The sequence below is a fragment of the Crassostrea angulata genome, chromosome 1 (assembly GCF_025612915.1).
Source record: "Crassostrea angulata isolate pt1a10 chromosome 1, ASM2561291v2, whole genome shotgun sequence".
Classification (NCBI taxonomy): domain Eukaryota; kingdom Metazoa; phylum Mollusca; class Bivalvia; order Ostreida; family Ostreidae; genus Magallana; species Magallana angulata.
The window spans coordinates 4,875,943-4,945,254 of NC_069111.1; the positions used below are offsets into that span (position 1 = coordinate 4,875,943).

A 69,312-nucleotide genomic window follows, 5' to 3' on the forward strand; every position below is an offset into this window, starting at 1 on the left:
ATATGGGTTTTTAGCTCACCGAGACAAAGTCAGGGGGAGCTTATGCTATACCCTCGGCGTCGGCGTTGGTGTCGGGACCTGGTTAAAGTTTTTGTTGCAGGTCCTGTATCTAAGCTACTACTTGCCCTATCTTCACCAAGCTTGCATGGATGATACATCTGGACCTACTTATGGACTTGAAAGACTTGGATGCTGAATCTGAGTCCTAAATTTCAGATGATGGAGGAGGTTAAGGTTGTTTGACCAGGTTAAAGTTTTTGTTGCAGGTGCCCTTTGATAGCAATATCTAAGTTACTGCTGGTCCGTACTTCACCAAACTTGCATGGATGGTGTGTCTTATGATACTGATGCACCAGACAGGCTTGAGTGCTGAATCTGAGCTATAGGTTTCAGATGATGGAGGAGGTTAAGGTTTTTGGAGCAGGTTAAAGTTTTTGTTGCAGGTGCCCTTTGATAGCAATATCTAAGTTATTGCTGGTCTTTGCTTCACCAAACTTGCATGGATGGTGTGTCTTATAATACTGATGCACCAGGCAGGCTTGGGTGCTGAATCTGAGCTATAGGTTACAGATGCTGAAGGAGGTTAAGGTTTTTAGAGCTGGTAAAAGTTTTTGTTGCAGGTGCCCTCTGATGATTATATCTTAGTTACTACTTGTCCTAACTTCACCAGACTTCCATGGATGGTGCGTCTTATGATACTGATGCACCAGACAGGCTTGAATGCTGAATCGGAGCCATAGGTTTCGGATGCTGGAGGAGGTTAAGGTTTTTAGAGCTGGTTAAAGTTTTTGAAATAGCTGCCCTCTGATGATTATATCTTAGTTATTACTTGTCCTAACTTCACCAGACTTCCATTGATGATGCGTCTTATGATACTGATGCACCTTACAGGCTTGAATGCTGAGTCTGAGCCATAGGATTCAGATGCTGGATATGTTTAAGTTTTTTGGAACAGGTCACATGTTTAATAGATTCAAACTTGCATAGTTGATGAAACTGTAATATGAATGAATCACAGAGGAAGCTTCAGATGCAGAGCTTGATCTCCATTATCAAGGATGCTACAAAATATATCTTAGTTATTACAGGTCCTAACTTCACCAAACTTGAATGGATGGTGTGTCTTATGATACAGATGCACCTGACAGGCATGGATGTTGAATCTAAACCATAGGTTGCGGATGCTGGAGCAGGTTAAGGTTTTAATTGCTAGTGCCCTCTGATGATGATATCTTAGTTATTACTGGTCTGAACTTCACCAAACTTGCATGGAGATGCGTCTTATGTATACTGATGCACCTGACAGGCTTGAATGCTGAATCTGAGCCATAGGTTTTGGATGCTGGATGAGGTTTAGATTTTTTGGAACAGGTCACATGCTTTTTAGATGATAGCTTGCATAGTTGATTTAACTATATTATAAATGAAGGATGCTGAAGAAATCTCCTACCTCACTCAAACCTGCTCTATAGATAGATGTGTTTGTTGATAAATAATTTAACATGATTCCTATGATATAGTATTGTATGGTATGAAACAATATTGTTTTATATGATACAGTATAATATCATATTTAATATTATAAAAAGTTATATGATACGATATGATATTGTATCATTTTTTAAAATATTTTTTGTTATGATATTGTATCATGATATCGTTATGTATAGTATTGTATATCATGATACAATATTGTATAATATTATATTGTATTATTAATTTATTATTTTATCACATGATACTATTACATAAGATATTGCAAAATATAATAGTGTATCCTATAGTACATTATTGTATATTCTATATTATTGTATCATACGATATTGTATATTATGATATTAGTTTCTGTAATATAGAATTATATCACATGAAATTGTATAATATGATACTGTAATATTATATAATATCGTATCATACGATATTGTTTAATATGATATTGGTTTATAATATGATATATTATCACATCACATGAAATTGTATTGTATAATATTGTAAAATATTATTTATCATATGATACAATATGTATAATATAATATTGTATTATATAATATTTTACTTTATCACATAATATTGTATCATTTGATATGATACAATGTTGTATCAACTTTTATTGTATCATATGATACAATATCATATAATGTATCAAAATTGATACAGTATCATACAATATCATACTATATTATACAATATAATATCATATGTTTCAATGTTATGATGTATTATGTAATATGATATTGTACTATATTGTTTCATATATTATGATATTGTATTATGTGATCAAATACAATAACGTATAACCAATACAATGTCATATCATACGTTACAATATCATATCTCATAATTGTTTATTATGGTATGCAATATTTAATTCTATATTATTGTATTGATTAACATATGAACATATGATTATCATACAATTTTTTAACAGATGATATATGATATTGTGTCAAAACAGAATCCATGAATATCCAAGATCATAAAGTATGATTTTCATTTAATATTATAAAGGTGGTCTCATAAGGTGAAGTCTCATAAGGGTGATGTCTCGTCTCGGTGAGCTTTGTAATCTGTGATTACCTATGTTTTTGTATAAGGATCATTTTTATCATCACTAAAGCATCTTGTGAGAAATATATTGTATTTGTTTTGAAATTACATCATCATATGATAGGTATTAAAAATATAATTCCATTATGGAATCATTCATATTGTTCAAAGCTTGTTGAGAAAACTGCAATAGAAATTTGATACGGACAGACGCACATATACACAGGAAGTTAACATAGTATTCGTAGGAAAATGAATTCAACCATATGGCATGTCTAAACAAGAGCGTGCTAAAATTACAAACACCTTCAAAAAGTAATTGCTAAGAAAACAGCGACGAAAATTTTGTTATGGACTGATGCGGGGATAAACAGGAAGTTGACGTCAAATTCGACAAAAATATATCCTACCATATTGCATGCTTAAACAATGATGCTTAAATGCTTCCGCTGCCCCCTTCCCCCTCGCCAAACATGAATGCTACACATCTCACCTCTAATTCTATAATTTCTATGTAGTTTATAAGCGATGTCAAAATTCTATGGGGTCAGTTTTCAACATGTGGGGGTCGTAGATCTATGGTTTTCTACTGTAGGAAAAAGACCCAACTTATCATAGAATACTGACCGTGGGTCAGTTTTCTTCGTAGAAAATTGACCCCCGGGTCAATATTCTACGATGGTCATTTTTCGTCGTTACACCGGTCGCGCTACATCCAACACAGTAGATAAGTGGTAGTACGCGCTTCATGTAAATAATAATTTTTAAAAAGTATTAGAAATTGCATGTTGCCTTCTTTTTGACTAAAACCTGGCACAGTCCTTTAATTCAAGTTTGATATAGTTGCACTTTGAATAATTGATGACATCTTAAAATTTAAAACAAAGCACAAACTTACACAAATAATAATAATTTGCATATACACGGTAAGCGTTTTATTTAATAAGGAATCATTCTTTTAGTATTATAATGTGATTAAATGCATTGTGGGTGATTAAGGTACCTCACTACACCTAGACTTATACTTTTTAAGACACTACATCACAAGATGGCGATTTAAATATTTTGTTAAACAGTTTATATCGTTCGATTCGGTTGTATATCGTCTTAGCTCAGTGGCTTAAGTATTGGGCTTCTGAACCGCAGATCATGAGTTCGAATCCGCCTGCAGCTTTTGTTCATGTTTACCGAATTAGATTTTCAAAAATGTAATTTTTCATCCAAAATTGCACATTTTTTTGCCTATTTGACTTACATTCTTCTTTTTCCATTATGATATCATCAAAATCAAGTAACTTTCTGCTGATTGAAAAAAATATTTAAAGGTGTAGTGAGCCACCTTAAATTAAATAAAACCCGAATTGCTTTTTGATATAATGATTCTTTATTACTTACAGTGTATAATAATATAATTTTTAGCAATTGTAAGATTAACTATTAAAATAGTCATCGATGAAATGTATTGGACTATTCACTACAAAATCCATTCCTGTTATCTCAAACAAAGACACTGGAATGCATATTTATTAATAAGGGTCATTGTTATATTTATGTGAACATTGTCTTTAATAGTGATTAGATTATATGTATATTTACATTTAAGAAATCAAACATATCAGAATTATAAACGTAACTATATTTTTGTATGATTTAAAGGATTCAATTTTCAAACCATAAGCTCTTGTGATAATATCAAATTCTTAAACATGACCTCATGACCCGATGAAAGGTTCACACAGAAATGAATATCATTGCTCTTCAGAACGTTAATACCACATATTCTGCCTGGTGCAGGCAGATAGCTAACCTTGCACAACGCAAACAAAAGTCACACGGGTTTCATAGTTTATTTTGTGTGGAAAACGTTGCCGTCGTGAAAAATATTGGTAAAAAACTACAACAAAAAGAAATAACAAATTACAAAATAAGAAAATATAGAACCTTACTTCATACATAGAAAGAATATGTAAATTACTTTAAAGACCATAATGGCGTGCCATACTTTTGAGAATGTTTTATCTGCATAATAAAATTGTCTTCTGTAACTAAACTTCAAAAATACAATTAAATACTGACAGATTTAAGCAATTACTTCAATAAAAAAGACTTACTTAGTGGCTCGAGTCACGCATCTAACCAGATTGAAGACGATAGACAAAGTGAGACCGGACTGGTCAGTAAGGCTGACAGGAAGTGAGTGATTGACCAGATATACGTTGTAGTTAACTTGCACCAAAAAGGATTACCGGATATACTAAACTCAGAGTGGTTAACTTGTACAAAAATATTTCTGAAGAATTTAAATTTTAAACTATAGACAGCACACCACAAATATATGAATTTAAACTATTCCATTTTTAGCTCACCTGAACCAAAGGCTCAAGTGAGCTTTTCTGATCACAATTTGTCCGTTGTCTGTCGTTGTCGTCGTTGTCGTCATCGTTAACTTTTCACATTTTCATCTTCTTCTCAAGAACCACTGGGCAGATTTTAACCAAATTTGGCACAAAGCACCACTAGGTGAAGGGGGTTCAAGTTTGTTCGTTCAAATGAAGGGCCACGCCCTCTTTAAAGGGGAGATAATTGAGAATTATTGAAAATTTGTTGGTATTTTTCAAAAATCTTCTTCTCAAAAACTATTTGGCCTGAAAAGCTAAAACTTGTGTGGAGGCATCCTTAGGTAGTGTAGATTCAAGTTTGTTCATGGTCCCCGGGGGTAGGGAGGGGCCACAAGAAGGGGATCAAGTTTTACATAGGAATATATAGAGAAAATCTTTAAAAATCTTCTTCTCAAAAACTATTAGGCCAGAAAAGCTCAAATTAAAATGGGAGCATCAACAGGTAGTGTATATTCAAATTTGTTCAAATCATGGTCCCCGGGGGTAGGGTGGGGCCACAATTTGGGGATCAAGTTTTACAAAGGAATATATACAGAAAAATCTTTAAAAATCTTCTTCTCAAAAAGTATTAGGCCAGGAAAGCTCAAACTTGACTGGAAGCATCCTCAGATAATGTAGATTTAAGTTTGTTCAAATCATGGTCCCTGGGGGTAGGGCGGGGCCACAATGGAGGATTCATTTTTATACATAGAGAAAATCTCTTGAAAAATCTTCTTCTCAAAACTATTAGGCCAGGAAAGCCTAAATCTGAGTGGAAGCATTTCCAAATCGTACAGATTTAAGTTTGTTAAAATAATAGTCCAGTGGTATGGTGAGGCCACTGTGGGGGATTAATTTTTACATAAGAATATGTAGAGAAAATCTTTAAAAATCTTCTTTTTAAGACCATTTGGGGGAAAAGCTTTAACTTGTGTAGAGGCATCCTGGGGTAGTGTAAATTCAAAATCACAGTCCCTAGTGGTAGGGCGGGGCCGTGATGGCGGTTTGAATTTTTACATAGGAATATATAGAGAAAATCTTTAAAAATATTCTGGGAAAGTTTTTCGGTCCAAAACTCAGTACTTAGTGTGAAAGCACAGGTTATGCAGATATAAGTTTGATGAAACCATGATACCCTAGAGAAAAGTGGGGCAACAAAATGGGGGAGGGGGTATATAGGAATAGAGAAAAATCATCTTATAGGTACAACAACAAAAGGGGCTTGGTATTTACCAATGAAAGAGGTGGATAAGAATTGGCAGATTTCAATTATTTTTTTTTAGCAAGATCTACTGTACTTACATTTGTAGTTGTCAAGATATTTTGATACTGTAATGCTAATTTGATCAGAATTAAGGCAATTGTTGCTCAGGTGAGCGATGTGGCCCCTGGGCCTCTTGTTTAAATATTGGATCAAATTTAACAATTATTTAAACTAATTACGCAACTGCATTTGAAATGCGTTTGATTGCGAAACAATTTGAAAGCTACGTGTTTATGAGCAAACATTTTGAGCGTTTCAAGAAGAGAAGAAAATAAGCTCCCTTTTCTTTCATTAGGACATCCGACGTCGGAGGCCAACTTGTCAAAGAGTTTGACAAAGGAACATGTTCGCGGCGTTGTATTGGCAGTGAATAACAAAACGTGGACGTTTCTGGACCATGATGTTCTGAACAGGGCATACGATAGGGTTTGATTTTGTAGCTAGAGCTACAAATCTGCAACTACTTCAGGTTGGGATTCTTACTCGTTCCCTTGATCATCTCAGAAACGTCTTGTTCGGGGTTATCAGCTTAAAGAATCATCTTTACGCGTATTTGAGCATTTAACAGTGGTGACTTAAAATCAACCATTTACAGCAAAACCAGAAAGTTTGAATGTATGTACCAAGTTCCGCCATATTATAGTATAATCAATAACCTTTGGAAACAGTATTCATTTACCGAAATCGAAGATGGCGTGACAGTGTAAAGGTGAATGTGAAATGTCTGTTGCATTATTTTGGTTTTAAAGTCAAACGTATGCACGAGCTGCTGGCAAAGAGTAACTTTTATTGTAATGCATTGGCTATCGAAATAACTGAGGATATGAAAGTGACAATGAAAATGACAAGTTTAGAAATTAAATGCGCAACTATATTAAACTTTACCTTTTTATTCAAGTAAATCTTCTGCAATGTTTTCATGACTTTTTTTGCTTTGCTGTACAACTATACATGTAGTATATTAGGCTTAGTTTATCTTTCTGAAAGAGAGTTGTTTGGTCATTTAGAAAAAATAAATCTGCTGGTATTATATACATTTAGAATTTTAAGTCTTAATTTTATCAAGTACTAGTAAATATTATAATTTTACATCTTGAAATATAGGATAAAACATCAGACTAAACAGGAAGTAAAATAAATATTACTACATTGTACTTACACACACGCCCGTGCTGGTTTGAAGTATATAAAGTGTGCCTTGTTGAGATAAAAGTGCTACTTGTAAATCACTACCTCAAAGTAGAGTACTAGGAACAAGTTTTGTGGTCGAGTATAACTAAATAATATGAAAGTTTAATCAGGTTGTGACTTCTTGTTGAGATAAAATACATTGTAATATTTTTAAATGGATGGACTAAATTTATCTGATTAATTTACTGAAGTGTTTCTGTGTGTTTTTTAAATTACTTTTTATAAGGCTGTTTGATTCTTATAAAACATGTATTCAAACATTAAAGGGGCATGGTCACGATTTTGGTCAAATTATATTTTTCTGTTTTTATTTATTAAAATGCTTTAGGAAAGCAGTTCTAGTAATCAAATGAAATTTGAGGGTCGGTCGTAGAGTTATAAGCAAAATGCAGAGCTTACAAATTTTTGTTATGTAAACAAGACTCGTGCCCTGTTTTTGTTTACATACATGTAGGTTCAATATACCTGTAAAATCTTTTTCAAGCTGATTTGTCTATCTCCTTATTCATTTAAAGCATAAACAAACAGTTTCTTACGTTTAGCTCATTCATTTTTTTTATATCTAAAACTGAAAATTTTATTTCAACATTCAAAATGTAAGCAGAAGCTTTGTTTACATATAAAAGAATACATATAACTCAACAAAATTAATTTTTAACCAAAATAGTGACCATGCCCCTTTAAAGCAGCGTAAGGTTCTTGAGATCAAGTGAATAACAAAATCATTATCCCTTAAAATCTACTCAAATACAACCTACCTGCAGGCATGTTCATGAAGTTATATTAGGACTATGGTGTGTCCTAAGTTTGTCGATGCTATTCTAACTTAAGGAACCGCCATAACTTTGTTCTAACTTTACGACATCACTTACCTTGTCCTAAGACCATCCTAAGGCTATACAATCACGTTTTGGGGAATATTGCGGCAGTTGTGAAGATTTCTCTTAAGGCTTATCAAATGTTAATTTACACTCTAAGAATGTACCAAAGGAAGACCTTACTATTATTGTGCTGGTTAAGATAATTCTTATTTTTTAAGGTCTTCTGTTTCAACGGAGGACCTTATTATTTATCGAAGTAACTAAAACTATCCAACGAAAATAGTTAAACAGATAATCAGCGTGATTTCTTTGAACTCTTCAGGTGTGGACCGAAAGTGACAGTCGATAAACTGAAACTGTTTAAACACATCTTCAAATCAAATGTCTATAATCAGTGAAAGTTTCGTGTCTTGATCACTGACAGTTTTTGAGATCTTGCGAGTACAAAATATGTTCTAAAAAAGCTCCCTGAGATAATCGAGATATCTTACCGGAAGTAGAATTTTTTTCTTTTTTTAACATTGCATAGATGACATATGTAAGGATCTATACTAATATCTTTATTCTACAGAAAATAAATTGAATACGTACAAACGAAAATTGTTGAAGTGCTTCCGGTGTTGACCGGAAGTTACGCCGAACAAAAGAAAAATGTTTAAACACATCTACAACCATAGGTCTATTATCCCAGAATATTTGAATATTCAAGTGTTTATCGTTTCTGAGATCTTGATGTGACAAGCTTTTTGTCGCGGGACAGAAAACGGACAACAGGAAATGAGATTCAAAAAATGAAAAAAAAAGCCTAGAGATATGATCATTCTCTATTAGTCCTAAAAACTTGAAGTAAATCTATCGAGCCATCTCTGAGAAATCTTGTGGACAAAAACTGGGGAAAAACTAGACACGATCTCGTTGCGAGCAACGAGGAGGTCTTCCGTCCGATTTTTTGAAGGGAATATGACATCATCGACTTTGATTTTCGACAACCAAATATGATATGGAAAAAGGAGTGAAGTACTTATGCTTTTTTGTATCGCTTTTTATAAGTTCTCTTACATTACTTTTTTTAATACTGGCATTTCTTCCAATTAAGATAGAAAAGATTAAACTTGTTTAACTCTGGTCCCTAAAACCCTACTTGGGTAACGCAAGAGAAAATCATTTTATTGTTAGGATATATAAACGTATTATACCTAATCTAGCCTAATCTAGCTTTAATAATCTTTCACAAAATGGCTCTCAGTAAAGGACTATAGATAAACGATTTTAGAGCCATTTGATCCCCTAATTTAAGGGACCAATCCCCTTTTCTTGATATTCAATGAAAGGACATTCAATTCTGAACACACTTTGTCAACAAGTGTTTAGAAATTTGTTACCGTTCTTAAGATATATGAGAAAGAAGGTTTTAGGGGCTGATCCCTTATCTTCTTTATGGGCCGTTTGAAGAAATTTGAAGGTTGCTTGGATACATAACTGTGAGATAAACATATTTGCCTCTATAACAATTCACAAAATATCTCACAGTAAACGACTACAGATAAAAGACTTTAGAGCCCTTTCATCCCATAATTGAAGGGACCAGCCCCTCTTTCTTGATATCAAATAAAATGACATTTAATCTTAAACACATTTTGTCAACAAATGTTTAGCAATTCGTTGCCGTTCTAGAGAGAACGGAAGAAATGAGAAAGAAGGTTTTAGGGGCCGATCCCCTATATCCTTATAGAGGCCGTTTAACAAAATTTTGAAAGTTGCATATCGTTAAGAATATCATTCTGAACAACTTTTCTTCTTTACTGCATTTCAAAATATATTTCCTTTCTGAGATATGGGTGATCAAAATTTTGGACTTTTGGTCACTAAAAAAACCTTTATTACATAACACATGATAAATTCATTACAATGCTTGGATACATAACTGTAAGATAAACATATTTGTTTCTATAATCTTTCACAAAACATCCCTTTGTAAAAATATATAGATACAAGAATTTATAGCCATTTGGATTCCTTATTTAAGGGGCCAGCCCCCTTTTTTTTATATCAAATTAAAGGTCATTTAATTCTGAACACATTTTGTTCAACAAGTGTTTAGAAATTCGTTACTGTTCTGGAGATATATGAGTGAGAAGGTTTTAGGGGCCGATCCCTTATCTCCTTTTAGGGGATGTTTGACGAAATTTTGAAGGTTGCATATTTGTTAAAAATATTATTTTTAACAACTTTTCTTCTTTTCTGCATTCCAAAATATTTTTCCTTTCTGAAATATGAGTGATCAAAATTTTGGACTTTTGGCCCCTAAAAACCCCTAATTACGTAACACATGATAAAATCATTACATTACTTGGATAAATAATTGTAAGATAAACATATTTGCTTCTATAACATTTCTTAATATCAAATGAAAGGTCCTGTAAATATAAACCTTTTTTACATTACATGTTTTAACAATATATTTTTCAGAATTTTTTTAAACTAAATTTTCGAGTCCAGACGAGCTTCGGCGCCTTTCAAGCCAGATCAAAATGAAAATAAAATTGCAAATCTACAATCTTTTTGTCCACTATCTCTGAAAGTTTGAACTCAATATCTTTTATGGTTTAGGAGAAGTTAGAGTAGCAAGCCATCCCTCTAAAAATCGCTAAAACGTCAATATCTCAAAAATGGAAGTGACGTCAGCAATGTAATAAAAAACCTATAAGATTTCGCTGCAAAACTTCAAACAATAGTCTACATATTCTGAAAATTTCATAGTCATATCTCTAATGGTTTCCGACTTTATAGCTGCACAAAATGGTTCGTCAAAAATTACAAAATGGCCGATAATTCGGTACCGGAAGTGATTACAAAAAAATAACAAAAAGAGATCAAGTTTAGAATACCCCCAAACTTCTGTGAAAAAATGGTCGAAATCGGTGGAATAGACTTCGAGAAATCTCGTGCACAAACTTTGGAAAAAAAAGAAATAACTAGATACGACCTCGTTACGAGTAACGAGTAGGTCTTCCGTCAGATTTTTTATTTTATTTTAAATGATACCACGAAATATCGATACAATTTCAAAATTAACACTCCCCCCCCCCCCCCCCTCCAATTTTTAGATAATGAATAAAAATCCCTAATTACGTCAAACATTGGCCTGACTATGACTTTTTCACACCAATAATGTAGCGTTTAACAACTTTGATTCTTAAATCATAACAAAATATTTATCGTTTTCAAGTTATTCGTAATAGACTTTACGAGTCTCTAGGTCCCTAATTAAAGGGGCCAGCCCATTTTTCTTGATTTTATTGGAAAGCACTTTTGATTTTCTACCACTTTTGTTTTATATTATTTAACAAAATATCAATTGATAAAAAGATACAGATCAAAACGTATGAAAATTTTGAATGAAAATTCGCACCCAATTTTCATGCCTAGGCGAGCTCAAAGAAATAACGCCACTGGCGTAAAACAATATAATAGTGCACAACTTCAAACTATAGACTACCTATCCTGAAAATTTCGTATTCATATCTCTAATAGTTTCTCAGATCAGCTCTGCACAAAATAGGTCGTAACTTTTCCTCACTGTAGCCCCCCCCCCGGAAAACTGGCTATAATAATATTCTCTCTATTCTTGATTGGGAGGGGGGGCTACTATAAAGTTATTTAACCATAATTATAAATAGATTTCTTCTCATGTTCAAAAAATCCATGTTTTTGGAGAGCCAGTCAGGTTTGATTATTAAGGTTTTGACTATCCATCGGCTGCATACCTTTGTACATATTAAGGTGCGCATTGCTGATTTATAATTTAATTAACTAGACTTTGTTTTCGTTTGGTTCATGGGAAAGTGAAATTGCATCATTGACAAGAATAAATAACTCATTAGATGGACCAAAACTCAATAATTACTATTTACATATTTTATATTCTATGCTTTCTGATGTTTTGATATCGTCATTTAGTGTTTATTAGTAGCTGCATAGTACTAACGTCCGTTTGTTATGTAGGGTAGCACAAATAGTTTACGAACAGTTCACATCATAGTACTGTAAACGTATTTACAGACAATAATAATCTACAGAAACTGACAGAATGTGCATGAAGTTTTGGGAGAAAAATACATAATACATCATAGATAGAAATGATATAAAATAATTTGTTCATAAATAAATATCGCGAGGTATTTTTCTCTTCAATTCATATCTGCAGTTCTTTGTTAGCAGTTACTACATGTACTTATCAAAATGTTATGTTCAAAAACACAGTAGTCATTTACTTTTATTACTCAATTTTTTTTTTATTTCACATTCACCTAATCCTTTTCGAAATGATTATTCTTAGTTTCAAACTTCTTTTTACATATACAGAATTATTTTATAATAATTTTATTATTTCTTCGTATTGTACCCTTTTTTCTTTGTCGATTTATAAAACAGGTGTTCTTTCGCCTTGTGCAACATCCGAGAAGAAGCTTTTTCCTTTAACCCATGACTTTAACTCTTCAGGCTTGGACAATTCAAGCAGTTTATCAAAGTGATAGGTTCCAAACACGATAAAAGTCATTCTCTTTATGACGTCATGTTGTAATCTGTAAACAGATGCATCTGCTTCTTCGTTTACAAACTCCCCCGGTATTATGGAAGTTATATACTCTTTACTCATGTAATTCTCTTAATCTTTTTTTCTTAGAATATTCCTTGTCTTTTTTGACTTGTCTTTTCTTTGGCTTCAGTTTCAGTAATGTTATTTTGTTCAGTTCTGCTGCTGATTTCTTTTTTACTAGAATCACATTTGCACGACTCCAGTATTTCAGGTAACATTGCGGTTTGGTTGTCGACACTAATCACCACTTTATTTAGACTCATGTACACCAATATTAGAAACTTTTCTTTATCAGAATTGTGCATAATTTCTAAATATGACTTTAAATATTTTAAAGGACTATTTCGAAATAATATTGGACAAACCGTTTGGAAATAATTACATCTACAAAACAGAGCACACATTTCTGCGTATCCTAATGAATGGTCCTTGCCTTTTAATGCTAGCTGTTCAACTTGCCTTTTCCAACTGCCAGTTTCTCAACTTCACTGAAGTTTTTATGCAGACAGAAAGTTTCAAATTGTGAATATAGGATCTGTGTCCGATCTCCTTTTGTAGAACTCTCTGATAGATCTATGAATTTTGTTTCCTTTCCAATGAATCTGACGAATTTACCAATACATTTGTATTTTCTCGATCTTCATCAAATAGAAAGATTATGAAAGCGTTTGTATATTTGTTTGAAGATGACATATTTTCAAATAACATGTGCATTTTCTCTGCTAGGTTTTTCTTTTCTGACTCTGGTGTTTCTATAAAAAGTGTCATGTCCACGATAATTGGTTCATGATGTTCTGTAACGTCAAATGTAACAGGGTCGCTGACCATTATTGGTGATGAATTCTTGACAGCCACGTAAACTTGTTTAGCTGTGGACCTTTTTCCAGATCCCCATCGGCCTATCAAACAGAGTATTTTACCACCATTGTTTATAAATTTCACTCCTTTGTGAAAGGCTGATGTTTTATAGAAAGGTTTCTCTAAGTTGAAATCTAATAAGTCAAGAAAAAAATTATTTATTAGATTATAAATTATAATACAAGATATTAAAAATATAAAGTATTGAGAATTATACATACTATCAATCAAACGTCTTTCTTCCTCTCCCTTCTCTAGTTGTCCTAAAACATAATAAAATGAGACATATCATTTTCAATTAATGTAATCACTCATGTCTTTGAAAAAAAAAAGATAATTATGACCAAATTCAGGTTAAAACTAAAGCGTGCCTTCAGCTGCGTTTGTAATAAGGGGTTTTCGACTTTCTGTCGAAAAAACTTATTGTTTTCGTTCTGATTTATTTTTATTATCATTTTCGACAAAGCGTGGTCAGCAATGTTTGAAAACGGAGGAAAGAAATGTAATCTTTAATTTTGTAGCAATTGTTTAGTTCTCCCGTATGTCCGTTTTTGAACTTCCTGTTTTTATATTTCCGGTTTACACACACCAAATATAAAATATGAAAGAGATAGTATTGCTGAAAAACATATGTGTTTTTATTCTGATTTACCCACTGTATCGTTAGAATACATCAAAATTAATAACGTTGATTGTGAAAGTTGAAGTACATAAAAAGTACATAAAAATATCTTTTATATAGTACCTAATAAATGTAATAAAGAGCTTCCGGGAATTAAAGGGTCGTACAAACTTAGCTGCAGGTCTGTAGTTCCTAGTCTGAAAAAATTGGGATGGAAGACCTGTGAGCAAGAGTGACACCCATTGAAAAAATTATGTAACCCGTGCGCTAGTTTTGGACTGATTAACTTCATTTATACCCAAATTCTGTGAAAACAATAAGTACCATCAAATTCTTTATGCAATTCACTACTGATATCGTCTCTTTACTTTGAAAAATCAATTATGTTAAATTTACATGAAAATAGAGAGTCGCCATTTTTACATATAAACAAGCTGCACCACTTCATTTTACGGGGCTATTGATGGTGTTAAAAGCCTATCTAAAGCAAGTTAAGAGACGATAATAGCAGTAAATTGCATGAAGAATTTAATAGTGTTATTTATTTTCACAGAATTTGCGGTTAAATAAGGTTAATCAGTCCAAAACTAGCACGTGTTTTTGTGTGTAATAAATACAGATTTTTTTTCAATGGGTGGCACTCTAGCTCCCAGGTTGTGCATCCGATTTTTTTTCAGACCGGGAGCTACAGACCTGCAGCTAGTACAAATGGGATTGATCTTGTATCATTTGTTTGTACCATGTGGATTTTGATTGACAATAATTGACATGTGCTGAGAACTACAACATCATCGCTCGACTAAGGTCATCATGGATTAAGAGGTATAGGGGACTTTCTAAATGGAACACATTATCATTTCCTTGATGAATTATAAATTGTTTACCAATTTTAGGTAATTTTAACATGAAAAGACATAAATATGTTAAATAACCCCTCAATGGGCCTCAATTACAAAATGATTTTCGTTTGTGGCAACTCCTGTGATAAGATTTAAAAAAGAAAACGCAAAATACAAACTTACAAAATAACTAGTACACTAATTAATTGTTTTCGAACAATCAGAGGTCTTTCCATCTCATTATTTTCTATGTTTAAAATTTTTTCTCTGCGTTAGTTCATATAGAAGTGTTTTTAATAAAATTAAGAAACTTTTAGGGGCAATAACTGCTTTAAGGTATCATTGAATATTTTTGGTATAAATTGATTAGACATCCTTAAAGACATTGATAAAAGTTATTATAAAAAATTGATTTATTGCATTTAGACCAGTGTTTTGGAATATTGTAATAAAATTCGTAAAACTGCTTTCGTGAGAGTTATGTCAGTTTGTTTTTTTTTTGCTTATGTGAATGATTTGACCCCTGGTGATCTTGAAAATCTCACAAGATAATGTGCGTCGTATTAGTTTTGGCATTGTATAATTGTCATTTACATGTACTTCAATTACTATTACAATGAGCTTGCAAGTTTACGTCTTTTATTCTATTTGCAGATAAGATTTAATCGCAGGTTGTTATTCATTATACATAATGATCATGTTAAAGTTTTAAAAAAGCGACACGCATTATTTGAGAACACCAAAAAGTACTTAAAACGACCTAGAACGACCTTCTACATTATATGCCTCAAAGATACTAAACTTCCCTTTGTCCTATTATATGATCATAAGACCATTTCTTGAAATCATCAAATTCAAATTATACAAAAACTTTAAAAAGTTATGAACAGCAACAAAAAATAATAATATAATATTGAGAGATAGCATCAGGCAGAGACATAACGGTGTTTAATTTGATGTACGAATCAGAAATATCAACATAAATATTGGAAACATAATACTACAACTTTATAAATACCATTAACTTATCTATGTCGAACCTAAATATTTCTATCCTTTTCGCCGACTTTGATGCACAACACAGCTCACGGTGAGAAGAAGAATAACGAATAATATCCCTACTCCGACAAAGATCCATGGCAGTGGCACTGGTAAGATATCTTCTCTAGAAATTCTAGAATCCAACAAAAAATGACAAAATAGTATATATCTGTCCGTTTGCTTTAACTTAAATCGTTGAATCTAGACCATATTTACTTCAAGTTTTGGGTTAAATAGTTTCACAAATTAGTCCTCTTTGGTAATATGGGCGACTTCACTCGAAGTCCACATTTTGTAAAACGGAAAGATTTTATATGTTCCTTTTTTAAATGTTCTGAACATGAGGTGTTTCTCACTGTTTCGTCCTTTATTTGCTGTTACACCGTATACGTATAACCCCGTATACAACCTCTACCGCGGGGGAGTCGATTCCAACGTATGGGGGAGTCGATTTTCTTCTCTTCGGAGACGGGAGGAATTTAGGTCACTCCTTTTGTAGGTATTTTAAATAACAAGTATTTCCAAAAAATATATACGGAAGACAGCGATAGTCCGAGTGCTCTATGCGTCTAGTAGCCTCAAACCTTTCAACCATATTTGACAGGTTTCAAATTCACGGTGATCGGGTGGTCAAAATATGCATGATTTGTAAAATATACATATATTGGGTTACAAACAGTTGAAACAGTCGAACAAATGATCAACCTTGTAAATGCAATAATTAAATCTTAGGGAAAAAATAATCAAGGCATTTTCTGTTCAGATTTAACGGTAACATAAGGGGGAGTCGATTTTCGGAAAACAGAACGTACGGGGGAGTAGAAAATATTGTATGTTTAATCAATAAACGGGGCGTGTAGTTTACAGTCCTGTTAGTTTTATTTGCGGTAGGTTTCGACCGAAAATCAACTCCTTCAAACATTACCTAAATAAACAATAAAATCAAGTGTAATTTTATAAAAAGATTCATCCCATCATTGTCAACTAACAGCGAAGAGCGGTGGGTTAGAGGATTTACTACGATTCTGTAAAACAGAGTTCGAATCCCGCTTTGTATTTTAACATTTTTACCTTTCTAAAGATTTTTTAACGTTCTTTTGATATTCAATAATATTTTTAAAATTGAAAATTTTAAACCGGTTATAGTAGTTTAATTATAGTTTACTTTAATTCACATTTATATCGACAAATGACCGATGCCACCTTAAGATTTGATAAGTTTGGTACATATTCATGTTCTGAGTAACGTACTAAATTAAATCTTGATAGTGTGATAGACTTTTAGCATAAAATGGAAATTTATAGAAAAAGTCTGAAATTTTTTTAAAGATAAAGTTTTGCTAGAATTTTGCCTTTGGTGCCCTCTATCTAAAATTTAACATTACTGACCCCTCCCCCCCCCCCTTTTTATTATGCCAAATTTATACTGAAATCATGTACTTGTCGAGGCAAACTGAATTAATTTTATAAAGTTCTTGATATTCAATAAGCTTTTATTTCAAATCAGAATGTTTTCGTAAACTGTCAATTCAATCTGATTATTGTGCATAATTAGAACAATATTTGATGAAATAATTTTGCTTCATTAAAAATACTAGCAACAATTGCCAGTCGAGCTGAAATTGCATTTTAGGTGCACGAACTTAAGGTAAAAAAATCACCTTAACTCAGAAGGATGAATACTGACCCTACCCCCTTTTTCTTTGCATTTTTATGTATGTTTTGTCGTAAATGTAAACACAAGCTTGCGAACTACTTGCTTACGGGTCAGAATGTCGCACAGCATTTGGATTTATTTGTTCTTTATGGAATTTTTATAATATTAGAGAAAGTAAGATTGTAAAACAGGTTTATGTTATTTTTGTCATTTTCAATTAAATTAAGTTCTAATATTGCGAAATATATTTTTTGAGTCAAGGAGCCCTACAAGCTTAAGGGGCAATATTGACTTTTTATCTTTGGAGCTCATTTTTTGCAAAAAGGACTGTAAAATAGAGCTTTTTTCAATTTTTTCTTTCTTTTTATTAAGCATAGAATTTTTGATATGCAAAAAAATATATAAAATATATATTTTTAAAATCAAGAATGTAATACATTTATTTAGTTTTAATGTATATCCGTCATAAACAAAAGCATATTTGAATACTACTATTCCTCTTACAAAAAAGATTCCCTTTTTTAGACAGCATTAATAATATAAATATGATATTTAATGATTATAATATTTTTAAAGAGAGTAGTCCTCACTTTTCATCACTGTAAACGTTTTATTCAAACACGCAGGATCTAAAATGAGTAATGAAAACGCCTTTAAAGTTAACAACATTTAATTTCGAAGTAATTAGATATTATATGAGCCATTTATAGTTATTTCCCATAAGGCCATAACCATTCTTTCTTTCAAGAAGGACTATATCTTGTTATAAATGCATAAAAGTACAAAATAATATAATTATACGACACATATGCATTTATATTTCAGTAAAACACCACTGCATACTCAAATACAGAGATTGGCAATCTCGTGGTTCGATTTTCCATTGAATATATTAAGGTGACGAACTTCAGTTTTCAGTCAGACAGAGACTGTCTGTTTTTTCCTTTATTTCATAAAAAATTGATTAGCATGAGAAATGACCGTGACTCTTACACTTATAGACTTCATTAGACAGAAATAAAACGTCTGGACACGATCCGATGGACACGTTGCATGGAACTGTGTCCAAGGTATTGGCCCCTGTGTTGTATTCAGGGCAGTAATCTATTAAAAAACCAAACCAGGAAGTTAAATATAAAACAGTCACGTTAATGAAACGTGAGTAAATAACCGCCAAAGGTAAACACATTTTGTACTTGAGCAAAGTCACATGATGATCACAAGACTACCGGGAAGTAAATATATTGCAACATCATTTATACACATGTCGTCTACATTGTTAATGTAATCAACGACTTGTAATCTTTTTTATTCAAACAATGTATTGATTTATCATTGATAGTTCAGAAGTAGTATTCAATTAACATACGTACGCGTTTTCGATAATCTTTTTTTAAAAATCAGTGAAAAACAAAAAAATCGTTTACACATTGGTTAGTGTAATGAACAATCGGTCGTAAAGTTACAAGAAACTATATGCATACAATAAAGAAAAGATACAAAAGACATTTACTAAAAATGTTTTTATGTTAGAAAAATAGGTGTAATGTTATGCCTACATGTACAACCACGTTTATAAATATAAAATGGCTGATAATGTACCAGGTGGTAATGATTGAATTCTTACTCGGTTGAACCCAGACAGAGTGTATACATATCTCTCCCGATCTATTCCTTTCGTTTTGGATACAATGATAGACATTGATGGAAATCTGACATTTAAAGGAATCTTTATTCTTCTCTTATACGGTTTTATGAAATGAACAAGGCGTTTTTCGTTCCTTAAACATGGCTTCTTTCAGTTTGTTTAATCTATTTATAGCATTGAGCATGTAATGAAATGCTTAACTTCGCTATTTCATTCAATAGGGGTGACAGATGAAAAAAAAATGCTTATAGCGAAATGCATAGAAGTGTTTGATAGGGGTTAACTCCAGAAAAGTTTTTACGTAATGTTTTGACTGAACTTTGTCCAATCAGATCGTAGCTGGGCGGAGTTAAGACATTGCCGCTTGTGACTTGAATGAGAGAGAGTGAGAGAGAGAGAGTATGGTGGCATATCTCTGCCCCTTGTATGCAAGTTACTTTTCAAATATGTTCACATGCAAGAAAATTATGTCAACATGCAACATAACTATGTTGACATGCAAGAAAATTGCAATCAGATAAGAATTATACAAAATCTCAAATAATCTAAAATATCGCCCACCTGTGACATCCAAGATGCTAGATGCTACCTTTTTATGTCGACATGCAACTTATTTTTGTTAACATGCAAGATTAATATGCTGACATGCAACTTATTTATGTCAACATGCAACTTATTTATGTCAACATGCAACTTACGTATGTTGACGTGCGAGATAAATATGTTGACATGCAACTTAGCTATGTTTACATGTGAGATAAATATGTTGACATGCAACTTATAAATTGTATCTCAACATAACTAAGTTCTATGTCAACATAAGTAAGTTGCATGTCAAGATTTATATTTATCATAAATAAGTGGCAAGTCTAAAGTCTAAAGACTAGTTCCTTAGGAAACCGCGACAAATATTTGTCATGGACATTTGCACGGATAAACGTGTGGACGTCAGATTTGTATTAAAAAAAATCCAGCAATCATATGGCATGTTAAAAAGAGTGTGCTAAAATGTCAACAAGCACCAACGAACAACTGTTCCTGAGAATTCTGTAACGAAAATTTTGTGTTTTATGTTACCTTAAACAGTATTTCATTTAAATGGGATGTCACTAGATACTGGTGAGGGACTTTGAAATAAGTTCTTCACGCCACACAGGGATACCGGTGTTACAACGCACTTTGAAAAATTACGCACTTTGAAAAATGTTTTCAAAGTGCGTTAATTTTGGGACTAAGTGAACGCACTTTGAAAAAAAATATATATTTTCATATTGCGTTAATATCGTTGATAGTAATGCACTTTGAAAAAAAAATGTTCATGGTTTAGTGAAAATAGTTGATAGTTTTATATACAATAAATGCTTGTTTTAACCTTGTTTAGCTTTTAAAAGTGTTATTTTTAAAAAAGGACTCATTGCATTCTCAGCTAACTTGATAAATAGTTTCTAGATGAGAATTTGTTTTCTTTTCTCATAAGACAATATCGACAATTTACAAAAAAAAAATATTCGGGAGGTTTGAGTTATCCAATATGACATAAACTTCATCGCTTAGCAAATGCATTTTCCTTATTTGAGTATGCAGCATTTACCACTTATCTAGTCTATTGGACTATGCCCGAACGAATATGATTTATATATATGGATAATGGAGATCAATGTATAATATATTTCAACTGGCTTATTGCAAATATGATGTGAAATAAAGATACATTAGTTCTGTTTATCTAAAACAATATGATCTTTTAGAAGATCAGTGCGAGAAAATTTACCCACATCCTAATGCTTGTTTTTAAGTTTATAATAATTTCATGTTAATATTATTTTATTGAGTGATTTATTTGATTAGAATACAAAAAGAGGGTTACTGAGATTATTTAACATACTAATGAAGAAATTATTGTTCTGTCAGCTCGTTTTTTCAATAACACTGCATGTACTTATACAGAGCATATTTCTTTTTCCGATCTTAAATGTTTACCCAAAGTTGCTGAATATCATATATTGGGTAGGGAACCTTCTTCTTGAAATCAATTAAATGATGCACTGGTATTTGACCTGTATTTTTGGTTAACCCCCACCCCCACCCGATCCCCGTTCCAAATACGTTAAATTAGATTCGCGAGTCTTAACAAATCATCATACTATCAAAAAATGATAAATTCAGTTCCAGAATTTGTGATATAAAAATATTTTTTCAAAGTGCATTAAGAGCGTCGATACTAAAAAATGTTGATGTACCTTCATAAGGCACTTTGAAATTTTTTTTCAAAGTGGGGTTAACTTAGTCCAAAATTTAGTATTATTATGTGATTAAATGCGTCGTGGGTGATTAAGGTACCTCACTTCACCTAGACTTATACGTTTTAAGACACTAAGTCACAAAATGGCGATTTAAATATTTTGTTAAACTGTTTATATCGTTCGATTCGGTTGTATATCGTCTTAGCTCAGTGGATGAAGTATTGGGCTTCTGAACCGCAGATCATGAGTTCGAATCCGCCTGCAGCTTTTTTTCATGTTTACCGAATCAAATTTTCGAAAATGTACTGTAAACGTACTGCATTTGGCTGTGTATTCTATTTAGCGCTTTTGGCGGAACGATACTTCCGCTAAATCAAGTACATCGCTAAATGCCATGCATAAATGTATAAGAATAGTCACATTCAGGAAAACGCTAATTCAAATCCACGCCAACTTGTTCAAAAACTATTTTCCGCCAAATATCGTACACGCCAAATATAATGTTTCATCGAAAATTGCACATTTTTGCCTATTTGATTTACATACCTCTTTTTCCATTATGATATCTATTAAAATCAAGTAATTTTCTGCTGATTAAAGAAATATTTAAAGGTGTAGTTAGCCACCTTAAATTAAATAAAACCCGAATGGCTTTATGATATAATGGTTCTTTATTACTTATAATAATATAATTTTTAGCAATCGTAAGATTAACTATTAAAATAGTCATCGATGAAATGTATTGGACTATTCATTACAAAATCGATTCGTGTTATCTGAAATAAAGACACTGGAATGCATATTCATTAATAAGGGGTCATTGTTATATTCATGTTAACATTGTTTTATTGATTAGATTATATGTATATTTACATTTAAGAATTCAAAATCAAACATATCAGAATTAGCAACGTAACTATATTTTTGTATGATATAAAGGATTCAATTTTCAAATCATAAGCTCTTGTGATAATATTAAATTCTTAAACATGACCTCATGACCCGATAAAAGGTTCACACAGAAATGAATATCATTGCTCTTCAGAAAGTTTATATCACATATATATGAATTTAAACTACATTGTATTTTATTTTTTAAAATATTGGATCAAATTTAACAATTATTTATACTAATTACGCAACTGCATATGAACTGCATTAGATTGCGAAAAATTCAAAAACTTCATGTTTATGAGCAAACATTTTGAGCGTTTCAAGAAGAGAAGAAAATAAGCTCCCTTTTCTTTAATTAAGACATCCGACGTCGGAGGCCAACTGTCAAGGAGTTTGAGAAAGGAACATGTTTGCAGCGTTGTATTGGCAGTGAATAACAAAACGTGGACGTTTCTGGAGCATGATATTCTGAACAGAGCATACGATAGAGTTTGATTTTGTAGCTAGAGCTACAAATCTGCAACTACATGTATATGCTCCTATGTTTTGATCACTTTATAAAGTGTTGGGGTGGGGGTGGGCAGAACTAAAATAAAGGGAATTGGAAGTTACCAGCGTACCTCTACCAAAACTTTAGTTTAATATCATCTTGCATAGGATATTCTTGCGGTAAAAATGATATTTCATAAAGGCACAATGTAAAAGATAAGTGTATGCAAAAACAAGTGTAAAATTGGGATACTTAACAGTATTTTTTTGTTATTCTACCGAGGGGACATACGGCACAATATCCTTTGAACGCCCATACCAAGCCATTGTTGCTCAGGTGAGCGATGTGGACCAATGGGGTTCTTGTTGATATTTTTTTAATTGTTGTTAAGTCAGGAAATCAAATATGTTCATAGAAGTGCAATTCCTTATGATACTGCATTGATAAGACAATTGGCCACAAAAGAATCATTCATAAATCTATCATTTTCACCTCACATATGGAAACTTATGTCCCTGAGTGTTAATGAAACCACAGTACATAGGAAAGAGACAAGAATTAATGACGCACACTGTGAGCAAACAAGGTTTGCATGTTTAAGCAAATAAATAGGAAATTAAATAGCTACACGGAAGCATATAATAATAATTGGCCAAGATAAGTTATTTGATTATAAGTAAAAATGATTTAATTCAATGTGATATTAAATAAAACAAAACGACTGCATTTCTCAGTATCAAATATTTGCGACTACTACATGAAACATTAAAACTGTTAATTTTATAGTGCTCACAACAAAAGTATAACGATTGCTTTATTACTGGTTCGACTTTAATACGCAAATCAAGTGTACATGTAACAGTATATTTAATATTTAAGGTTTCGGTTTCGTTTCTAATAATATCTCAGTTTTAAAACCAGCGAGAAAGCAAACAAAATTTACACAGAAATACGTCTAAATCTGACATTGATCGGTTAAATGTCAAGCATAGTAATCATAAAAAAAGAAAAATAACGCTTTTAAGCAGGTAATATGTTTTCTGCACTTACTTGGATCGACCCAGATACGTTGTATACATAATTCAACTAATCTGTTGTTTTCGTCTGAGACACAATGGTAGTCATTCCCGGGACTCGAACATTGAAGAGAAACTGCATCTTGCTTCCAAACAGATTCTTCCAAAGCGCAAGGCCCTTTCCTTAGCTTATAATTAAACATGGTCAGCAGTGTAAAAAAGGCTAACACAACTCGTCCGATAAGTAAAATCGCGCCTGCGTCACAGAGTCATGTGATAGTCGAAAATTCGATAAGCGGAATTTCAAAACTTACTTTGTATTAGCTATTAATAATGATTGGTATTTCATGCCTGATTATTTATTCAGAATATTTAATCCATATGAACTGTCATTTTTTTACCAACTAGTCTAGGAAGAATGTATGTAAATCGTTATTTGTAAGGAAATAATACAGAATGAAATAAAATTTGAATAAGTCGACCTTTGATATGTTTAGCAAACCTGGACATATTACAAAATATTAAACAATACTGTCACACATAAAATTTTTCCTTTTCATTCAGGAATGGTTCTGAAACAGCTAGAGCTGCTGACCCTTAAAAGGAATTGGGGTTTACAAGACTATGATCGTGCTCATGTAGCTTTGTCAATTTAATAAATTTAATGTTATTTGACCGTACTCTCAATTTAAAATTTTATACTTTTTCAGAATATGGTACAGCAATAGACTTAATGACCTTTAAATGAAAATTGGTTTTCAACAAAAAAATCCTGTAGCATGATTAAAGAATAAACACTATGCCGGATTATCATGCCAGTGCCAAGATGGCATTTTTGCATCCGCTTAAGATGCAGTTTCGTTGAAATCCATATGATACCATATGATAGACCATTGTTTAGAGAGTATATAACCACTTTTGTTTTTAGTGTGACATGTAAGATATTTACCTTTTAAAATTTATATCCCATAAGAGAATAATAATTCCCATAGGAAAAATAAATTTTCTACAGGAAATATTGAAAACCCTACAAGATTTTCTAAAAATTATGAAGGACTTTTATTTCGTGTAAATAAAAAGTATTTCCTGCAGGAATTTGATTCAGACGGGTAGTGTTCCTATAGGAGATTTAGATATCCTATCGGAATTTGAAATCCTATTGGAGTTTTGTTCAAATCCTATCGGAATTTAAAATCGTATTGGAAGTTCTTTCATTCCAGTAGGAAATGCGAAATGTCCTATAGGAAAAGTCAGTCAGAACTATAGGAAAAATTATTTACCTGTAGGAATTTATTTTTTAAAAGAAACACATACTTTGATTTTCTAGCTAGATATTTATTCCAACAATTCAAACGAAAATAAAATTTTATAAAAGAATACGCATATTTTGACCTGTATATCTTGCAAACAAATAATCAGAAGGTTGATATCTCAGGCAGAGAAACAGTGATTCAATTTCCACCGAACTATAAAACTATGAAATTAATTTCTACCGTGAAATGCTTATATTTTTAATTTATGTTCGTTCCACTCAAACGAACAAAAATAATTTATAAAATAAAACACAAACACGTATGTTAGGATGTGAAGCGCTCTGAAGTGCAGTTAACTTATTCATGAAAATACACAAATCTAAATGCATTGTTTTCCTCTTTATCATCATTTCTACAAAATGAAACAATAATTTAACATAATATTCCGATAAACATATACAGCAAATCGGGTAGGTGGGAATTAAGTTATCTGCACTGAAAAGAACCTTCGAATGGCTATATAACTTTCCGCGCTAACAACGGTCAGTTAAAACCCGTGCAATGAATATTTTAATGTCACCTGACAAGGTAACCAACAACTAACCAATAGATTACAGGTGTAAATAAACACGAACACGTGTTATTTTAACCTTTAATAAATGCATTTATGTACTTATTCGTTCCACTCAAACGAACATAAATTTATAAAATAAAACACAAACACGTATGTTAGGATGTGAAGCGCTCTGAAGTGCAGTTTACTTATTTCGAAAGACAAAGAAGAGTGGTAAAATGACTTGTATGTGAACATATAAATACCCATGTTTTGAGTTACAAATAATTTATCCTGAATGTTTTCTCTGACATAACCATCTTTAGCTTTTTCTTACCTCCACCGCCCGTGCTTTTTAAACAATTTGTCGTTAATACCAGCCGCTGCAGCTGAAGTTGCCTTGCCTGATCTTAGGCTATGAAGACCAAATTTACTTTTATCTAACCCTATTTCTTCAAAAGCGTGTAAGACAATTTCGCGTGCCCTGTTATAAGACAAAGGGCGATTATTTCTTTTTACTTTATAAACATTAGTATTTTTACAGAATGTCAGAGATCTGAAAAGATAATCTGAAAATTTAACTTCAACACCAAACAATAATATATATTCTTCCAACGTATGTAGAGGACAAGTGTCACCGTGAATTCTAGCAATACACAATTCATGACCTTCCTTATAAAGGTTTTTATAAAGGTCTTGCTTTTGACTGTATTAATTTTCATACAAACATCATTAAATGAAACATCAATAAGTCTAATATTTGCAAGTTCCGAAAATCTGAGGAAACCTGCAAAGAATTGGGCTTAGTTTTTGAAAGACTTTAAAATGTAAAATTGTTAACGCACGACGGACGACACACGACGACGGACGAAAAAAGATAACAATAGTTTCCTTGGGTGACCTTAAAGTTTGACAAAAAGGAGTTATCTAAATCAAGACTGATATTGAAAAAAATCTCTTGAAAAAGGAGTATTGTACTTTAAAATATATCATTGTCGAGTACTGCGCCTAGTACTAGTAGCAAATGCATGCAATAAAAACCTCCTACACTAGCTTGGTGTAGAGATCCACCTTGAACATGTCAATCATTTTTGTTACAGCAACTTCTTGTTGTTGAAAAACAGAAAGTCCTAAATTATAGATTTCAATTAGACGGTTCTTTAAGTTTTGCTTGGAAATTTATCCATTGCTTCTTTTTTACCACTAAAACAGGTTTATGGTCCTTTAATGGATTGCTTACAATTTCCCCCTTTTCGATCCACCCCTTTAAATCTTCTTGTTTGGAAAGTTCAAGCAGTTTATCAAAGTGATGTGTTCCAAACACGATAAGAGCCATTCTCTTTATAACGTCATGTTGTAATCTGTATGTTGACGTATCTTTCTTCACCACAAACTCGTTCAACAGTAGGGCTGTAATATTATCCTTTTCTTTCTTCTTAGGCTTAGTTCCACAGCACAGATTTTTATCACTGTCACTTTCTTTTATTTTGGTTTCGGAGGACTCTCTCTTTGTTGTTTTACTATTGTTGGAATTCTTATTGGTACCACAGCTGCATGACCTCAGTATTTCAAAAAGTCCTTCATTTGGATTGTCAATATTTATCTCCATTTGATTAAGACTCATATACACCAACATCAAGAACTTATTGCTTCTTTTACAATCTGCGGAAGCATGCATGTGTTCTAAATACGTTTTTAAATATTTTAGAGGAAGATTACAAAATTGCGTTGGACCAACCATTTGGAAAGCTTTGCATCTAGAAAACAAGGCACATATTTCTGGGTATCCCAATGAAAAGTCATTGCCTTTCAATGCTAGCTTTTCAACTTTACTAAAATTACCTTTTTCACCAAATTTCTCAAATTGTGAGTGCAAGATTTGAGTCCGATCTCCTGTTGTTAAACTCTTTAAAAGATTTATAAACTTGATATCATCCGTATTTGGAACAATAGATTTGACGAAATCATGGACATGTTCCATATCCTCATCTAGTGTTACGATTATAAATGCTGCGTTCCCAGAGTTTGACATGTTTTCATATGATTTCTTTATTTTATCTTTCAGCTGATCCTTTTCAATGTCCGTTATATCCTTAACGATCGCGTCATCAAAGATAACGGGTTGATTACCAACAGAAAATTCTAAAGGATTTCGAATGATTATTGGAGGTGTATTGGTGACACACTCATACACTTGTGCAGCTGTGGACGTTTTTCCAGATCCCCACTGTCCTATCAAGCAAAGTAGTTGTCCACCATTTTCTATGAAATTCACTCCTTTGTGAAATGCTGCTGATTTGTAGAAAGGCTCGTCTGAATCTGGTTGATGAAAGAAAATTAAGATAATTTACTACAATTTACGATATTTGTGTATTATAAGCATTCATTTCAGAAGAATGTTTCTTATGTTTAGAAATTGTTCAAACCATTTGGTGGAAGCAGCGGAAAACTTTCTTCATCTGTGTTCTGAGGCTTTTCTAAACAGAATAGTAAAAAAATCAAAGTACTGAAGAACTGACGGGGGTTGATTTTGTCGATGTTTATTTATTTTAAAATCAATGATATGTAGTTTCTAATTTGAATTACGAATATTTTTATAATGTGAATTTTTGGACTTTTTTGACAAGAATGTCGAGAAACCCCCATATGAATCATGTTAAATTATATTTAAAGATAAAATTAATTCAACCAAACTATGTATCAGTAATAAAATATTTCTCGAAAATTGTATGGATCCAAGCAATATTGAACTCTAGTCTCGTTCAACCAAACGCTAGGCTGACACCGTAAATCTCAGACAAGGATTTACGGAGTCAGCCGAGCGTCGAGTTGAACGAGACTATATTGAACTCTGGCGTAGGAATACATACGACTACAAAACATATTTTAATTGTTCGTACCATTTAAAATCTGACTTTTTTCAAGGTATTTAAAAATAAGTTTCATTGAAAAACAATGCTTTAGCATACATTATATCGAATTCATCAATCATTTTCAAGAACTAAGTATTGTCAGCAGCAATGATTTGTGATGAGGTCCAAACACTGTTTCACTTTCGGTTTGTCTTAGTAACTACATAGAAGAGTTGATTAAAATCAACTCCCAAAAACCGTTTAGCTATCTAAAGCAAGCATGTTGCGTAAGATGAATAATTGTAATATTAACATTTTCCTAAACAAACCTACATATTTATAAATATGCGAATGAGCTATCTGTGCTCTCATACTAATGAAACATAACATCATATTTGTTTTTCAAATGTTTCCACTCATGATACCGAACCATAGACAAAAAAATTGTAGGGGATCATAATCCAAAGAGTCCAAGTTTATTTGCAAAGAAAAGTATTCAATCATTGCATTTAAGGTCGTAATTCAATGAAACACATTTCATTGTTTTGAAAAAAATGGAGTACTAATTAAAAAAAAAACCTTGATTTAATGACCAATAATTTTGCACAGGTCAGGTTAAAAATCGCTATGACTGAAATACCCCCAACGGAGGACTCATTGGAGGAAGAAAGTGAAACATGAAATCATTTCCAGTGAAATACTAACTGTTTAATTTTTAGCCCTCCTCGTACAAATCATAAATTAAGATGATTTGACCAAGAATAAAAACTGATTAACATTAAGTGTTCATGGCGGATGTGAAAGAAAATAAGAAGGAATATTATTCAAATTGTAGGGTAATGATTCTGATTTTTCATCATTTATAAAAAAGTACATTATTTTAAGTAGTTCTTATGAGCAGTGGGACGGCGGCTACAATTTAATTTAAACATTAAGATTCATCAAAAGGAAACTACATTAGAACTTAACAAAGATATTTTACGTTAAATAATTCAGTTTCCAAAAAAATATATCAACTGTAGATTTTTGCTTTCATTTAGTTTTAATCTATTTTAATTGACTTTTTGGGCTATTGCACTATTGCAGTTTAAAAAGTTATCCTCACTTACAAGTTATATCATAAAATATTTTATTCCTTAAGAGTGTTTGTTTCTTGGTCTAAATGCAAAAGATGTACTGCAAATTCTAGTATTAAAAATACATTCAAGTGAATTTGGTATTTGAAAACTCGTACTAGTGAAACAAGACGCTCATGGGCCACATCGCTCATCTGAACAACAGCTCCTTGTATCGTTCTTTTCGATTTTTTTAAAATAAAAACCTTTTAAAATCATTGCAATATACATTCAATTACAGGTATATTCCAAGATTTGACAATATATAATAAAGGGATATGGTCACTATTTTGGTTATTTTCCCCTTTTATTTACTTCATTATTGAGTTCTGAACCCAGTATTTGTTCCGGGTCACAGCTTTAACAAAATAAAAACTTTACTATCTTACGATTCTTGCATAGTAATAGGAGGCTTGAATAATAATTTCACAATTTTCAGCATTGATGTTCTTGAAACAATCATTTCTATTTTGAACTTGGAACCCCTCCTGGTACATGCGGGGTTTATTCATATGCTGGACTTACTATCGACTCCATAATAATTATAAAAATTATTCATTTATTTCTATATCTTTTTAACCCGAATGATATAATTTGCGTAATTTATTGTGAAGATGTATCTTTATAAAACTTCTTTAAATAAATAAATCAATCAAATATTTCTTAGCATGAAAAAATACGCCACATATACCTTGTATGATGTAGAATCTCATCTATACATACAAGCTTTGGTATGAATATTGGTATTTCTGGTGCAGTAGTACTTGAGAAAAAGATTGTTTAACACAAAAACCCTATTTCATTGTATCGCAATTATCTCTCTTTCAAAAAGGATCTTGTAATTTATTTTTTACAGTTTAGAATCCCCTTCCAATAAGGATCATTTTTACTAAGTTTGGTTAAATTTCGCCCAGTGTTTCTAGAGAAGAAGTATAAAAATGTGAAAAGTTTACAGACGGAATGGCGAACGGACAGCAGGTGATCAGAAAAAGCTCACTTGAGGTCTTAAGAAAGGAAATAGCCAATCAAACTGAACTTAGAATCAAACTGAACTTAGTCAATTGTAGTTCCATATATATAGAGACAATTCCTTTTCTTTCTTCCTTTTTGGCACCTTATTTTAGGACTATAGTATTGGGATTGTATTGGTTTTAGTATTGGTATGTGGATGATGCAACTTCCTGGATGGTGCTGAGCCTGTTTGTCAACATCTGGAACCCACGTGTACTTGGGGGTAGGTATGTTTACTCTCAATTATCTCTCTTAGAAGCCGCATAAGGCGTTTTTTTTCTGATCTAAAATTTTTCTTGAAGCATTTAACTAAAATTTCTCTTTGATGAATTATATGCTGAGAGTATAGTTAATTAATTAACTGAATTAAAGCTATATAGTAACATAAAGTGAAATTAATTCCTTGTGTGAGACCTTGAACCTTCAGTTCAGGTTAGCTAAATCTGTGCATTGGTTAATTAAGTGAAAAACTCAAAGCACGTCGTTGATATTTATTATCCCCTCGCACAACTTGTTGCGAGAGTGATATAACATCGCTGCTCTCTGTGTGTGTGTGTGTGTGTGTGTGTGTGTGTGTGTGTGTGTGTGTGTGTGTGTGTGTGTGTGAGCTCTTAAGCAAAATTTCAAGAAAACCCTCGGATCAATTTTCATCAACTTTTATTCACTTCTATGGCAAGTAAATTGATTCAGAATTTATAAATAATCGTAAAAAGCGAAGTTAAAACAGAAATTTCATATACGACTTTACAAAGGTCATATCCGGTGGATTTATGTACGACTTAAAAGTGAATCGCTACCGTATGCTGTTCAAATCAACACCTCTACATTTTTGGGGATTTAAATTTGGCAAAGGTAAAAAACCCAAATGTTTGTAGTATTGGAGGGTTAGAAGATTGACCATAGTTAAAAGTTGAAGCGGGCAAGAGATTAAAGTCATCCAATTTACATCGAAACAACAGTCAACTTTCGGACAAATTTTTCTGTATTACAATAAAACTAGTCCAAAATTCAGATAAGATTTTGACAGATATCTCATTAATTTATCACGCAAAATTGTTGCATATTAATAATAGCTGCATATCTACTACTAAGGGTCGACATACGAGTAGCGACTAGAATTGTCAATCAGAACACACTAAAGATCGCTAGATCTTCAGTTACGTTTCATAATGTATACGGATTGTTTATTTATGCTTATATAAAAATGAATGGCACTAAATGAATTTAAATTATAAAATGTGTTGAGATTTTGCTAGGAATAGGAAAACTGTGCAACCATGTAAATGTAACTTCCCCCTCCACCAATTTATACACCACAAAGCTTGGGGATTGGGATAAAATAGATATAATGAATTAAAAGTGGTTTGTGTCATATTATTTTAATCTGATATGTTTACATGTATTTTCTTGAATAATGCATTTCCCCTTACAACAAGTCATGTCGCGAGGGGATGCTTCGCTTAGCGGTGCCCTTGTTATAGCATTGAATCATGCTTTTTTGAAGTATACAGTCTCATAACTGCAGCAGTGTTTACATACAAATTGAGTATCCTAAGGGTAAGTTTATATTAATAGAAGAGCCACAGTAACAGCCACAAGCGTGAACTTTGATTTTCGCTTGTGACGTTGCAATTTACAGCGTTCAACGTTTGTGGCGTCATAATAAAACTCGTCATTTTAACCTTTGAGTACCCTGTGTGTACTACAGTGTTATAACTGTCGTAGCTTTGAACACACTTTACAAGCAAAAAATGTTTGGAATGTAAATATAAGCTGTTAATAATAGATACAGATAGTGGCATTAATGACAATAGGCTTAAACTTGACTCTATTGCACATTCATCTCGTGGTGAGCAAGCACATTTTTTACGCAATCGTATACAAATGGTATCTCATATAAAAGCAATATTTTTGTGTCAAAGAGTGTAAGACATTTTTCATGTGGTTTTTATTATGATAAAATAAATTTTGACATGGTCCCTGTATGCACAGGTTTGCGGGAGTTATCGCTCTTTGCGCAATCCCATGCGCAATTTTTGCAGTTAAGTTTTGGCGCCATATATATATTTTATTAGCTTACTGCTGATTCAACCAAAACGGCCCATAACATCTTTTATTAATAAAAATATCTCCTCATTCTGCATCTACTGCTGCTGATTTGCGACAAAAGGCTAAAGGGTGGACGGAAGTTGACATCTTTGCGTCATCTTTTGGGATATCCCTTTTCTGATTGGTGCATTTTTTCCCTAATAAAATACTGCAAAAAATGCACCAATCAGAAAAGGGATATCCCAAAAGATGACGCAAAGATGTCAACTTCCGTCCACCCTTTAGCCTTTTGTCGCAAATCAGCAGCAGTAGATGCAGAATGAGGAGATATTTTTATTAATAAACGATGTTATGGGCCGTTTTGGTTGAATCAGCAGTAAGCTAATAAATCGAGTGACCGATCGGACGGCGGAGATGATCGCAGAAAAATGTTACCGCTGAGTTATAAGCGAAAATTCACGGCGATGTGACAGTTTTAAAAAAATCCAAGATGGCGGGGATGGGTACCTTGTGTATTATTAGGTAAGCGGTGTATTATTTTTATTATGAGAAAAATATATGACGTCAGGTGCCTGTGCTTAGAACTACATAAACGTAAGATGCAACTTCTTCAGAATATTGATGCTTGCAAACAGACTATAGCGGCAATGCAAGAGAAAGACAGCCATGGCCAAAGCCCAAGTACAACTCGCGCACCTAAGAATCATGCGACTGCTTCTGGAGTTGAGCCTACACCGAATGTACAACCCCTGCAAGGTACGGTTGACCTCAGTAATCTTATGAACTTGTTCCCCTCTCATGTTTCTACTGCATTTACACAATGCCCATCCAGTAATAAAGGGAAAGTAAGACTCGCTCATAACTACGTTTGGCTTGACCCCATTATGCAACAAGAGAAGGATGATCTTCTCACTCTTACCAACACTGGAGTGAAGATTAACAAAAAGCTTGATCGTGACTATTATAAACTGTCCATTGAACAGTGGGGCTATGGTAATGCTGCCATTATGCAGGAAATGATCATTAATCAGGAACTGGATGACCAGGGAGTGCGCGACTACCTGGAGTATACCAAGTACATTAATCGCTTATTCAACAAGTATGTCAAAGGTAGTGTCCTTCTCTTTGACCGTGAGTACAGAGAATTGCAATTCAAGGAAAAGTTTCGATGGGGTGTATCTCGTCCTCACCTTCAGGCTTTTCAACTGATCTCTAAACCCAACAGCCTTACCATGCAGACCCTGCAAGGATCATTGGGAACAAACGCTAAGAAGGAGGGTACCTCCAAGCAGAAAGGAAGTCGACGTGGTCCATTCACACCTGACGGCAAAGAGATTTGCAGGAAATTTAATATGGAAACATGTGACTTTACCAACTGTAAATTGCAACATTGTTGTTTTGTTTGTTATTCACAAACTCATAATGCTCTGTCTCACCCAAAAAACTAGGGAATGGGACAGGTTACTGCTCTGACTCCTCCTCAGGGTTAAAGTATTCTGTTTGGGAATTTTATTTACAAGATGATTTTGATCACAACTTCTTATGTGAGGGGATAAAAGAGGGCTTTAGAATTATTGATGAGGGAGCTGAGCAGCGACTTGTCCCATGTGAAGTTGATAATTATCAGTCATGTTTTCAATATGCAGAACAAGTTGAGAAACAGATACTGTATGAATTGTCAAATGGAAATTATGTGGCCATGATGCTAGTCGCCCGTTGCATATGTCTATTAATGATTATGTACAGTCGGATACTTCTTGTTCATACATGGATTTACGTGTTGTTAGTAAGCTCATTAGTGAAGGTTGTTATCTTGCAAAGATAGATCTACAGTCTGCTTATAGATCAGTCCCTATTCACCCTTCTAACTATTGGGCTACTGGGTTAAAATGGCAGTTTGTAAATGCTACGTCGCCAACATATTTGTATGACACTAAGCTTCCCTTTGGCGCTGCTAAAAGCCCTCAAATTTTTCAACGGCTTAGTAGTGCAGTCTGTAGAATTTTAAAGAAAGTGTATGGTTATACTGCAATTGCTTATCTTGATGATTTTTTGATTTTTGGGAAAAACTATTATGAATGTTCAAGAGCAATGTATACCCTTCTTAGCCTACTTAGAGAGCTAGGTTTTGCTATTAACTGGTCCAAGGTTGAAGGTCCTTCCCAGCAGCTGGTATTCCTGGGGGTGGTAGTAGATTCAGTGACAATGACTCTATCCTTGCCATCATCAAAGCTACAAGATTTCAACACTTTACTGGGAACTTTTTCTCGGAGAAAGCGAGCTAGTATTAGACAGTTAGAAACACTTATTGGAAAGCTCAATTGGGCCTCTCAAGTGATCTGTGGTGGTCGTACCTTTCTCCGTCGAGTTTTGGATTTGAAGAATGCTGTGACTGAGAGACATCATAAAGTGTTGCTCACTGAGGATTTCTTTGCAGACCTTCAGTGGTGGATATCATTTATGTCGATATTCAACGGCACGTGTCGTATACAGGATCCACGCCCCATCACCTCACTCCAGACGGATGCTTCTTCTGAGGGAGGTGGAGGATACTACAATGGAGACTACTTCTACATTAATTGGCCATTAGATCTACCAGCTTGTGCCATGGCCCATATTAATGTTAAAGAATTTATCGCTATTTTCTTGTCTGTGTGTAGGTGGGGTAAATACTTTGTGAATAGTAAAGTGATCATACATAGTGATAATTCTTCTGCCGTGTCGTGGATTAACAAAGGAACTTCCAGGATTCCCCTTGTACAGTTCATGTGCCGCATTCTGTTCTGGATATCTGCCCTGTATAATTGTGTTATCAGTGCTAAATACTTACCAGGCAAACAAAACAACATTGGGGATGCATGTTCCCGTCTCCATGAGCCGGGTCAACTTACAAAACTGTATTCCTTAGTGCCTTCCCTGCAACACGATAACTTTTCTATTGCAACATTGTTGTCTCATATGTCATTACCATTTATCTTTGCCAGGTGGATTCACTGTTCAGTCCCTACAAGACCAAGCATCTGCTTTGAAAAGAAAGGCATGGGCTAACTCAACAACTTCCACTTATCGCACTCATATGAAGACTTACCTGGATTTTTGTGACCATATCAGTGTGCCCCCACTACCAGCAACTTCAAAAACATTACAGTTATATGCGACTTACTTGGCCAAAGTGAAGTGTTTCAAATTTTGTTCAATTCAGCAATACTTGAATATTATACCACACATGCACAAACTTTGTGATCTATCAGACCCTATTCCAGAGGATTACCAGTTAAAATATTTGCTCATGGGTATTAAGCGAGAATTGGGTACCGCCCAATTTCCTGTCGATTCGATAACACCATCACATCTTCTCCGGATGAGATCTTTCCTTGACTTTTCATCAGTTGAAGACTCGGGCTTTTGGTGTGCTTGTTTAATAGCCTTTTATGGTCTGCTTCGTCCAGGCACCATTGCAATTACAGGCTCTTTTGAGGCATCAAAACATGTCAGAAGAGTTGATTTGATGCCCTGTTCATGGGGCTACCTACTTTGTTTACGACATACAAAGATAATTCAGTTTCGAGAAAGAGAGCTTAATGTTATCCTTCCTCAAGTTACTGGGGAAATGTGTCCGGCATCAGCCCTGCAGGCTTACCTTCATCTTACAAGAGGAGCAGATCTTTTTGGGCCTCTTCTTCTCTCAGGAAAAGGTTCCGTTTTTACCTACAGCATTTTCCGCCAAAAGCTTCATTCCATACTTGTACAAGCAGGAATTGATGACAGTAACATCAAGGGTCATTCTTTTCGACGTGGTTGAGCCACCTGGTTAAGTCAGATTGGTGTGCCGGTGAATCAGATCAAAGCGATTGGATACTGGTCGAGTGATGCAGTGCTAAGATACATTGACCCTCACTTTTCAAATTTTCTAGATACCATGGTCCTCTTTGGTAAATCACTTCCCAATGCTAAATAGACTAGTCTTTTTGTTACTTATAACCTTCCAATTCAAGATATGTTACAAATCAGTTTTCTTATCTTCCCCACAAATTTTGGGATTGGGGGTTTTTGTAACTATTATTTTTCTCATATTCATTAATCATGTTTTACATGTATATGCGTTTGATGTATTTTTTGTCAATAAATTTCACGCCACTTTGATTACTTGTTCTATTGGTAACAGGACTTGAGTCAAAGTGGTTTTTATTATGATAAAATAAATTTTGACATGGTCCCTGTATGCACAGGTTTGCGGGAGTTATCGCTCTTTGCGCAATCCCATGCGCAATTTTTGCAGTTAAGTTTTGGCGCCATATATATGCAAGCTGTTCGGCGAGCAGCTCTTTTTTCTCCCACCCACCCAACCCAATTTTGCTTCCATTTAAAGTAGCATTACTTTGTGGCTGCACTGCCTTTTTGTATGTTTGGTAATTTTTGTAATGTGTGTATGGGGTTTTTGTAACTATTATTTTTCTCATATTCATTAATCATGTTTTACGTGTATATGCGTTTGATGTATTTTTTGTCAATAAATTTCACGCCACTTTGATTACTTGTTCTATTGGTAACAGGACTTGAGTCAAAGTCTCAATTTGGTAAGAAAATTTGTATTATCAAAATCTTTCTTTGCGCTATGCAAAAACCTAATGAAAATCAACGTTTTCGCCTGTTGGAATGTTAAAGGATAGCTGAGATTGCCCCTAACGTTATTGCAGAACATTTTGGGTTCACAAAACACTAATTATAAACGGCCATTATTGAGACGTTTCCAACAAATTTGGCAACACTTTGAATCCACCATGTTCAGGATGTCCCCGTCTGACGTCAGTTCGGTAAGATAACCATATCAGATTCATGTATCTACGACAGCTAATTTGACTGTTCGTCGTCTTAAGCGCACAAGTGCAGGAACTGTATGTAATCACTTGCGTAAGCATAACAACATACCTAGACGTTCTTCGATACGTCAAATACTGCTTCAACGTTATCGACCTGCTTGATTAGTATTGTGTCGGAGACATCTAAGGTATCGATTTCAAGACTTGACCAATGTTTTGCTCACTGATGGAGGTCCACAGTGAAGGTCGCAGGTTTAACGCCGGGATGGTGAGCGTTACTCGGATGCGTGTATAGTGCAACGTCGACAATTTGATGGCGGTAGCGTAATGATGTAGATTGGTATTACAGCACGCGATGGGACCCATTTATAGATAATCGATGGAGACCTGCCAGTGAAGCATTCACTATAGAGATAAAATAACCCTATTTCATGTGATACTTTTTATACGGAGACAATAAAATCACATTACCCAGCAACAGGATAACGCCAGACCGCATGTTGCCCGTGCGCATGTTCTCGGATACTTTATTGCCCAGCAGAATGTTGATGCCCAGCCTTGGCCAGAAGCTTCACCAAATTTGGGTTGAAATAGAAAGACGGCTACGTCATTTGCTTAACCAGCCGGTGTCGTTCGACGATTTTAGCCAGGAATTGGTCAATATTTATAACGACACTCCCTGGATATTTTTTTGAACAATTCAAGTGTCATAAATAAGACGCCGGTGTCAAACATGCGTAAATGTAAATGGTGGTCAAACGCGGTATTAATTCTCTGAATCGCCTTTCAAGTACTAGTGCTTTTTTTTATAACGTCCTGCAATTTACGTTTTATGCACATATTTGTTAGCAATAAATTTGTGAATTATGATACTGAATTTGATGTATCGTCATTGATATTTTATTCTTATCTTTTATACTTTGAATTATGCACAGGTTTTTTTCTGCTGGCAATATAAGCTCTCCTCGACGGTGTTTGAAATATTCCAATTTACAGAAATAAGTCACAATGAATTGATTTTTTATCAGTAATGAGGTTTTATGTATAGATTTAGAGTTAAAAAGAAACTAAAAACTCTATTTATCAAAGCCTTCCTTTTAAGCAAGTTTACTGTATTACGAATATTTTGTTATCTTTTGAGTACACCTGGGTTGATATTATAATATTGACACTAGAGTTCAAACATATGTTTTAATATTCAAAGAAAAACATCTAATCAGAATTTGTAAAGAGTGTAAATAATTGATCGTTATGTTAGTCAGGTGAGCAATGTAACCCCCGGGGTTTCTTGTTAATTCATATTATAAAATAAGTTATATTCATTTATTTCAGCAACTTCAAAAAAAAAGTAAATGAAAGTTTTCAGGCTTATCATTAGAAAAACAGTTTTGCAAATGCTGTTTATTTAAATTCGTCGAACCACAAAGTAATGCCTTACTTTTTATTTTTCTCCGAATTCGATGCACAGCACAGCCCACGATGAGGAGACCGAGAATTAATACTCCTACTCCGACAAGGATCCATGGCAGTGGAAGGATATTTTCACTAGATTCACTAGAAACTCTAAAAAAGGACATATCTTTAAGTATGCGACTATATTATTAAGGAAGATAGGTCAAATATGACATGTCTTAGTTGATGTTAGCTTCATGTTTAAAAATGTAACTATACTCTGTCCCAAGATATTTTGGATTCACATTTGGCTTAATTGCTTGATATTTATAAATACCTCAGGATTTCTCAGTCAAAACGCCCCTTTTAGCTTATCAGGTTTCAATACAATGCTAAAAAATGTGATGTCTACGGAGATTTTGTATTGCAGCAAGCCCGGGTGATAACGTTGAAATATTGCACGATGTATTCCGAGTGTATTCCGAATGGAGAAAAGATTTAAACATTCCCCAATATAAATCTCCGTAAGGAATCTGTTTTCGGTCCTGTGAATTTTTTCGAGTGACAGTTGATAATGTGTCAATGAAATTACCTTGAAAAATATCCCTTTCAACTATTTTAATTGCACTTCTTTCACAGGTAAGTGTATTTTTATTAAAAATCGTCCAAATGTGCTGCATAAATATCTTGGGACAGACTATAGACAGACGTCAAAGTTCAAACCAAATAACCTGACAAAGAAAGTGTTGTATTTACTGTTACCCGATAAATTCAAACTTACAGCATGACAATACATTTGATAGAGATAGTTTTTGTAACGCAATCGAGGTAGATATGTGTCAATTCGTATTGAACTAGCGAACCCAAATCATGGTTTAACTGGTCGGTGAGCAATGTGTACCGCGAACAACTTTCCCATCAGTGAGTAAAAAGCAACACGTGTGATTTACTACATCTTAACATTTTACAATTAACATGTGGTTTAGACTAATTAGTCCCCTACCGGTTTTCACCGGAGGGGACTATAGCTTTCCTCTGCGTCCGTCAGTCCGTCTGTCCGTTCGTCCGTCCGTCTGTCTGTCCCACTTCAGTTTTCCACACTTTTTTCTATATGCATTTGAGGAATAATATGAAATTTGCTGAACAGCTTCAAAATGTCAAACTACAGATCAAGTTTACACGTTTGTAGCGTCTGGTTGACATATTTTTCAGAAAATTAATTTTTTATATTCCAATTTTTAGCTCACCTGAGCTGAAAGCTCAAGTGAGCTATTCTGATCACATTTTGTCTGTCGTCCGTCTGTCTGTCCGTCTGTCCGTCCGTCTGTCTGTGTGTAAACTTTTCACTTTTCAAGAACCACTGGACCAATTTCAACCAAACTTGGCACAAAGCATCCTTAGCATAAGGGGATTCAAAGTTGTGAAAATTAAGCACAACGCCTTTTTACAAAGGGAGGTTATTAAGAATTTATGAAAATTTTCGAGAAATTTTTAAAAATCTTCTTCTCAGAAACTATAGGACCAGTAAAGCTGACCCTTGTGGGGAAGCATACTCAGGTACTGTAGATTCAAAGTTGTGATAATCATGACCCCTGGGGGTAGGGTGGGGCCACAATGGGGGGGGGTCGAAGTTTAACAAACAGGTTTACGTTTTTTGGTCATTTTCAATTAAATTAAGTTTTAATATCGCGAAATATATTTTTTGAGTCAAGGGGCCTTTTTGGAGCTTTTTTTGTTTTTGCAAAAAGGACTGTTTAATAGAGCTTTTTTCATTTTGTTTTTACTTTTTTTAAGCATAGAATTGTTGATATGCAAAAAAATATATTAAATATATTTTTCATAAAATCAAGAATGTAATACATTTATTTAGCTTTAATGTATATCCGTCATACACAAATTTCAATACTATCATTCCTCTTTTGAAAAGTTTCCTTTTTCTAGACAACATTAATAATATAAATATGATATGTAATGATTATGATATTTTTATAGAGAGTAGTACTCACTTTTCATTACCTGTAAACGTTTTATTCAAACATGCTGGATCTGAAATGAGTAATGAAAACGCCTTTTAAGTGATCAACATTTACATGTAATGTCGAAGTAATTCAATATTATATAAGCCATTTATAGTTATTTCCCATAAATTGTCTTTCTTTCAAAAAGGACTATATTTTGTTATAAATGCATAAAAGTACAAAATAATATAATTATACAATGCATATATATGCATTCATATTTACTATATAAAACACCACTGTATACTCAAATACAGAGATTGACAATCTCGTGGTTTGATTTTCCATTAAATATATTGAGGTGACGAACTTAAGCTTTCAGTCAGACAGAGACTGTCTGGGTTTTTTCTTTATATCATACAAAAATTGATTAGCATGAGAAATGACCGCGACTCTTACACTTATAGACTTCATTGGACAGAAACAAAAAGTCTGGACAGGATCCGGTGGACACATTGCATGGAACTGTGTCCAAAGTGTTGGCCCCTGTGTTGTATTCAGGACAGTAATCTATTAAAAAGTCAAACCAGGAAGTTAAATATAAAACAGTCACGTTAATGAAACGTGAGTGAATAACCGCCAAAGGTAAACAAATTTTGTACTTGGGCAAAGTCACATAATGATCACAAGACTAGCGGGAAGTAAATATATTGCAACAGCTTTATAAACAGCATGTCGTCTACAGTGTTAATGTACTCAACGACTTGTAATCTTTTTTATTCAAACAATATATTGATTTATCATTGATAGTTCAGAAGTAGCATTCAATTAACATACGTACGCGTTTTCGATAATCTTTTTAAAAAATCAGTGAAAAGAAAAAAATCGTTTCCACACTAGTTAGTGTAATGAACAATTGGTCGTAAAGTTACAAGAAACTACAATGCATACAGTATTGAAAAGATGCAAAAGACATTTACTAAAAATGTTTTAATGTTAGAAAAATAGGTGTAATGCTATGCCTACATGTACAATCACGTTTATAAATATAAAATGGGTGATAATGTACAGTACCGATCAAACCCAACCTAACACCAGAGTAAACCCCAACTAAACCCCGGGTTTACTTTGGGTTTACTTTTTGAAAATTTGGGTCAACTCGGGGTTTACTTAGGGTTTACTTTGGGTTTACTCGAGAATTGCTTTTAGAGTCAATTATACACACTGAAGTGTGAAGCAGACCTGTATTTTTCCTTATTATCTAACTGCACTTGATTCCTGCCCCTTGTATATTCCGAATACACATGTAGCGTCTGCTTTCAGGGTATACTTTTGATCGGTGTTTACTCTCTGTGTCCAATCCGGGTTTACTTGGGGTTTACTATGGGTTTACTCTAGGTCCACTCTAGTAAACCCATAGTTAACCCAGAAAGTAAACCCAGGGTTCAGTTGGGGTTTACTTTCTGTAAGGTTGGGTCTGATCGGTACTGTACCAGGTACATATAGTAATGATTGAATTCTTACTTGGTTGAACCCAGACAGACTGTATACATATCTCTCCTGATATATTCCTTTCGTTTTGGATACAATGATAGACATTGATGGGATCCTGACAGTAAAAGGAATTTTTACCCTTCTCATATACGGTTTTATTAAACGAACAAGGCGTTTTTCGTTCCTTAATATGGCTTCATTCAATTTGTTTAATCTTTTTATAGTATTGAGCATGTAATGAAATGCTTATCTGTGCTATTTTTTCAATAGGGGTGACAGATAAAAAAATGCTTATAGCGAAGTACATAGAAGCGTTTGATAGGGATTAACTCCAGAAAAGTTTTTACGTAATGTTTTGACTGACCTTTGTCCAATCAGATCGTAGATGGGCGGAGTTAAGACATTGCCGCTCGTGACTTGAATGAGAGAGAGAGAAAGAGAGAGCATAGTATGGTGACATATCTCTGTACCTTGTGTGCAAGTTATTTTTCTATCAAATATGTTGACATGCAAGATCATTATGTCAACAAGCAACATAACTATGTTGACATGCAAGAAAATTGCAATCAGATAAGAATTATACAAAATCTAAAAAATCTCAAATATCGCCCACCTGTGACATCCAAGATGCTAGATGCTACATTTTCATGGCGACATGCAATTTATTTATGTTTACATGCCAGATAGATATGCTTACATGCAACTTATTTATGTCAACTTGCAACTTATTTATGTCAACATGCAACTTACGTATGTTGACATGCAAGATAAATATGTTGACATGCAACTTAGTTATGTTTACACGCGAGATAAATATGTTGACATACAACTTATAAGTTGTATGACAACATAACTAAGTTACATCTCAACATAAGTAAGTTGCATGTTAACATATTAAACATGCATGTTAACGTAACTAAGTTGCATGTCGACATAAAAAAGTTGTATGTTAACATAAAAAAGTTGCATGTTGACATCAATAGGTAGCGTATTTAGCATCTTGGATGTCAAATGTTGGCGATATTTGAGATTTTTAAAAACTCTTATTTGATTGCAGTTTTCTTGCATGTCAACATAGTTATGTTGCATGTTGACATAACTATCTTGCATGTCAACATCTTTATCTTGCATGTTCACATAATTAATAGAAAAATAACTAGTACACAAGAGGCAGAGATATGCCACCATAAGAGAGAAAGAGAAAGAATTGAGTAAATTATAAGTGATGCCGATGAAGAAATCTCGATATAAAATTTACATGTATATCCTAAATTGGTATAACTTTAATTAATAAAAGCGTTTTAAAGAACGACTGTGAAAATTTCTTTAACCGTGGGACAACAGTGTACATTTATAAGAAAGACGTAACTAACCAACTTAATTTCCTGGCATGAAGTCCGAGAATACGGGCATTAAATATTTTGAAATGCAAACGAACGATAACTTATGAATTTAGATGTAGTGAAAAGGAAAGGCAACGCAGGCGGATGCTTAGTGGAAAAATAAAACAATGGCGGACGTATTCGTCCTGAGGTAGAGAATGTTTCTCACTGAGGAACCATGAGGAAAGTACGTTATACAAAGTAAATTTACAACCTATATTTAATTCCAGGAAGATTCGGCATACTTTGATTAGATAACTAACGGTAACACTTGTAATGAAAACAGTTTCTTAAATATTCGTACAGTCTTCGATGATTGACATTACCTTTCCCCATTATCTATAAATATAGACATCGTTGTTCACCGGTTAAAGAATTTCAAAACACCTCAAAGTTACATAAATTTATAAGATATACTAGACCTTGATTTGTCACTTTATAACTATTGATAGATAGTTCGCTCATCTGCGTCATCTATGATTTACTCCATTAACTCTCTCTCTCTCTCTCTCTCTCTCTCTCTCTCTCTCTCTCTCTCTCTCTCTCTCTCTCTCTCTCTGCATTCAGTCCCCGTCATCTGTTGTGTACACACTGTGTGATGCTGACAGGAACACAAGGAACATGACAATCACTGTAACTACACAATACCAGAGATCTCTGAGAGATTCCAGGTGTAAACACAGCGGGTCATCAACATGTGGCGTGTGCTCCTGTAGCAGCTTTTGATTCCTATACCCCCCCTCTCTCTCTCTCTCTCTCTCTCTCTCTCAAATTAGGTCACGAGCGGTAATTTCCAACTCCGCCTTCTACGATCTGATTGGACAAAGGTCAGTCAAAACATTACGTAAAACCTTTTCTGGAGTTAATGCCTATTAAACGATTCTATGTACTTCGCTGTAAAATTATCAGCTTAGGACGAGTGTAAAGATAAAAATTACCTTCGTTAAATATTGGCCAATATGTAGAACATGTTGTTCAACACGTTCTAGTAGAATACTTAGAACTGTACATGTTTGTTGTAGCATACGCGGATTGTTTTTTAGAATCAATATCCTTGAATAGAATTGTTTTTTACCCTTTTAAGCTCACCTGTCAGGTTGAGTTAAACACAAACCTGCACTTTTCTGTTTGCTATATGTGCAGCTATTTGTCTTTAAACGTTGTGTGATATATTTAAAGTACAAAATAATTATAAATAATGTAAAAGTTAGAATGATGTAATCATTATGTAATCAAATCATTGTCGACCAAATGTTTTACTACACAGTCTCATGTATTATAAAAGGCATACAATTAAATCTGAATAATAAATTTAGTCTACACACGTGCGCTGTATACATGATACGTTTTACATTCAAAACATATAATTTACAGATTGGATTAATGAAATATTCTAGTAACACAAAAGTTTCACCCAACATGCATATGTGACTCAAGACTTTTTATTGATCATCAACCCCAGATGGCATTTTGACAAACGTTAGCTCACAATAGAAGCTCTGATACGAATATATGTTCCCATGTGAATAAACGCAAATTCAGTTAGAGAAATAATGCGATAAATATGGTTTTTTTGTATAATGATTATTTTTATCATCTTTTAAGCATCTTGTGAGAAATATATTGTATTTGTTTTAAACTTACATCATCATATGATAGGTATTAAAAATATAATTCCATTATGGAATCATTCATATTGTTCAAAGGTTGTTGAGAAAACTGCAATAGAAATTTGATACGGACAGACGCACAGATAAAAACAGGAAGTTAACATAGTATTCGTACGAAAATGAATTCAACCATATGGCATGACTAAACAAGAGAGTGCTAAAATTACAAACACCTTCAAAAAGGAGTTGCTAAGAAATTATGAACAGATGCAGGGAAAGTATAGGAAGTTGACGTCAAATTCGACAAAAATATTTCCTACCATAATGCATGCTTAAACAATAAGTGTGCAAAAATTTCAATCATTTATAAATACTAGTTGCTTAGGTAACCGCGACAAATATTTGTCATGGACGTTTGCACGGATAAACGTATGAACGTCAGATTTGTATTAAAATAAATCCAGCAATCATATGGCATTTTAAAAAAGTGCGCTAAAATTTCAAGCACCAACGAACAACTGTTCCTGAGAATTCTTTGACGAAAATTTTGTTACAGATGGACACACAAGGGTAAAACAGCAAAACTTCTCTCCATCGGAGGGGGGGGGGGGTTAATTACATGTAGTGTTGGGCTTTTATGTTACCTTAAACAGTATTTCATTTAAATGGGATGCCACTAGATACTGGCGAGGGACTTTGAAATAAGTTCTTCACGCCACACAGGGTTACCGGCTTCTGTATGACGCATACGCCTTTTGAAAATCGGTTTAATTTTATCTTGAAAGGCCCACTACTTCCACTTCAGCGCCAATCGATTTGAAATAACAGTTACTTTCATTGTGGAAATACCGTAAATCTGGAAATTTTTACCGTAGATAAATTTTTAGCTAATTTGCGCGTGCTCTACATTCGCCAAAATATTTTTCCTAAAAATTAATCAACAACAAAAAAAAAGTAATGAAAATTTTGCCGAAGGCTGGTCTCTTCTCCTTACTATATGAACAGGTGTCTGTAAGTAGTGCTCATTTTAAAAAACCTGTTTGTATAACCAGGTAATTACCCCCAAGCTATTATTAATAACCAGCATGTGGAGAAGGACTTCACTCAAAATCGGTATCTTCGGTTGACTGGTAGCCTCATGTCTTTCTTAAGTGTACATGTCTACTGATGACACTGCATGCATGCGTGATTTATTCATAGATATGATATGTACCGGCGTTATGCAGAATGTAGCGGGTTTTTTTTACCCCATTCACAGTGTACCGGCGGGACACCAAAATTCACGGAATACGAAAATGTGTACAGTATTTAGAATTTCTCGCTGAATGCCGCCATTTTCTTCTCATTTTCGCTCGCTTGACACAGGAAAACATCACCTGTGTTTGACACGTGACCCTCCGATACTTCTGTGGTGTACACAAACCGTCGCATGTGAAGGTGTGAAATGAAAATTGGGATAATTGTCTCGCTATAAACCCGTATCAAGATACCTCTTTAAGAAGATTTGTTGCATTTGCTGCTGTAATTGTATATATCGAGTTTGATGTCAAAACTGGAGTTCGCCAAGGTTGTGTAATGTCATCAACGCTCTTCATCATAGCCATCGACTGGGTCATGAGGAACACAACATCAGACATCCCAAGAGGCATCAGATGGGGAACGTTCACAACACTTGAAGACTTGGACTTTGCCGATGATATTGTCCTGTTTTCCCACTCCCATCAGCACATCCAAGACAAAACACATAGGCTCCACGAATTTGCTGGAAATATTGGACTGAAGATCAATGCCAAGAAAACTGAAGTCATGACCCTAAATGTGAATAACCCACAGGGAATTAAAATGGACAATCACATCCTTCCATTTACAAACAACTTTACCTATTTAGGGAGTAGTGTCACAACAGATGGTGGAGCAGACAGGGACATTCAGCAGAGACTAGCAAAAGCCAGAGCAGCATTTAAGAACTTGCAAGCTGTGTGGAAATCCAGCCAGTATACCAACAGGACAAAGCTCAAACTGTACAAAAGCTGCATCATACCAATTCTTCTGTACGGTTCAGAGTGCTGGAGAATGACAGAGAACGACCTTAACAAACTGTCAACTTTCCACACCAAGTCCCTGAGAAGAATCCTAAAAGTATTTTGGCCAAATACCATCTCAAATCAGGACCTTCTCAGCAGATGCGATCAGGAGGATATGGCCACCATCATCACCAGGAGACGATGGACCTGGATTGGCCACATACTCAGAAGGGACCCTGAATCCATCATAAAGACAGCCCTCTTCTGGACACCAGAAGGAAAAAGGAAGAGAGGGAGACCAAAAGTTACCTGGCGGCGAACAGTGGAAGCCGAGATGAAAGAGCATCAGAGAAGCTGGGGCACTCTCCAGAAGCTAGCCAGTGACAGACAGGGATGGAGAGCCCTCGTTACTGCCCTATACGCCAAAGGCGTCACGGGCAGTAAGTAAAGTAAGTAAGTAATTTGAACAAGATATAAATTGCAGACATCAACTCTCACATAATACTATATGAAGTTGGTAAACATATACGTTAGAGGCGGCGGTAATATACGATGTCCGAAGGTTAGCTAACATTGTGCATGTCAGTATGTTGACATTTAATATTTTAGTGCTTTTTATTTTTAGCGCCGATGACAATTCGCAAAAATTTAAAACGTAAAAATTAATCTATAGCTTTATGACTCGAATTCGCAAAAATAAATCGACGTAAAAATTTCCAGATTTACGGTATTCTTGATCATAAAGGAATATTTCCTAACGGTTAAAGCTGAGATGAATTCATAAAAGCATTTGGTGGCCATACTAGTTTCGATCGCTCCTCGGCTGCTACTATGGTATATAAACCATCAATAATGTTAAGGTCTTCTATAATAGTAGTGCCTATTCAGCCGAACAAGCAGACACGAACTGTAGCATCATTACCGTTTTAAGTTATGCAAAAAGGGAGAGCAAGCGAGCGCATCAACATGCAAGTACCTTTAGGGGTAAACACAACCCTCAGAGCCACCATAAGACAAGCTGACGAGTACTTTATGTTTTTAAAGTTAAACACAGATATTGAACTGATGCTATATGTAACAGGGTAAAACGGGAAGTCATCCATATCTTATATGCTTCCGCTACCCCCTTCTCCCTCGCCAAACATGAATGCTACACATCTCACCTCTAATTCTTTAATTTCTATGTAGTTTATAAGCGATGTCAAAATTCTATGGGGTCAGTTTTCAACGTGTGGGGGTCGTAGATCTACAGGTCTGGAATGGTTTTCTACTGTAGGAAAAAGACCCAACTAATCATAGAATACCGACCCTGGGTCAGTTTTCTTCGTAGAAATTTGACCCCCGGGTCAATATTCTACGAGGGTCACTTTTCGTTGTTACACCGGTCGAACTACATCCAACACAGTAGATAAGTGGTAGCACGCCCTTCATGAAAATTAAAATTTTTAAAAAGTATTAGAAATTGCATGTTGCCTTTAATTCAAGTTTGATATAGTTGCACTTCGAATAATTAATGACATCTTAAAATTTAAAACAAAACACAAACTTACACAAATAACAATTATTTGCACATACACTGTACACGGTTTTTAAAAAAATAAGGAATCATTCTTTTAGTATTATAATGTGATTAAATGCGTCGTGGGTGATTAAGGTACCTCACTACACATATACTTTTTAAGACACTACGTCACAAGATGGCGATTCAAATATTTTGTTAAATTGTTTATATCGTTCGATTCGGTTGTATATAGTCCTAGCTCAGTGGCTTAAGTATTGGGCTTCTGAACCGCAGATCATGAGTTCGAATCCGCCTGCAGCTTTTGTTCATGTTTACCGAATTAAATTTTCGAAAATGTAATTTTTCATCCAAAATTGCACATGTTTTGCCTATTTGACTTACATACTTCTTTTTCCATTATGATATCTATCAAAATCAAGTAATTTTCTGTTGATTTAAAAAGATATTTTAAGGTGTAGTGAGCCACCTTAAATTAAATAAACCCCGAATTGCTTTCTGATATAATGGTTCATTATTACTTATAATAATATAATTTTTAGCAATTGTAAGATTAACTATTAAAATAGTCATCGATGAAATGTATTGGACTATTCATTACAAAATCGATTTGTAGCGTTATCTCAAACAAAGACACTGGAATGCATATTTATTAATAAGGGGTCATTGTTACATTCATGTTAACATTGTCTTATTGATTAGATTATATGTATATTTACATTTAAGAAATCAAACACATCGGAATTATAAACGTAACTATATTTTTGTATGATTTAAAGGATTCGATTTCAAACCATGAGCTCTTGTGATAATATTATTAAATTCTTAAACATGACCTCATGACCCGATAAAAGGTTCACTCAGAAATGAATATCATTGCTCTTCAGAAAGTTTATACCACAAATATATGAATTTAAACTATTTTATTTTTTAAATATTGGATCAAATTTAACAATTATTCATACTGATTACGCAACTGCATATGAACTGCGTTAGATTGCGAAAAAATTCAAAAGCTACATGTCTGTGAGCAAACATTTTGAGCGTTTCAAGAAGAGAAGAAAATAAGCTCCTTTTCTTTAATTAAGACATCCGACGTCGGAGGCTAACTTGTCAAGGAGTTTGACAAAGTAACATGTTCGCGGCGTTGTATTGGCAGTGAATAACAAAACGTGGACGTTTCTGGGCCATGATATTCTGAACAGAGCATACGATAGAGTTTAATTTTGTAGCTCACAGGATGAATGACCATCTTTAAGTCCTCCTTAAAGATAGCTTAAAGGTGTTTATAGCTAGCTAAAAGACGATCTTTAAGCCACCTTTAAGCTATATGTGTTGCTTAAAGGTGGCTTAAAGAAAGCGTAAAGATGGCTTAAAGGCAGCTTAAAGACTATCTTTAAGCCACCTTAAAGCCTCCTTTAAGGACAACTTAAAGGTCCTTAATGTCTAAACTTCTTTAAGCCACCTTTAAGCTACCTTTAAGCTACCTTTTAGCCACCTTTAAGCCAAAAAAAAAATTAATTCAATATTTTGCTTAATTTACCAACAAAATGTATTAAATTCATGAAAGGAAAGGTATTAAACACGGTTTTTGTTCTAGAAAATAAAATGAAAAAAAAAACCAACGCCCACGGCGACGATTGAACCCGGGACCCTTTGTTTACTATATTATATATTAAAATATATTATACCTAAATGGTAAGGCTCACTAGTAGGCTTTTTTAGTTAATAAATTTAAACCGAGTAGATATACGTTCATCTAATTTATAGCTATAAAAATGTTAGAAAGAAAATAAAATCATTTCTTTTATTGAATGCATTGAAACTATTAGGGTATTTGTTCAATTTCCCGCAATTACCCGATTTTCATGATCGCAGCGCCGTTGCAGTATGTTTAAATATTTAATTGTATACATGATTTTTAAACTGTCAATTCTATAACAAACAATATTACCAATTACCGGTGACGTATTTACTGCATGTGGCAATTGCAAATGATGTATACATATACTTGTACATACAATTGTATGATGTACCAGGCCGGGTATGTGACATATTTACCCTTAAACATATATTTAAATAATTAACCACTATTTATGATCACCGGTACATTAATTAATTAGCCTCAAGATTTTACTCTTACATACATGTATCGTTAATTTGTAGATGTAACATTTTTGAAACCCAGACCTAGGAAATAATACTTTGAAAATGAATTACAAATGTAAATTAACTTTTATTCACTAGACTTATCGTATACTCGTACATACTAAGATTCAATGCCTTTAGAAACCCTGACGTGCACCTGGGCACACGACACACCTGTTGTGTATATCTTGTATATTCTGTGTTAGTTTCAGGGGTTTTCTTAAGTTGGACAAACAATAGACTTTAATTAGATATACACAAACGTGCACCTGGGCACACGACACAACTGTTGTGTATATCTTGTATATTCTGTGTTAGTTCCAGGGGTTTTCTTAAGTTGGACAAACAATAGACTCTAATTAGATATACACAAACGAACAAAACTATGTCTAGACAAACAAAGCAGTAATATCCTGCCTGATATAACAAAGGCAGTTGAGAGTCTTTTCATCTTTAACATGTATCTAGCAGATCTAGAGTTAGACCTAGAAAAAATGAAAATTGAAAAAAAATACAAACCTTAAACCGATTATCAAATTAAATCATGCATTTTTGGTTCATTATCTTTATTTTGTTTAATAACCGGATGAACTGAGAGAGAGAGAGAGAGAGAGAGAGAGAGAGAGAGAGAGAGAGAGAGAGAGAGAGAGAGAGAGAGAGAGAAAAGAGAGAGAGAGATTTATTTCACCGATTAATTTTTAATAGGAAACAAACATACTTTAATAAGTTTTATGCACAGATTAAGATAAGGAGGCTGCACTCACCCCTACAATAATTTTGAAACCCAAAAAAAATTATAAAGAATTTTATAACGGCAATCTGTGTCCATCGGAGCGGTGTTGATGATAGCGATCTGTGATTAATGGAGCGACAATTAAAACCGTCTGGAACACCCCCCTCCCTTCCTTGGAAATTATATTATCACTCGGATGACCCCCTCCCATCCCTATAAAAAGAGCTTTTACATTTAATATATGTTTTTATTGTTCAGCTTGATCAAACTTGACTTAAAGGGAACTTAAAGATGGTTTAAAGACAACTTAAAGGGAGTGTAAATGCCACTTAAAGATGCTTAAAGGTGGCTTAAAGATGGCTTAAAGGTGACTTAAAGAAGTTTGGACATTAAGGATCTATAAGCTCAGCTTAAAGGTGACTTAAAGGTGGCTTAAAGATTGTATATCCTGTAAGCCACCTTTACGCCACCTTTAAGGACTTGCTTAAAGATTGTTTTTCGCCCTGTGGCTAGAGCTACAAATCTGCAACTACATGCATATGCTAATATGTTTTGATCACTTTATAAAGTGTTGGGGGGGGGGGGGGGGCAGAACTAAAATAAAGGGAATTGGAAGTTACCAGTGTACCCCTATCAAAACTTTAGTTTAATATCATCTTGCATAGGATATTCTTGCGGTAAAAATGGTATTTCATAAAGGTATAATGTAAGAGATAAGTGTATGCAAAAACAAGTGTAAAATTTGGATACTGAACAGTATTTTTTGTTATTCTACCGAGGGGACATACGGCACAATATCCTTGAACGCCCATACCAAGCCAGATGAGCGATGTGGCCCCATGGGGTTCTTGTTGATATTTTTTGATTTTGTTGTTGAGTTGACCCAGGAAATGAAGTGCAATTTCTTATGATACTGCATTGGTAAGACACCTGGCCACAAAAGAATCATTTATAAATCAATTATTTTCACCTCACATATGAAAATTTATGTTCCCGAGTGTTATTGCAACCACGGTACATAGAAAAGAGACAAGAATGAATGACCCACACTGCTTGTGAGCAAACAAGGTTTGCATGTTTTAACAAATAAAAAGCAAATTAAATAGCTACAAGGAAGCATTCTTTGAGTTATATGGGGATATATCAAATGACGGTCTGTACATAGTGAACACGACCAACACGTTTATCCCCCAAAAACTTAAAAGATTTAGCTAATAAACACTTTGCATTTGATATTAGGAAAGGTTATATACATAGCGAAAAGAAGGTAATGTAAGATAATATCATATAATAATAATTGGCCAAGATAAGTTATTTAATTATAAGTAAAAATGATTTAATTCAATGTGATATTAAATTAAACAACACGACGAAGCTTTTTTTGGCCCTTGATACTTTGATCCTATATTTCCAGACTAGAGATAATTTGGTTCAGTTTCATTCAAAAAATTCATCTGTTAAGCTAAAAAAAAATGAAAAAGATCTGCATTTCTCAGTATCATATATTTGCGACTACTACATGAAACATTAAAACTGTTAATTTCATAGTGCTCACAACAAAAGCATAACGATTGCTAAATTACTTGATCGACGTTAATACGTAAATCAAGTGTACATGTAAAGGTCGAACAATATTTAAGGTTTCGGTTTCGTTTCTAATAATATCTCGGTTTTAAAACCAGCGAGAAAGCAAACAAAATTTACACACAAATACATATAAATCTGTCATACATCGGTAAAATATCAAGCATAGTATTCATAAAAAAGAAAGATAACGTTTTTAAGCAGGTAATATATTTCTCCACTTACTTGGATCGACCCAGATATGTTGTATACATAATTCAACTAATCTGTTGTTTTCGTCTGAGACGCAATGGTAGTCATTGCCGGGACTCGAACATTGAAGGGAGACTGCATCTTGCTTCCAAACAGATTCTTCAAAAGCACAAGGCCCTTTCCTTAGCTTATAATTAAACATGACCAGAAGCGAGGAAAAGCCCAACACGACTCGTCCGATAAGTAAAATCGCGCTTGCGTCACTGAGTCACGTGAAAGTCGAAAAGTCGATTATGGGAAGTTCGAAACTTACTTTGTATTAGCTATTAATACTGATTGGTATTTCATGCTTGATTATTTATCCAAAATATATTTTTTATATATATTTTAATATACTTCATTTTTAATCCATATGAACTGTCTTTTTTTTTTACCAAACCTAACAAAAGTAAAAATTTCGCTTGCAGAAGTGACAGGACCACTGACATTCTTAACTAGTCTAGGAAGAATGTAGGTAAATCGTTATTTGTAAGGAAATAATACAGAATAAAATAAAATTTGAATAAGTCGACCTTTGATATGTTTAGCAAACCTGGATATATAACGAAATATTAAATAATACTGTCACACATAAAAATTTTCCTATTCATTCAGGAATGGTTCTGAAATAGACCTGTTGACCATTAAAAGGAAACGGGGATTACTTAAGAAATAAACAACGTTATTTAGTGAACATGGCGTTATGAATAGCAATTGCTCTGTTGGCATATTCCATGATGCGCGCTAGCGCATCATGGAAAATATGCCAGCAGAGCAGTTGCTATTCATAACGCCATGTTCACTAAATAATCGTTGTTTATTACTTATATTTGCATTTCACCACTCGCAAAAACCCTGTATTAGCCTAGACCTTGACATTTAGCTATTACATCAAAAGTAAACATTCAGACTGTAATGTATCTTTTTAATTCACATAGATTTGTTAACAGAATCAATGATATATAACAGTAATTCCTTTAAAATGTTATCAAAAACATGTTTTAATATTACATGTAATATTACATGTAAATACGTCAATTTTAATGGAGTTGGAGAAAACACATGATGTATCGTATAGTGGTTTAAATCTATAACGTCATGGAAAAGTATATATAACGTTACACCTTTATGACGTCATAGTATACTGACAGAGCAATTGCGATTATAGAGAAATAATTGCAGCTTCTCCGTATGGGCTTACAGTGGGAAAGAACAATGGAAATGCAAATATAAGACTATGATTGCGCTCATGTAGCTTTGTCAAATTAATAGATTTTATGTTATTTGACCGTACTCCAAATTTAAAATTTTATACTTATTCAGGATAGGGTACAGCAATAGACTTAACGACTTTTAAAAGAAAATTGATTATTAACAAAAAAATCCAGCAGCATGATTAAAGAATAAACACTATGCCGGATTATTATGCCAGTGCCAAGATGGCATCTTTGCATCAGCTTAAGATGCAGTTCCGTTGAAGTCCATATATACCATATGCTAGACCATTGTTTAGAGAGTATATAACCACTTTTGTTTTTAGTGTATCATGTAAGATATTTACCTTTAAAAATTAATATCCCATAAAAGAATAATAATTCCAATAGGAAAAATAAATTTTCTACAGGAAATATTAAAAATCCTGTAAGGTTTTCTAAAAATTATAAAGGACTTTTATTTCGTGTAAGAGAAAAGTATTTCCTGCCGGAATTTGATTCAGACGGGTAGTTTTCCTATATGAGATTTAGATATAGATATCCTATCGGATTTTGAAATCGTATGGGAGTTTTGTTCAAATCCTATCGGAATTTATATTCGTATTGGAAGTTCTTTTATTAAGGTAGGAAATGCCAAATGTCCTATAGGAAAAAAGTCTGTCCTATAGGAAAAATTATTTACCTGTAGGAATTTATTTTCTAAAGGTAAATATCTCACCTGAAAAGGTGAAATACATCTATATTAAAAAAATGGTAATAAAATCTTTAAGCAATGGTCTTTCATATGGCATATTTGATTTTTTCGATACATGCAACTGAAACGGGTGCAAAAAAGCCACCCTGGCTTTGGCATAATTATCCGGTACAGTATTTATAGTTAGAGTTTTAGCACCAAAATGTCAAATACTCCAAATTAATTCATTGCTTATTGAAATCATTAAGAATGATTTCGATTACAAGGATCTTCAGGAGATGTTTCAGTACATGTGATTGCAAATCATTCATATTTTGAAATTTATGGGTTTATTTAAATTTAATTATTTAAAAAAAATCAATAAATTATTGCAGTTTATAATTATACGATAGAATTTGTCGGTTAAAAGATGTTATGTTTATTTATTTTATATTTATGTAACATTAACTCATAGGTCAATGTTAAGTTAGTTATTTCATAGTTAGTTTACAGGTATGGCTTTGTTCAAAATCTTTTTTTCATTTTATTTATTTTTCTTTGCTCAATTTGAGTTTTGTTGTTTTTGATAAAATTACTCAGCAATTTCCGTGTGGCCATATAATGAAATTGTATTAAATCTTACAATTTTTTTTACTCCATTCCTACATGTATATAAAATCGAGATAAACAAAATGGTGTTAAACTAAATGAATTGCTATTATATACATAGTGGAATTTTGTAGTAAAATTGTGAAATTCACTGCCCATTTGGCAGGGTTGAGCCTTTTTATTTTGATGGTTGGGTTTGAGGGGTGAAAAATATAGTCGTAAAGTGAACATGTATTTTTTCTAGGTCACTTGAGTCACTCGGTAACCTAGTGCTGTCATATTTTAGGGAATCTACTATATATATATATATATATATATATATATATATATATATATATATATATATATATATATATATATATATATATATATATATATATATATATGTATAGACCATTAAAAGCTTGAAGGTCTCCTTTTAACCAAAAGTTTACAAATTTTGGCACCTGGAGCTAGGGTATGAATAATCCGAGATTTCCTAGACTCTGATACCCTTTTTTATGTAATGGTTATAAGCCGAAAACTGTCTATTATGTTAGATATTAGACGGTCCGAGGCGCGAAGCGCGAATCTCAAGTGCAATTCCGGTCAATACAAGAAATAAAGCTAAATGGGCAATGCGGCTCTTTGAGTCATGGCAAGCTGAAAGAAGAATACAAAAACCGGTCTTGGAAATGACAAACATAGAACTTAAGGACCGACTTCATTTGTTACTGAGTTGAAAACATTGAAAGGTACAAATTACAAACCAAATACGCTTTATGAAATAATTGTCTCAATACAACAAATTTTACGCATAAATGGCAAATTCATTTCCTTTCTTGATGACGCCGATTTTTCCGAGCTTCGTGTTGTTCTAGACGCAAAAATGAAAGAGCTGTCCAAACTTGGTTTAGGGATTATAAAAAAACAGGCTCTCATTATCACAGAAGAACAAGAAAACATACTTTGGGAAAGGAATATTATATATATATATATATATATATATATATATATGTATAGACCATTAAAAGCTTGAAGGTTTCCTTTTAACCAAAAGTTTACAAATTTTGGCACCTGGAGCTAGGGTATGAATAATCCGAGATTTCCTAGACTCTGATACCCTTTTTTATGTAATGGTTATAAGCCGAAAACTGTCTATTATGTTAGATATTAGACGGTCCGAGGCGCGAAGCGCGAATCTCAAGTGCAATTCCGGTCAATACAAGAAATAAAGCTAAATGGGCTATGCGGCTCTTTGAGTCATGGCAAGCTGAAAGAAGAATACAAAAACCGGTCTTGGAAATGACAAACAAAGAACTTACGGACCGATTTTTCCGAGCTTAGTGTTGTTCTAGACGCAAAAATGAAAGAGCTGTCCAAACTTGGTTTAGGGATTAACAAAAAAAACAGGCTCTCATTATCACAGAAGAACAAGAAAACATACTTTGGGAAAGGAATATTCTTGGTAGCGCTAACGCACAGCAACTCCTTGATACGATGGTTTATTTGGTTGGACTAAATGTTGCTTTGCGAGCTGGCCAAGAACATAGAAATCTGCGCATTGGAGAAAATTCTCAATTGATGTTGAAAACTTCTCGTGTAGACGGAAGGCGATACCAGCAGTACAGAGAAGACATTTCCAAATGAAATTTAACTGGAGGATTGAAAAGTCGAAAAACGGCTCCAAAAATTGTTAGTGCTTATGAAAACCCGACATACCCTGAGAGATGTATTGTATCCCTGGACGAAAAGTATATCAGCCTCAGGTAATCTTAAATTGATACACTATTATAAACATTCAAATAACGCGAACATTGTTCCCCTGTAAACCTTAATATAATTAGACAACACATAATAACATGGCTTCAACTATTTCTTATTGCAGACCCAATAACGCAAAGTCATCGGCCTTTTATTTGCGCTCGAGCAAATTTTCCAGTCAAGACAAATGGTATGACGACGCCCCAGTCGGCGTCCATCCGCTTCAACAAACCGTCGCAAAGTTGTGCAAGATGGCGGGATTTGAAGGTTTTTCTCTAACCATTCCTTGCGTGCTACGGCCGCTACTCGGCTGTATTTGGCAGGTGTGGATGAACAATTAATCGCTGAGAAAACCCGTCACAGATCAGTGTCAGAAATTATATACGAACATCTGAGGACCAAGAAAAGCGCGTGAGCGCCATTGTACAAGGACAAAAATTAGGAAGTCCACCAACCAAGAAACCCAGAGATTCCGATCAACTCTCAGTGTCGCATACATGTAAATGCCCAGAAGTATCCGTATGCGTTCAAAAAGACGCACATGTTACCATAAATGTGAAATTCAATTCGGAATGATCGTTAATTTACTGTGCTTACGTATACGCTCATGGTGAATTTTTGTGTTTTTCTCACAACTTTTGAGGATTGAATAAAACCTATTCACACAAACCTTGTGTCATTATTTCTTTGTTTGTTAAATTTATCTGTAGCCGTCCAATAAGTTGAAACTTATTGGACAGCTAAAGGTGCCTTATTGGACGGGGTGGAAGACAATAAGAGTTTTTTTGGACCGGGCTTAACAAAAAATGAAAATGATGTTACAGAAATGTTTTAAGGAATAATATATTGTAATATTTTTTAAACATCACATTATTATAATAAAATTCGGAGGTAACAGTCAGAGAAGCCTCGGATTAGGGCATAGACTCCAAAAGGACTATGATACTCAGATCAGGTAACCGTCTAGGCCAGTATGCCTTTTGTTATACATTATATCAGAAGTTCAAAGTTTATCTTTACCTATACATAGTTCAACCAAACTGATGAATATGGGGTAAAAGTCTTATTTTACTTGCATGATAAATAAATGATAGTATTCCACTGACTGCCTATTTCTATTTAATATCGAATGGGATCGACCCTACTATTATCATAATTCAAATAATTGAAAGAATGATCGCAAATTGATGATTAATAACGTTTGCAGGATCATTATGATTTAAACCGTTTCCTCTTTACTTTATAATATATTCTTATCAACCTTCTTTATCTATCTACCCAAGTTTTGTATACATATATGTAAGTCATGATATATGTGCTTTTTATAGTATAACAAGAAATATCAATTGCAACGTCTACTGTTTTAACGCTATAAAAAAATCAAATTGTACACTATCTTAATCTTTTTTACTTCACTCTAATCTTATTGAAGGTTCTTTACGTGTCTAACACAGAGCAACCCTTTAATTACTTGATAAACTGTAAAGGGTAAAGTAAAACACATCCTTTGATTTTCTAGTGTAAACAGATAGCCATGCTATGACCTTGAATTGCTAGTATTACATAATGGTCACTATGATATTTATGTGTACCTAGATGCTGCGCACTGAATGGTGTTAATGATAATTGACAGAATGAACTCTGTGACTCTTGTAGCAATGCGTAGTATTCCTAAATGATGTTATGAAACCAGGTGCATAATACGGGCATAATAATATCCAAATTGAGAGTTTAACAACAAGTGGCATATTTGGCGATTCTGTGTCTGCAACGAATGCTCTAGTATTCTATATTGAGTCATGTATTGTGTATTCTATATATTAACCTTTGTAACCTTTTATGCCGTGTATGAATGAACGTATTGTAAGTGATGCCTCATACTAGGTGGGGGGGCTCCGAGACCCAGGACTCGGAGACCCACATCCTGCATCCAGACTCTTTGATTGGCAGTTTTGACGGTTTTGTTACTTTATTTAGGAATAAAATATTAATCTTAATTTTGAATACTAAATGTTCACTCATGATCGTCGTATATGGGCCGAACTAGTCAAAACTGTCCATCATAAGTAAAACCTTATATATACCCATATGAAATGAGATTGTGCAGAATCCTGATTTGGGCTGCTTTAGATTGTTGTAATCTTAACTATACGATCACGCTTAATAAAACCGCTTGAGAAAGAAATACTGGACTTGTCATCCATAAGCTTGAGCTTGTGCCAGTGACCAGGACTGAGCGAAGTTCAATACAGAGTAAGGTAAGAACCATTTCTATATGTCTCTTATAGCTATCTCGAAGTAAACAACTTTGTCTAAGCAACCAATATGGCGACAGGTGATGGGTTTGATAAAAAAGAATTTAAAAATCAAATGGAGCAATTAGAAAAACAATTCGCGGGGTTGGGTCAGAACAATGAAAATAAAGGGCAAGAAACAGGTCAAAAATCCCCAGAAAAAGAGCAGATTAAACAAAATACTTTTGAAACATATCATGATGCTAGGCCGTATGAAACTCGTGAAACTCGACACCGAGTCTCAGATCAGGATGATGAAAAAGATTTTTTTATTGGGCAAGTTAAAGCTATAACAGCCGCACTCTCGGTGCCCCTATCTTCTGTGATAACTCCTTTTGAGGGAGATGCTCAAAAATTTAAACAGTGGATAAAGGAAGTTGAAAAGTACAGTGTTATGTCTGGGAAACAAGGTCATGAGATCCCCATGCTTGCATACATAACGAGTAAGGGTTCAGTTGGGGATTATATTAAAAGGTATTTAGATGAAACAGATGCGTCTGAAGAAATCCCATCTTGGAACGATCTTAAGGAATCCCTTAAAAATAGATTTGCAGAAATAACAGATCCCCAACACGCGTTAGCAGTAATGCGTAAGACTCGACAACATTCAAATGAAAGTGTTCAGTTGTTCGCCGAGAGACTATTGCAAATCGCGGAAGACGCCTACAGTAATGACAGACTAAAAGACCCTTTGATACAACAACAGTTAGTAGATATCTTTTGTGACGGGTTGACATTCGACTACCTCAGAATGACAATTTTGCGAGAAAACCCTAAAGATTTAGAATCCGCAATTCAAATTGCAATGCGAGAACAAAATCTGAGACAAAGGCTAGCGATAAGAGGGTCAAATATGACAGAAATTGTACAAAGTAATGACAACAGACGAACTCTTTCAAATTTTGATACTACTCTTCCCTTATTAAAGGATAGAGCAGATAATCTTACCTCAGTAGAGACAAGGCATGTAGAACCAATGGAAATTGACCATGCGCGTAATAGTAGGTGTTTTAAATGTAAACAGACGGGTCATAGGGCTCGATTTTGTACTCAAAATAAATCCCAAGTCAGGTCCCGTCCTCAAATAGATAAACGACCCAGTCAAAACAAACCCGTCCATAATATAGAGCAGAGACCCCGTTCGCCTGTGGAATGTTGGAATTGTGGTAAAGTAGGTCATGTGCGTGCAGATTGTTGGGGCTCGCATATGTATCAAAGAACGCAGCAAAATCGGGGCAGACCATCAAATCGTCAAGGCCGAACATATAAATCTAGCGACCAAGTAAATAGGGGATCGTCTCAAAATTTCAAATCGCGCTCTTATTTTGACAAACAAAAACAGGAAAACTAAGACGTTCTTCCTTCGTTGAAGCCTGAAGAAAGAACTTTAAACAAAGACCTACATATGAAATTAATTTTACTAACAACCCCAGTAGCTGTTTATTAAAAGTAGGTAAAAATAAATTTAGAGCTTTGGTAGATACAGGTGCAGCCGTATCTCTAATTAGTAAGAAAATGTATGATAATCTATTTCCCCGCCCCAAGTTGTTTAATAATGACATCCCCTCTTTACAAGCAGCAAATGGCAATTCTTTAATTGCGATAGGGTATGTAAATATTTCCTTTAAGATTTCAGGGTTAACTTTAGACCACAAACTTTATGTGACAAAGGGACTCAACCGAAACATGATTCTCGGTCGTGATTGGCTCAAGAAAAACAATGTTCGTTTATACTTTGATCTTGGACTCATGCGTATTGATGGCAAAGTATACGCGGAACTTAAAGAAGATTTACACATCTCAACTATTGTAAGAACTCCTAAGAAACTTATTATGAGACCAAACACGGTGACTGTATTCTATGGAAAAATAAATAACAATTTTCCTCTGGAAAAAAATGACTTGGTTGAAGTGAACAGCATAGACAATAACTGCATTATGGAAGACCCAGGACTATATTTAAAAGACGCCGTTTGTATAGTTCGGAAGGATAAGAAAGTTCCAATGATCTTCGTTAACCAAACTAACAAAAATTATAAAATTCCAAGAGGCTACATAGTAGGACGAATTACCGCATTAAAACAGAAGGAAATCTCAGAAATACAGACTACTCAAGACACAAAAGAAGAAATTGATGTACCTAGAAGATTTGAACACTCAATCAAAAGACTTGTGAGCAAAAACAATGATTTATTTGCAAAGAAAGACAGTGACCTTGGAGTGACTGATACTGTTAAAATGAAGATAGAAACTGGAGATCACCACCCAATAAAGAACAGACCCTACCGTGTACCCTTAAATAAAAGACAGATAATTGACAAGGCCATACTGGAAATGATGGACGCAAAGATAATTGAGAGATCACAATCGCCTTGGTCATTTCCCTTAGTAGTGGTGAAGAAAAAGGACGGATCAGACCGGATGTGCGTTGACTTTAGAAGCTTGAATAAGATAGTGAAACCCGTATCATTCCCGCTACCGTTGATTGATGACATCCTATGTTTACTAGGTAAGGCAAAATATTTCACTGCACTAGACTTAAAGAGTGGATATTGGCAAGTGAAATTAGAAGATTCAAGTAAAGAAAAAACGGCCTTTGCATGTCACAAAGGACTATTCCAATTTAACCGGATGCCATTTGGGTTGAGTAATGCACCAGCAGTCTTTCAAGAGCTGATGAATATAGTTCTTCAAGGACAAGAGGAGTTTGCCATCGCATACCTGGATGACATTCTTATATTCTCAGAAACACCGGAAGATCATCTTCGGCATATTCAAGACGTTTTCAACCGCCTAAGGAAGCATGGACTTAAAATGAAGCTAAAGAAATGTAGTTTCTTCAAGGAACAGACAGAATATCTTGGTTTCATCATTGATGAACATGGCGTTACACCTGATCCAAAGAAAGTCGAAGCTATAAGAAAGTTACCAGCGCCCACTACAGTCCGAGAAGTTCGTGGCTTTATAGGTATGTGTAGTTATTACAGGAGATTTATACCGAACTTCTCTAAGATTGCGGAACCATTGATTGACTTAACCAGAAAATATGCAAGGTTCAAATGGACGCCATGTTGCCAAAAAGCGTTTGACTTTATTAAAGAAAGTTTAACGGTAGTGCCTTTACTAGCATATCCAGATACTAATAAGCCTTACATCCTGTACACCGATGCCAGCGACAATTGTATTGGAGCGTGCCTTACTCAAAAGACAGATGAGGGAGAAGATAAGCCAATATATTACTTATCCCACAAGCTGAGTAAAACTCAAGAAAAGTGGTCAACCATAGAAAAGGAGGCATTTGCAATCCATTACGCCCTTCAGAAGTTAGACCATTATTTACACGGTGCTCAGTTTACTATAAGAACAGACCATAAGCCGCTCAAATATATCTTGGAATCTCCAATGCAAAATAAGAAAATTCAACTATGGGCATTAAGTATTGCAGGATATAACTGTAAGGTAGAGTACATAGAAGGAAGATTTAACTGCTGTGCAGATCTCTTATCCCGATTACCGACAGTCAACCTCGAGTGTGAAGAGGAAGAACAATCAGAGCATGATGAACCAGATGTTAAGGACAATTTCTTTGAAGTGAACGTACTTAACTCCAATGCCTTTTCGCCTAAGAGATTAGCCAGATGTGAAGTTAAACAACACGACGAATTGGTCAAACCCTTTATTGATCTACCAGAAGAAATCAACATCAAAGAAAGTCAACAACACGATAAGCAGATCAAGAAACTGAAGAATCGGTTAAATAAAGGAACAGCAACGGCAACCGAAGAAAAGAAGTTTTTGGAAATTGATGGCTTAATGTACTATCTTTCAGATGGAGACTCAGAAGGCCCAAAACTTCGCCTGTATGTACCACGTGAGTTAGAACTTTTAGTAGTGCAGCAATATCATGACGGACTTGGACATATGGGAGTGGACAAAACATATGACGTAATCAGACAAAAGTACTACATACCAAATTTGTACAAAAGGTTATACTCTTATATAGAAGGATGTGTAGTATGCCAAACGAGGAGCAATAAGAAAAATCAACCTCCACTTCAAGAGACGGATATACCACCTTTTCCAATGGCTAAAGTAGGACTTGATCTATCAGGACCATATCCAACATCCTTGTCGGGAAACAAGTACATAGTTTCTTTTATAGACATTTACTCTGGTTGGCCAGAAGCTTTTCCCGTTCCTGATAAGTCAGCTGACAACATAGTACATCTTATCTTAGAAGAAATATATCCAAGATATGGCTGTCCTCTTCAAATCCTCACAGACAACGGAACAGAAAATGTGAATAAGAAAGTGGAAGAAACTTTAAAAGAATTGAATATCAACCATATCAAAACATCTTATTACAGCCCTCAAGGTAATGGTAAAGTAGAACGATTTCATAGAACTCTACATGACGTGATGGCTAAGAAAACAACAGACAACGCTCAAACATGGGATATTCATCTTAATCAGACGTTGGCAGCCATTCGTTTCCATCCTAACGATTCGTCAAAGTTTTCTCCATATTACCTTATGTACAACAGAGATGTCGTATTACCTCTTGATACGTTGATGAAACCTCGAAGGAGATATGCGGGGGAAGATCAACACAAGATCGCCCTTCAAGAACAGCATAAAGCTTTCCTACTAGTACATCGTAATATGAAGGAAGCCAAGAAGAAACAGAAAGCTCAGGCCGATAAGAGAAGCAAAGATGAAAATTATCAGGTAGGTGACCCTGTCTACCTTAAGAATAACAGAAGACAAAATAAGTTAGATAAAAAATGGCTACCATATTATCGAATCATAGAACAGAAAGGACCGGTTAGTTTCGTGGTGAGAGACCAATTGACTGGATTAACCACCAAATGCCATGCACGACAATTAAGACTGGCAGACATTTCGCACTGGCCCCTGTCATCAACTAATGAAGATGGTGGAAGAACTCTAAGAAAAACTAACTATGTGGTGCCACCGGAAGATGAATCGTCGTCAGAAAATGAAGACATGCAACCAGAACCATTGGAAAGAGCTATACAGTCCAAACAATGGGAAAGAGAAGGATCTTCAGACGAAGAGGATATTCCCCTAGCAGAACTTCAAAGACGTATAAGAGCTAAGACGATCATGGATGATCAGCAGTATAAACACGAGAACGACCAGACCGTAGATTCAGAATCGGATGAGACCCGTGAGTCAGAACAATCTGATGAAAATAGTGGTCAAGACTATGAAATACCCTTAGATAACCCAAATGTACCCTTAGATGAAAATATGGAAATAGATGAAATAGCCCCTAAAGTAGGTCTAGGCTTCAAACCAATCCCTAAACCGCGTAAACTATTCCCTAAGCCCCGTAGGGAAAATAGCAAACAAAAGTTTGCTGTAGATTGTTTGGCTATTATGAAGGAATTAGCCAAAATAATAAACTAAAAAAGTTTTATTATCGTATAATGTAGATGTAAATAATCTTGATTAAGCTTAGCTTTGTATATATTGCACGCTTTTAAAAAGATATGACAGGATGACCCCCTGTGACATAAAACATGTATTGAGATTCGCCGACTAGCAAACGCGGAATCAGCACCTCGGTTATTTGTATGTATGTGCGGAGTTAAAGAGATTTAACATAAACTCGAAATACATGAAACATTGACTAAGTAAGAATCGTTTTTTGTAAGTGTGATTTTTGTATGTGATTTCAGATTATTGGTAAAAACAATCAAAATATTACTATCGACATCTTGAATATGGGACAAGGTTGCTCGGGTTTTCACGGTTCATTATTAATACCACCATTTTATAATAGAGAAAGTCAGTTCAACATGACCAATTCTTTCCAAAAAATTTATCAATGAGATCGATACCTGCACCCTTTGGGACCCTCTAAACACCCGACACCCCGAAATTAGCCAAATAAAAATTCCTGACAAATTAAAAGATATTAAAATTTTCCCTATGAATGCACTAATGGCGGAATTGCCAGTAATTAATTTACAACCCATGAAATCCTCGTCTTGGGTGGGAAGCCCCTGGTTTTATGTGTGTTTAACTTTGGCAGTAACAATAACGATAGGACTTTGTATTAAGAAACGTAAAACTATTAAAAAGTGGGGTGGTATATGCTGTAGTGGTTGCTGGACAGGTTGTCGAAAAAGGGGTAGTGACGGAGATAAGAAAGGTTCTTCCAAAGACACTGTATTTTGTTGTGAGAATCCAGAGAAAAGGACCTCTAGCGACATTATTGAACTTGAACCAATCCCGAAAGTCACTAGGATCCAAGAGAAACCCCGACGAAGCGGAGGAATCGGAACTCACAAATTGGCCAGTAACACGGGGACCATTTCGACTAAACTAGCACAACAATTTCGTGGAGAGGAGGAAAATGAAGACTATCCATGGACCAAATACTATCGACCGGACCCAGAGCTGGCACGTAAATACCTGGAAGAGAAGGCCGCGATGTCTACGCAACAGAGGAACGCAGGAGACGCTCCGCGAGAAGTCGCCTCGCCATCCGCGCCGACCCTCTATCCACGGGTGCCGATGATGGATGAATAATTAAGCTACAGCCGCGAAGAAGTTGTGTATTCCTTATGAAAGGATTGTGAAATTTAGCGAAAATTAAAAAATGTGAAATGTGTTAAAGTAGAAATGTGCGTTATCTTGTGCTAATGTAAATCTTGTATTTGTTGATTCACTCTGGAGAAATTCAGGAAGAAACCGATGGACTCCGAACTTATGACGCTAACCTCGCCCCTAGGAAGGAAGAGATATTTTTGTGAACTTATAAGCATGCACTGACTTTGTATATATATGTGACATCAAGCTTAACCATACTTAGTATTACTTTGATGATGAATTACGATTATATTCAACTATGGTTATTTCATCTTGATCATTATCGTCATACTTTATTCATTATTGTTTTCATGGTCGTAATGCGATATAATCAAACAACTATATATGATTTTATGTATACATCCTGGTTATAGATTTGTTTTTATAGATGAATTAGGTTCCAAGCCGGAGGTGGAAACATGTCACTTGTTACTATCTCTTAACATAGATGTTCTGACTGGTATGTCACTAGGAAGTTCGTCTGATCAAGGGTAGATCAAGGACGCTTTCCTATTCCGGGCGCCAGGCATGAGAAATCTCCCTTCGGGATATTTCTTTTGTTTGGGGGACGTATGTAAACAGATAGCCATGCTATGACCTTGAATTGCTAGTATTACATAATGGTCACTATGATATTTATGTGTACCTAGATGCTGCGCACTGAATGGTGTTAATGATAATTGACAGAATGAACTCTGTGACTCTTGTAGCAATGCGTAGTATTCCTAAATGATGTTATGAAACCAGGTGCATAATACGGGCATAATAATATCCAAATTGAGAGTTTAACAACAAGTGGCATATTTGGCGATTCTGTGTCTGCAACGAATGCTCTAGTATTCTATATTGAGTCATGTATTGTGTATTCTATATATTAACCTTTGTAACCTTTTATGCCGTGTATGAATGAACGTATTGTGAGTAAGTGATGCCTCATACTAGGTGGGGGGGCTCCGAGACCCAGGACTCGGAGACCCACATCCTGCATCCAGACTCTTTGATTGGCAGTTTTGACGGTTTTGTTACTTTATTTAGGAATAAAATATTAATCTTAATTTTGAATACTAAATGTTCACTCATGATCGTCGTATATGGGCCGAACTAGTCAAAACTGTCCATCATAAGTAAAACCTTATATATACCCATATGAAATGAGATTGTGCAGAATCCTGATTTGGGCTGCTTTAGATTGTTGTAATCTTAACTATACGATCACGCTTAATAAAACCGCTTGAGAAAGAAATACTGGACTTGTCATCCATAAGCTTGAGCTGACCCTCAATAGGATCCTGTAAGACAGAAGGCTTACACTAGCTAGATATTTATTCCAACAATTCAAACAAAAATAAAATTTTGTAAAATAATACGCATATTTTGACCTGTATATCTTGCAAAAAAAAATAATCAAAAGGTTGATATCTCAGGCACAGAAACAATGATTCAATTCCTACCGAACTACAAAACTATGAAATTAATATTTACCGTGAAATACTTATATTGTGGATTAGACGGACGGACTCTTAAACTTTCAATGCAACTGAAGAATTTACTTAAACGGTTGATATAGTGTCCATCGTTCCCATTGATTTCGAAAACAGGCCTAATACCACCAGATCTTTTCATTTAGTAAATGTCTCCAGTTAATAAAAGCACAATATAAGCCACTCTCTTTATTACGTGTTTATCTGTAAATGAACCGCTTGTTTACGCCCACCACAAATTTTACTTCTTGGTATCAAGAAATGAATATTTTCCTAAGTTTTATGATTCTTTTTTAAGATTTATTCCAATTCGATCACAGCTACAGGACACCAAGAAATAGTAAATAAATTTCGGAGTCATCATTTATATCCAAATTTTGAATTAATTACTTTTGTCAATAACTCAGCTTTGCCTGGAATTGTCTCCACTGTTCTCGGTCGATTTCTAAAACAGGTTTTATGTCGTCTAGTCCAACATCCTGTAACATGCCTTTTACTTTAACCCATGACTTTAACTCTACAGGCTTGGACAATTCAAGCAGTTTATCAAAGTGATAGGTTCCAAACACGATAAGAGTCATTCTCTTTATGACGCCATGTTGTAATCTGTCAGCAATCACAAACCCCTCTGGTATTAAGGAAGTTATAACTCTTTACTTTGGTAATGCTTTTTAGGTTTAGGAAGATTTCTAGAGACTAATCTCTGATCAATATTACCTCATTCTTCTATTGAATCAATTCCAGATAACTCATTTTGTTCCGTTTCGACTTTCGTCTCCTTACTAGAAGGGTCACAAGTACAGTTGCACGACTCCAGTATACAAGAAAACATGTCGTTTT

The 69,312-nt window shown here is 34.3% G+C and overlaps 1 protein-coding gene and 2 pseudogenes across 1 annotated transcript; all 3 read right to left on the reverse strand.

Annotated features, from left to right (window-relative positions):
* Positions 1-12,624: 12,624 nt before the first annotated feature.
* On the reverse strand, positions 12,625-13,797 carry LOC128176548 (uncharacterized; annotated as a pseudogene).
* A 13,262-nt stretch (positions 13,798-27,059) lies between these two features.
* LOC128176558 (uncharacterized) lies at positions 27,060-44,343 on the reverse strand. Its single transcript, XM_052842973.1, has 7 exons — positions 44,315-44,343; positions 42,637-42,800; positions 41,572-41,682; positions 41,161-41,200; positions 39,201-39,325; positions 28,342-28,392; positions 27,060-28,234 (listed from the first exon to the last, which is right to left on the reverse strand). The coding sequence occupies exons 1-7, from the start codon at positions 44,341-44,343 to the stop codon at positions 27,060-27,062; spliced, it is 1,695 nt and encodes a 564-aa protein (XP_052698933.1).
* A 24,842-nt stretch (positions 44,344-69,185) lies between these two features.
* The window catches only part of LOC128171498 (uncharacterized), a 974-nt pseudogene continuing 847 nt past the window's right edge, over positions 69,186-69,312 (reverse strand).

Bases quoted from the DNA above. Each gene is read 5' to 3' on its own strand.
- LOC128176558 (XM_052842973.1), bottom strand. From the start codon at position 44,343: ATGTCTATATTTATAGATAATGGGGAAAG. The intron at 41,683-42,636 runs GTAAGAATTCAA...ACTTTTTAATAG, and splicing joins GTCTGTCTGGGTTCAACCAA to ATTACTGTCCTGAATACAAC. The intron at 28,235-28,341 runs GTTTGAACAATT...TTCATCAACCAG, and splicing joins TCCGCTGCTTCCACCAAATG to ATTCAGACGAGCCTTTCTAC.